The 54,829-nt window shown below is 50.3% G+C and overlaps 3 protein-coding genes across 6 annotated transcripts; all 3 read left to right on the forward strand.

Annotated features, from left to right (window-relative positions):
- Positions 1–5,746: 5,746 nt before the first annotated feature.
- Positions 5,747–15,164, forward strand: PTTG1IP (PTTG1 interacting protein). The gene is made up of 7 exons (XM_058812325.1): positions 5,747–5,825; positions 8,237–8,289; positions 9,570–9,678; positions 12,245–12,350; positions 12,456–12,521; positions 12,908–12,954; positions 14,412–15,164. The coding sequence occupies exons 1-7, from the start codon at positions 5,747–5,749 to the stop codon at positions 14,453–14,455; spliced, it is 504 nt and encodes a 167-aa protein (XP_058668308.1). The 3' UTR covers positions 14,456–15,164.
- A 7,999-nt stretch (positions 15,165–23,163) lies between these two features.
- Positions 23,164–25,351, forward strand: LOC131562612 (small ubiquitin-related modifier 3-like). 2 transcript variants are annotated; one of them, XM_058812435.1, is made up of 5 exons: positions 23,164–23,184; positions 23,503–23,641; positions 24,019–24,076; positions 24,862–24,985; positions 25,289–25,351. In XM_058812435.1, the coding sequence occupies exons 1-5, from the start codon at positions 23,164–23,166 to the stop codon at positions 25,349–25,351; spliced, it is 405 nt and encodes a 134-aa protein (XP_058668418.1). The 2 variants fall into 2 exon arrangements, with proteins under 2 accessions (XP_058668418.1, XP_058668419.1); XM_058812436.1 differs by lacking the exon at positions 24,019–24,076 and having other exon boundaries at positions 23,503–23,631; positions 24,914–24,985.
- Positions 25,352–26,889: 1,538 nt separating this feature from the next.
- On the forward strand, positions 26,890–45,214 carry UBE2G2 (ubiquitin conjugating enzyme E2 G2). 3 transcript variants are annotated; one of them, XM_058811916.1, is made up of 6 exons: positions 26,890–26,970; positions 32,463–32,498; positions 32,581–32,626; positions 37,887–38,005; positions 41,450–41,590; positions 43,305–45,214. In XM_058811916.1, the coding sequence occupies exons 1-6, from the start codon at positions 26,928–26,930 to the stop codon at positions 43,415–43,417; spliced, it is 498 nt and encodes a 165-aa protein (XP_058667899.1). In that variant the 5' UTR covers positions 26,890–26,927; the 3' UTR covers positions 43,418–45,214. The 3 variants fall into 3 exon arrangements, with proteins under 3 accessions (XP_058667899.1, XP_058667900.1, XP_058667901.1); XM_058811917.1 differs by lacking the exon at positions 26,890–26,970 and adding an exon at positions 30,440–30,526; XM_058811918.1 differs by lacking the exon at positions 26,890–26,970 and adding an exon at positions 31,631–31,789.
- Positions 45,215–54,829: the final 9,615 nt, after the last annotated feature.

Genomic DNA, 54,829 nt, shown 5'->3' on the forward strand with positions numbered 1-54,829 from the left:
TAACAAATACCATTAGAGTTATACCTTACATAGAGAAAACTGCACTGGAACTGGCTTTCCAAGAGCCCAGCAAAAAGCTTTTGTTTAATTTATGGGGCTCAGACTATTTTTAGCTGGCGGATCCTTGGGGTTTTATCTGGGATTGCTGCTCTGAGCCAGCAGCTGGAACATTTTAATTGTTTGCTCTGGATTTAGGGTGGGTTTGTTTTGGGGTTTTTTTTTGCTAAAGGGAGAAAGAGGAAAGCAGGTGCTGGGGTCTGACCTTGCTGGTCTCCAGAGTGGGGAGAGCAAGTGGGTCTTGGAGCAGCTCTGTGCCTCTTGGGAGACTTTTTGGGGTCGTGCTGGGGGGTGATCAGTTGAAACCCTAATTCTCCAGCCCAGCCATCACCCCACACCCATCCCCAGCCCCTGCCAAAGGCCAGCAGCCAGCAGGTGAGAGGGTGGCAGGGGGACACCGTGTCTCCCCATCCTCTGGTTGCTATGCAGTTCTAAAAATAGCCCGGGCAGCGCAGCAAGGAGGGAGCATCCCCTTCCTTCTTCCAGGAAAGCCAGGAGAGCTCCAGGGTTGCGTGCGGCGCTGCTTTGTTTGTCAGGAAAGCCCTTTGGTGTGAGAGGAGCCATCTGCTCGGGGACAGGAGGTGTTTACAGCAGCCGGGCACAGACGCCCTCTGCAGAGCCTGGCCCGGCTCGGAGCCCGGCCCCGCTGCTGAAGGCAGACGTCTCTGTTTATGAAAACAGCGGCTCCTCCACGCTGGGAGCTCCCGGGGCAGCTCAGAAATCCCTGCTGGCTGGTGCCTGCTCAGAGCTGGCACGGGGTGGGGGGGACAGAAAGAGCTGGGCTGGTGTCCATGCAGGGCACTGGGGATGCTGCTGGCAGCCTGTGCCCCAAGGCTGGGCACAGCCAGAGCTGGGCTGGTGTCCCTGCCATGCAGGGCACTGGGGATGCTGCTGGCAGCCCCTCCAGAGCTGTGCCCCAGGGCTGAGCATCCTGGTGAGCAGGGCTGGGGGGGATGCTGGGCTGCAGCCCTTGGAGGAACCACCGGCCCTTAGGGGACACCACAGCACCAGGAGCTGTTTTGGGGCTCCTGTCCCACTGCCTATGCTCAGAGTGCAGGCAGATGGGGGTCTTGGAGTATTTCACCCTCTCCTGGGAGCATATTCAAGGCTGAAGTGTTTTGCTTTGCTTTGCTTTGCTTTTAATTGCCTCCTTTCTGTCATATCAACTCCCCAACACCTTCACAGGATCACAGGGAGAGCTGTCTGCCTGCACCCTGATGTGACGGTGTTCACAGGGGCTTTTGGATGAGGGAAGAGACGAGGATCTGACTCCATGTTTCAGAAGGCTTGATTTATTATTTTATTATATATATTATATTAAAACTATACTAAAAGAATAGGGGAAAGGATTTCATCAGAAGGCTGGCTAAGAATAGAATAGCAAAGAATGATAACAAAGGCTCTGTCTTGGACTCTGTCTGAGCTAGCTGGGTTGTGATTGGCCATTAATTAGAAACATCTAACACGGGCTAATCAAAGATCTACTTGTTGCATTCCACAGCACCAGATAACCATTGTTTACATTTTGCTCCTGAGGCCTCTCAGCTTCTCAGGAGGAAAAATCCTGAAGAAAGGATTTTTCATAAAAGATGTCTGTGACACCCTGAGCACAGGCATTGGGACAGGAACCCCAAAACACCTCCTGGTGCTGTAGTGTCCCCGAAGGGGCAGTGGTTCTGCCAAGAGCTGCAGCCCAGCATCCCCCCAGCCCTGCCCAGCCAGGATGCTCATCCCTGGGGCACAGCTCTGGAGGGGCTGCCAGCAGCATCCCCAGTGCCCTGCATGGCAGGGACACCAGCCCAGCACGTGGCTGTCCCCACCATGCCAGCTCTGAGCAGCTACCAGCCAGCAGGGATTTCTGAGCTGCCCCGGGAGCTCCCAGGATGGAGGAGCCCGTGTTTTCATCCCCCTCTCTGACCCAAGAGGATGTGAGATTGGCATTAAAGGGAAAACTTTATGAAGTTTTTCTGAAGAACGGCAAAAAAAAGCACAAGTTTTCAACCTTATTTCCTCCCTGCCTTTCTTTTTCTCATTTTTGTCTCCCTACAGAGTAAATTTATATCATTTGGATCCCGCTGACACAAATAACCCCAGGTTTTGGGCTGAAACATCAGCAATCACCTCCTTCCATTGCTGGCCAGCATGGCAAGCTAATTTTAACCTCCCAAGCTCCCTCCCATCTCCTGGAGGTTGTCCTGTTGCAGCCAGGGAGTGCTAGAAAATAGTGCATCGCCCACTCATCCAGCCTCCTTGAAGGGAAATATTTATATGATGCCAAAGAGAGGGTTTCCATGGCAGTGATGACTCTAGCACCGTCGCCTTGGAAACCACTTGAGGCCATCTTGAAGGGTTTAAAAATCCCCTTCAGAGACAAATAAGGAGAGGGAGAGGAGAAGCCACTGGGATCAGAGCGGTGTTCTGGTCTCCCCTGACTTTCCTTGCCTGGGTCCCTGCCCGTGCCACTGGGATGATTTGTAGTCCAGGTGTCACCTCAGGGACAGACCCAGGACAAAGGAATTAAGTGCTGTGCAAACAGAAGTGGTTCGGTTGGTGCTTCCTCCCACTTCCCAAAGCATCTGGCAGTGACTCTGGTGTCGGGGCTTCAGGGAGACTCCCCTGTGTCACCAAACACCAGGGTGATTATCAGCGCCTGCCCAGCTTCAAGCACCTGCAGCAAACACACAGCTCCCATGTCTTTGACAGCCCAAGTGCCCATCACACGTGAAGAGCCCCGTGTTTCTCCTGAGGAGCTGCCAAGATGTGAGGCACAGGCACAGGCACAGGCGGCTGCTGGCAGCAGAGCGCTCGCCTGTGGCGGAGGGAGGAAGGAACGAGCGCACCTCTGTGTGTCACACACACATCCTGCTCAGCCCCCGCTGCAGATCCCGCAGCCCTGCTGCAGCCGGGTAGGAGCCAGGGGGTAGCACGGTGGGGATGGATGGAGAGCAGAGATCTCTGCAGCCAGGTCAGGAACTTGGGGTTCATTGCAAAGGGCCTGGGTGCAGGGGCCTTTTGGGATTTGGGGTTTATTGCAAAGGGCCTGGGTGCAGGGCCCTGCTGGGATTTGGGGTTTATTGCAAAGGGCCTGGGTGCAGGGCCCTGCTGGGATTTGGGGTTCATTGCCAAGGGCCTGGGTGCAGGGCCCTGCTGGGAGCTGCAGCCACAGCTCAGAGCAGTCCTGAGAGAAGAGAGGGATAGAGAGGATGAGAGGGTAAGAGAGCAAAAGCATAAGAGAGTAAAGGGATAAGAGAACAAGATTCCCATTACAATACAGTAAATCTTCTTCTGTGCTGAATATTCTGATTCTCACTAACCAATCTAGTACAATATACAAATCCTATGGCATTTACATACAGCCTATAGGAATCATTACATCACCATACTGTGTTACATTTTAAACCCTAAAAACTCCTCTTTGGACTCCTTCTGCTAAGCTGTAGGGTCTGCTCTGACCCTTGGACCAGCAAAGGGTCTTGTTCCATCAAAAGGGGATTACCTTCAGCTGGCCACACCATTGTTTTCCAGTTGTTCAGTAACTGAGGTATCTCAAAGCTTGCTTTCATTTCAATCTCATTTATAGTTTCCATATTCTCGAAATCTTTTGCCAGGCAATCATATTTACAAGGCTTTCCTGTTTCATCTTCCCCGACAATGCCGACCCTCAGCGCCTTTGGCCACTCATGCTCCCAGCCTGCAGGAGCTCTGTCACCAGCAGCCAGCCCATCTGGCTCTCAAGGACACCAAGAACACGGCAGGGAGGACAAAGCTTTCTGAGCAGATGGATGGTGAGCTCCACAATGCAGGGGTGGCCAGTGTCACTGTTTGTTCAAGATATGGGATTGCTTTCTTTGGGGTTTTGCTGAAAAATATTGGTTATCCTCTTCATTTTGTTTAGGGCAATCTAAAATATTCTCTTCTTGCTCCCTGAGCTGCCTCCATGGTGAAGTGTCAGTGACTCCAAGCCAGAGCTTTTTCCTGGCACCCACTGCAGAGCTGCCTCCCATCCTCACCTACAGGTACCTTCACAGCACCCCTCACTCCTCACCTGCCCTCCAAAACCCAGCCAGCTTTCCCAGAGAGAACATCCTGCAGTGCTCAGTCCCTCAGTCAAAACCCAAGGGAGGGTCTGGCCATAGAGCCAGTACCAGGGTAACTCACACCTCAGCATCCCACTGCCCGTGCCAGGCTGCCTGCTCCTGCCTGCACCTCGAGGGGGCATCTGGGGGTGCCAGGGCAGTGCCCAGCTCACTCTTGACCTACAGCATGTGAAAATCCTCATATTTATATTTTTGTTTATATTGATGCAGCTTTTCATGTCTTGAATGTTGGAGCACATGGGTGTGAGGCCAGGGCTTTGCCCAGGAGGGAGCTCCTAGCACGCTGTGTGTCACAAAACTCATGCCTGGCCAGTGCTGACCCAAGGTGCCAGGTTGGGATGCAAAGCTTAAAATTACAGAGCGTAAATATTTATTCATGGGTGTGAGATGTCCCAGCCAAATCAGGCACCCAGGTGGGTTTTTTTATGAGGTTCTTACATCCATCCCATGCTCAGGTACAGCACAAATTGACTGAGCACTGACACCCACACAACAGATCTCCAGTCACAGTAAAACTTGGCAAAGCTGCTGTTTCTGCTCGTCCATGGATCCAGGTGTCCTTGAGTCCCTCTGGCTGCAGTGACTGAGCTGTGACACCAGACCAGCCTGGGAGGGTCTCAGAGCCTGAGATGCTGTGGGACCTTGGTCATCCCCGGGATAAAGCTGTTCTTTATCCCTCAGAGACTGCTCTAAGCCTCCAACAGCAAAATCCTTCTCTGCAGGGCCAGGCTGTTTTACTTCACCACGAACAATCCCAAACTCTCCAATAAAACTCCACTACCCCATCACATCACAGTGTGTCACGAGAACTAACATTTATTTTACATTAACACCCTTCCGTGCTGTAACAATCGATGAACCGGTGCGGGAAGGGATGTGGGACCCTTTGGGGGTGGGTCTCCTGGGGAGATTAACCGGGGAGCTGGTGGAAAGGCCGGTTCTGTCCCGCTCCTCCTCCCGCGGGGGTCTGGCCCCCTCCTGCGGGCGGCCGCGGGACCGGCGGGTCCCGGTAAGGGCAAGGGCAAGAGCAAGGGCCGAGGGGTCCCGGTAAGGGCCGGCGAGGTCCCCGGTAAGGGCAAGGGCCGGCGGGTCCCCGGTAAGGGTCGCGGGTCCCGGTAAAGGCAAGGGCAGGCGGGAAGGGCAAGGGCCGTGGGGTCCCGATAAGGGCAAGGGCCCGGCGGGTCCCCGGTAAGGGCCGGCGGGGTCCCGGTAAGGGCAAGGGCCGGCGGGTCCCCGGTAAGGGTCGCGGGTCCCCAGTAAGGGTAAGGGCCGGCGGCTCCCGGTAAGGGCCAGTGGGATCCCGGTAAGGGCAAAGACAAGGGCTGAGGGGTCCCGGTAAGGGCCGGCGGGTTCCGGTAAGGGCAAGGGCCGGCGAGGTCTCGGTAACGGCCGGCGGGTCCCCGGTAAGGTCCGGCAAGGGTAAGGGCCAGCAAGGTCTCGGTGAATTCCGGCAGCCCCGAGGCTCTCTCTGCCCGTGACAGCTGCTCCGGCCGCCGCCCCCGGCCCTCGCCGCCCCGCGGGGCCGCCCCCGACCCGCCCCCGGCCGTCCCTACATAGCGGCGGGGCCGCCCCCAGTGCCGGCCCGCTCCGCCATGGCCCCAGCGCTGCCGCTCTGCGCGCTGGCCCTGGCCCTGCTGCCCGCCGCCGTGGCCGCGCAGGAGGCGGCCGGAGGTAAGCGGTGACCGCGGCCCCGCCGTACGGCTGGAGGGCTCTCCGCGCACAGCACCCCAAAATCGCGGCCGGGCAGCGGCTTTGGAGCCCGGCTCTGTGGGTGTCCGGGCGGGAAGCAGGCCGGCAGCAGCGGGCGGGTGGCCGCTGGTCAGGGGCTGTGGGCAGTGAGGGCAGGGAGGGATGGCCCTGTCCCTCGGGGACAGTTCCGCACGGAGGGATCCCGCCCAGCCCGGTGTGTCCCTTCGAGGTGGGGAAAGTTTGGTGGGTGCTGCAAGTGGAGCTTTGCTCGCCGCTTTTCCGGCTTCCACTGGAACTTCCATAGCCGGGGGAGCTGTGGCTGCCCCATCCCTGGAAGTGTCCGAGGCCAGGTTGGACGGGGCTGGGAGCAGCCTGGGATAGTGGAAGGGTCCCAGCCCCTGGTGGGCTTAAAACCCTTCCTATCCAAACCATTCCATGATTCAGTGATGATAACAGCTCAGGTGAGAGAGCTGCTTACCTGTCCTGACCACGGGACAGCCAGGCTCCTGCTGATGGCCCTGTGGAGGGTGTGGGACAGTGGCTGGGCAGCCTCAGACCAGGAAGAAGATGGGTGTTGTCGGACATGGATGGGTGTTGTTGGGTATGGGTGGGTGTCCAGCTGCTCCTCCTTAGTGGCTGGGGATGGAGCAGAGCTCCCAGAGGTGCTGCTCCAGGTGGAGAAGAAGCTGTAGCAGAGGGTGGGGATGACTGCCTTCAGAGTGTCCTAAGAAGTCTGCCCCCTCTTCCAAGCCAGGAGCTGTTCTCCATTCACTTCACTCCTCCTGTAGCCAGCTGTCAAAAGCATGACCCAGGTGGCTTTAGCACAGCAAGAGCTGCTGTGGTGTCTCTGTCCCTGAGCAGTGCAGTGCTTCCTGTGCCATGCCATGGGAGCTGTCTGCTCACCTGGAATGGGACATTGGGACAAACCAAATCCTGAAGGGCTGTGCTGTCCTCAAAGCAGCCCATTCCCCAACAGCTGTAATTCGCTGCCTTTGACTTAATGACTTGCAGGATGATGCCCCAAGCTAGAGAGAGGGGATATCCTGGGGGAAAGCAAAGCCTATTTAAAACCACAAGTTCTACTTTTGCCCACCACTGGCCTCCTGTGCTGTGGGAGGGTGTTCTGTGACTCCTGGTAGAGAACAGTCCTGGAGCAGCAGAGGCACTGCTGTGCTTCCCTATTTCTTCAACTGAGGCTGGAGAAGATGCAGCTTCAGAGTGTTTAAAACCTGCAATCTCAGCCTCTCTGGTGTGTAAACACCCTTATCTGAGCTATGTTAATCAATTGCCCAGTTGTTTGGAAGGCTATACAGAGCATGTGACTGCTGACAGTGGGTCATAGCTGAGGGTTCCTGCCAGCTGGAGGGAGAAAATCCAGCTTTGCTGATTGTGAGAGTGGAAAACAAGCACCTCTGGGATTGATTTTTTCCTGATTACGACACTGCAAAGCAATGATCCTTCAGCCAGCAGTGAGTGGTCAGGCAAATTGAGTTTTCCTTTTAAACCACTGTCAAACAGGCTGCTGCTTAGACTCTTGAGCAGGAATCAGTTTTAAACGGCTCATTCTTGAGGGCTTGGCAAAGCACCCTTCCTGCAGATCTGGGGAAGCACAGCAATGAATTGCAGGTGAATATCCTGTAGGAAGACATTTTCCAGGAGCACTGCTGGGAGCTGTAGCTAAGCTCAGAATGGGGCCAGCTTGTCCTGTGTTCAGACTTTATCCATTTCCCTGCCCAGCTGGATGCCTTCATCCATGGTGGCTCTGATCCTGAGAGCCACCTGTGTCTGTAGAACTGAGGTCTGGAAAGAGGTGGGGATGGAAACAGGTTCTGAACATGAGCACAGATTTTGGCTGCAGTGCTGCTCCCATTGCCTGGACTGTGTCCTGCTGAAGGAAGGTTTGGATGAACTGGCTGGGGTAGGGCACAGCCCTCATGTGCAGCAGCAGGCCTCCTGCAGGATCTGTAGCTCTGTGTGCTCCTCTCCTTCTCCTGGTAGCAACTTCTGTGTCTGGGCTTGTTTGCTTGAGCTGCTCCATCATCTGGTGCCACAGGACTGTATCACCCACCCACTGCTTGCCCTCATCCTCACAGGGTCCTTCCAGACAGACTCTAGCTGTGTCCCTCGGCTGCCCTACTGTCACAGCTGATGCTCAGGCTTTTGGGGAAATAAAACCCAAGAGAGGAACTCACAGTTTAGGGCTTTGTCAGCAGAGCAAGGCAGAACTTGCCTTGCATTTGGGCTTCCTACCATGACAGGGAGCACGTGCTGAAGCTGGTGGCTCTTGCAGCAGCTCCAGTGGTGGGCAGGAGCAGGTGTGGAGAACCCCAGAGTTTTAAAGCACTGAAGCTCTTCAAAGTCCTGAGGTGTCTTTCTTTTTTTCCTTCCTGCAGATTGTCGCCAGTATACGAACAGGAGCTGTGAAGAATGCCTGAAAAATGTCACTGTGAGTAGCAGCAGTGAGATTCCCAACCTCTCACCACCCTTGAAAAAGTTTCCTTCCTGGAAGCAGGGCTGGTCCCTTGTCCCAGACATGCTGCAAATTCCACCCACCTATGAGGGTGAGAGGGCAATCCCTCTCTGGTGCTCTGGAGAGAGGTTGCTAGAAACTGGGTGGGTTTTGTTGTGTGCTTTTAGATTAGAGTAATGGAATTGCTTCCTCATGAATGGGCTTGGAGAAAGGACTGAGTGGGCTGGGCTGGCTGGTCAAGTTCCCCTGCAGCAGCTGGGCTGTGGCACTGGGTGGGTGCAGGATGTGTACTGGTGTCCTGCCAGTCCCTGCTGCCTTATCACAGATATCAGCAAACTTGAACTTGAGTCAGATCTTGCAGCTGATGTGGCCAGAACCAGTTTGACCAAACCCTTCTGAATGCTGGGTTTGGGGTTGGTGCCACCAGGAGAGGAGCATGCAAAGCTCTGCAGATGGTCTGGTGGTGGCTGGGTGTGACTGTGTTCACAGGGGTCTGAGGATGAGGGAAGAAATGAGGATCTGACTCCATGTTTCAGAAGGCTTGATTTATTATTTTATGATATATATTACATTAAAACTATACTAAATAGAAGAAAGGATTTCATCAGAAGGCTAGCTAAGAATAGAAAAATAAAGAATGACAACAAAAGCTTGTGGCTCAGACTCTGTCTGAGCCAGCTGACTGTGATTGGCCATTAATTAGAAACAACCAACATGAGCCAATTAAAGATCTACCTGTTGCATTCCACAGCAGCAGATAATCATTGTTTACATTTTGTTCCTGAGGCCTCCCAGCTTCTCAGGAGGAAAAATCCTAAGGAAAAGATTTTTCATAGAAGATGTCTGTAACAGCTGGGCACATGCACACCTCTCCTGCTCATCAGCTTTGTGTGTGTGGAGTGCTTTATCTCAAAGATTTTCTTCTTATCCCAAAAATAAACATAAAGGATTTGTGTTATTAATGGTGGGATTCTTAAGGCTGTCCTGGGCAGGGCCAGTAGTTGGCTCAATGATCCTTATGAGTCCCTTCCAGCTCAGGATAGTCTACAATTCTAAGGCAGGAAAAGGAGTCTCAGCATCTTTACTCTGCACTCCCCTCTCCCAGTGTGATCTGTGCTGACACAGCTCTTACTCCTGAGCATCCTGTGTCTGCTGGGTGATACCTGGTGAGCCAGCCTGTGCTGTGGCTGCCAAGCAAAGTGTGGGTCACTGGCAGTGCAGGAGTAACTCTGTGCTGCCTGCTCCCTGTCTCCTAGTGCCTGTGGTGTGCCAGCAGCAGGAGGTGCATGGAGTACCCTGTCAGGAGGATCCTCCCCCCGGCTGACCTGTGTGAGCTGCGCTCGGCTCGCTGGGGAGTCTGCTGGGGTAAGTGCCAGCCTGGGCTGTGACTGTGGGAGTGCCTGCCTGCTGCTGTGGGAGGTTCCCCTGCCTCCCATCTCTGCCAGTGCAGCAGTGACAGGCTGAAGGCAGTCAAGGTTCTGCAAACTTGCTGGAGCGTGGGCGGGGAAGCAGAGTATGAGCAGTTCCTGCCTTCTGGCAAGTAGGACCCGTGAGGATTTAGCTGCTCCAAAATACATCTCTTCTGCTGTGGTGTGATGGAGGTTCCAGACATGGCTTGCACCTGGGAGCAGCAGTGGAAGGTTCTCTGTGGGCCTGTGCAGCCCTTGCTGGTGTCTGAATCCCAGAAGATCTCTCCCCTGCAGCTGCCATGTCACTCTGTGCACCGCTGCTGGCTCTTCATGTGGCTACTGTCCCACGTGGGCTCATGGAACCAGAGGTGTGGTGACTTCTCTGGGAACCTGTGTGTGCTTCTAGTGCTGAGTGTACCACAGTCCTGCTCAGCTCTTACCCACCTGAGAAAAAACCTCCTCTAAAACCACCCCTGCACATGCAGGTCTCCTCTGGGAGCTTTTTCTGGTGGACAGCTGCCTCTCCTCCCTCCTGCTCCGTTTTCTGAAGGATTTCTGGAGACTTTGGTGCCTTGTTTAGACCAAGCTTAGTGCATGTTCATGCTCAGACAGGAGCCAGCTTTTGGGGGCTGGTTGCTCTCACCCACCCCCTTGATGAGGAGCCTGGAGCTGAATTGCTGTTGCCTGTCATCTCTTGTGCTCGAGGCTGAGCTCTCCTGTCTGCCCACAAGAGTTCACACTGCTCTTCTGCTTGTGGAGGAAGAATCTCCTCTTTGTGAGCCCTGTGGTATGCTTTTCTGAAACTTCTGTAAGACTTTGAAATACTAGTTTTGATGTGAGTAGCTTCACAAAAGGTTTCATTATAGAAGATCACATTCCTTGGCTTGCAAAACTTGCTATGAGGAGATTAGTCCTGTGGGAGATTAGCTCTTGTGTGATTCTGCATTTTTGGTGTGTGTGACTTAGCCTTTGTCATCAGCTGGAGGAGTGCCTGGTGCTCTGTAGAGACCTCTCTGTGTGGGAAGGGGGGTGCTGAACCCAAGGCTCATCCTGAAACCCCAAAAGGGTTTCAGAAGCACTGAAACTGCTGCAGGCTTTGAAAACCACTTCAGTGGTGGAGTCAGCTCAGGCTGGAGTACCTAAAAGAGGATCTATTTAGAGCAGATAAAAGGAAGAAATCTCTTACAATGAGGGTAAGGCACTGGCACAGGCTGCTCAGAGAGATGGTAAATGCCCCATCCCTGGAAACATTCAAGGTCAGACTGTGAGCAGCCTGGTCTAGTGAAAGATGTCCCTGCCCATGGCAGAGAGTTGGACTGAATGACCTTCAAAAGTGCTCTGAGCAAGTTCAGGTGCACTGAGATTTCTGTAGCCTGGCTGTTGTGTACAAAGTGGCTCCTAAACAAATATTTCCACAGGCACAAGTCTCTGAACAGCCTGAACCATGCTTGGAATAAACTCCTCTTTGTTGTTGCCTGAAATCCTTGGCATCTAGAAGTAACATTTTTGGCTGGTGTCTCTGCTGCCATTGCTGCAGGAGCTGAAAAAGATGAGCAGGGACCAGGGCTTGTGACTGCTGCCTCACTGTGTTCCAGCAGGTTTTGTTGTGTGTGTGGGCAAGCAGAGCCCCCCAGCCCTGGGGAGACGTGGCAGTCAGTGCAGGAAGCAGGACTTGGCCCTCAGCTGCCTGAGCAGCACTGCTGCCCCCAAGCTGATAAATCTCAACAGATTTTATTTCAGTTTATCTCTTGCCCAAGGACTTCAGACTCCTCTAAGTGCTCATCTCATCAGAGATGACTTCTGAGGCTGTCTCCCATGGACAGCAATTCCACCCTGTCAGAGATCCTTCCTTAACCCTGAAGCCTTCAGTTGTTGGGTGTTTTCCCTTGATGGTTACTTTTTACCTGGTTTAGTGATTAAGATGGTTTTGCTCCTGTTTCTGCCAGAGGAGTTTGACCTGAGTGCATTTGTCCTTGCCTTTCTTCACAGCCAGTAACTGAGCACTCCTGTTAGCAGGGACATGTGCTCAGCTGGTGTTTATTTGTGGGTACCAACACTTGCTATATCTACATTGGTATATCTACATTGTTATCTACAGCTAACAATGTCCATTTGCTTTCCCAGGTGGTTGCACATCTACAGCCCAGTGACTGAAGCTGCTGGTGACAGTAGCTGTATGTTCAAGAGAAAATGGCTGTAGATAAGAGGAAATGGCCTCGAGTTGCACCAGGGGAGGTTTAGGTTGGATAGTAAGGAAAAGATTCTTTACTCAGAGGGTGGTCAGACAGTGGAACGGGCTGCCCAGGGCAGTGGTAGAGCCACCATCCCTGGAAGGATTCAAAAAACACAGAGCTGTTGCACTTGGGGACATGGTTTACTGGAAGACCTGGCAATGCTGGGGGAACAGTTGAACTTGATGATCTTTGAGTGCTTTCCCAACATTAATGATCCTGTGATCCTATATTGTCACCCCAGGCAGATGTGTCTGTGTGTGCTAAACATGTTTTTGTCAAATCCTTCAGTGAACTTTGAAGCCCTGATCATTGCCATGTCCGTGGTGGGAGGAACGCTTCTGATCATGTTGGGGGTCTGTTGCTGCTGCTGCTGTTGCAAGAAAAAGAGCAAAAAGCAAGTATTGGAGGGGGTCCTCTGACTGTGGGGCAGCTCAGATGCAGCCATGTGCTGCTGCAGAACTGAGTGCTGAGAGCACTAAAGGGCTTTTTTGTCTCCCAGGCCAGACAAGGATGACGAGAGAGCAGCCAGGGAGCGGGAGAAGCGGCGGGTGCGGCAGGAGGAGAGGTGAGTTTGTACCACAGGCCCTGAGGCTGCAGGATGATTTGGCTTCTGTCTGTGCCATCAAACATGATGCCAGGAGGCACATGGGGCTCAACACATGCAGTCAGTGGCTGCTTCAGCCCTAGCTCACACACAAGGAATGTCATGACATTAGGAATGTCATGCTGGGGTGACTCGTGGATGTAGCATCACAAGTATTGTGTATGCAGCTCCCAAAGGGCTGCTGACATGTGGGCTCTGGTGGTCCCTAGAGCCTCCCTGAGGTGGGAGGCTAAGCAAACCTGCCAGCCTGGAGCTCCCTTGCTTGGGAATAAGCAAGCTCTGGCTCTTTTTGTTCCCTTTTGTACCAGCAATTACTGACTCATGGCTTTTCTGTTTGCCTCTCGCAGGAGAGCAGAGATGAAATCACGGCATGATGAAATCCGAAGGAAATACGGTACAGTGCTGACATGAGTGATTCAAACTAAGCTTTAGATGAGGCAGCCTCTGTAACTGTGCTCCTTGCCATGGTCACAGCTGTAAATGAGACCTGGCCAGCAGGGAAAACATGGTCCCTGCTTCTCTTGGCTCAGAATAAGTGTAGAGATGCCGGGCTCATGGTGTGTGAGCCCACACAGGGCTAATTTCCCTGGGCAGGGAAGAGGAAATGTATAATGTTCCCCAGAATGTGTCCTTTGTGTGGGAGAAGCTGATGGAGCTTGACTGGAGGGGAGAAGCAGAAGCTGACAGACACAGCACCATCATGATGCTGTTACCCTTCAGGCACAGCCCTCCAGTAGCCCTGTGGTGAGCCAGCAGCCTGGGCTGTGGGGCCAGGTAGGAATCAGAATGCCCAGAGCTGCAGGAGCACAGAGCAGGCACCAATCCCACCCCAATCCCTCTGGTCCTCTGTGCCAGCAGTGGTGTCTCAGTCCCCTGGGGATGGGAGTGCACAGTCTCCCTCCTGGGGCTGACCTGTCCCTCAGGTGAGTCCCAAGGACCTGGGCCAGGGGAACATCAGCTTGGAAGGAAGCAGGGAACAGCCAGTTGCTCTGTGCATGGGACAGCCTGCCCACTGGGACTGCCAGGGGCTTTGCCAGTGTCTGCCTGTGGGGCAGTTGGGCTCATGCATGCTGCACTTGGTGGTCTCTGGCTTTGGGGAGGCTGTAGGGAAAACTAGAGATCTTTTCTCTGCCTGCAGCTGCTGCCTGCTGTAGGTCCAGGTTAGGCAGGAGATCCCAGGGACTCTGGATGGGCAGGCTCCTTTGGGGAAGAAAGAGCAGGCAAAGCTGTTCTTGAAGGAGCTCTTGGATGGGAAGCATCTTCCCATGGAAGAGCTGTGCTCTGGGCCTGTCTTGCCATGCCAAGGCTGTCTGGCTGCAGCCTGACCCCAGAGTTTGCAGTCTTGTCCTTTGTGACTGTTCTTCAGAAGTGTTGAGCTGGGAAAGCAGCAAACAGCATGGCATGTGGCTTGTTGCTAGCCCAAATTCCAGCCCCATACCCTGCCTTGCTGCTTCCCAGTCTCAATGCAGGAGCAGGGAAACAAGTCTAAGAACAGTTCTAATTTAATTTGGGAGTCTGCTTGTAAGTCCAGTCTGACAGAAGGGGTGTGCAGAGGGAGCACTCTGGAAGATCAGGCAGGCTGCTTTACCTGGACTGTACATGGACTGCCTGGGAGAGGAGCTTGCCATCAGGTCAATCTTCTCAATAGATGTCTCCTCTTGTAGAGAAAGAGAGAGTGAAACAGTGCTGACTGTGGGCACTGCTCAATTAAGAGCAGGTGTTTTGGGAGAACTGCAGCTGGGAGGCTTGAGGAGGCTTAAATGACAAAGAGTTGCTTCCCAGGACTGGTTTTCTTGCTGGCTGTGACCACTGTGGGAGCTGCTGTCTGAACAAATGTCTCCTCTCTTCTAGGCCTGTTCAAGGAAGAGAACCCTTATGCAAAATTTGAGAATTAGCATCTCCAGACACACCCACCCACCCTGGTGAACAGTGCCTTCTGCAGAGCCAAAAGTCTCCAGCTTCTCCCCACCGCCATGGTGCCACTTCAACTGCCACAGAAGATGACCCAAATCCTTGGTGACACCATTGTCCCCACTCCAGGTGCTTGGTCTGGCCAGGGCTTTGCTCTTACCCTGCTGGTGCAAGAAGCCATGGTGGCAATACTGGAGGATGGAGCATTTCTTCTCACTCACCCCAGGGTGGTTGTGGTGTCCAAAGCAATGCACAGAACAGTCCTTGTCCCAGCCAAGGGCAAAAGCAATGTCACACCTCCCTCACTCCTGCCTCACCAAGAACACTTCATGCACACAGAGCTAGGCTCTTCTGCTCTGCTCCCTTTTTTTTTCTTCTAGTATATGCAAAAGCCAGCAAGAGTTTCCTGACATAAGGGTCAGCAGGAGGCTTTGGCTGTCACTCCAGGTGCCTGCACTTATCCCAGCACATTAGCAGTCCTCTCAAAGAGCACAAGTTTCTGGTGATCTGGTGCTTCCAGGAGGAAGGGCCTATGTGCACCTTCTCACTTGCAACTAATCTGGGGAAATGCCCCACCTTTCCTACCTCTCTGTGCCTTTCTAGAAAGGTGGTCTTGGGCTCAATGGCCACATCTGTTAGCAATACTGTAAGTTTCAAGTGCATTTACAATTTGCTGACTGTATATTAAACTGATTCAATTACTGTTCTGGTCTGAAAGAGTTTAATTCTGCTTCCACAGCAGGCACAGGTTGGGAGTAGTGGCAGATGGAGTTGTCACTGTTATGTGGCTGTGACTCATTGGGGGTAGCTGGGGGAGGCAGAAGCAAGGCTGCCTCGGGCTCTTGCTGGGCTTGAAAGGAGGAATCAGTTCCCAGAGATGTTCAGGTGTTAGGAAGAGCTGGGGATGGAAGCAAGGCTGCTCTCTGAGGAAGGAGCTGGGTGTTCTGGCAAGAGTTTGGCCTTTTGTCCCTGGGATCTCTAGGAGAGAGCCCCTGCATACGTGGGGGGCCTGGGGGCTCAGCCTGCAGCCCCAGCAGTGCAAGGGAACTGGACTAGGGAGGAGGATGGAGCTGCCCAGGGCTGCCCATGCAGCACCCACAGCCCCGTGTGAGGCTGGGCAGGATGGGAGAGTCTGGGCTGGGGAAAGCTGCCCGTGGCCTCCTGCCTGGGGGGGACTGCCATGGGCTGGGGTAAAACTCTCCCTGTGCACGGCTGGGCTTGTGGAGCTCAGCAGAGCTGGGGAGCTGAAGGAGCCCTGGCTGGGGTAAAACTCTCCCTGTGCAGGGCTGGGCTTGTGGAGCTCAGCAGAGCTGGAGAGCTGAAGGAGCCCTGGCTGGGGTAAAACTCTCCCTCTGCAGGGCTGGGCTTGTGGAGATCAGCAGAGCTGGGGAGCTGAAGGAGCCCTGGCTGGGATCAAACTCTCCCTCTGCAGGGCTGGGCTTGTGGAGATCAGCAGAGCTGGGGAGCTGGAGGGCCTGGAGCCCTGGCTGGGATCCAAGTCTCCCTCTCCATGTTTGTGGAGCTCAGCAGAGCTGCTCCAGCTGAGCTGGGGAGCTGAAGGGCCGGGAGCCCTGGCTGCTGCCAGCACACCCCAAGGGCAGGACCTGCAGGTGACTTTTGATCCAGACTGTCCCTGGCTATGCCAGAAGAGGCTTGGGTGGGAGGAACAAAGGGACTGGCCCTGCCAGGCTCTCTGGTGGCTGCTCTGCTCTCCCACCCTGTGTCCGGGCAGGGGCTGCACTCGGTGCTGCCTGGCAGGAGCCAGGAGTGGGAGGTGATGATCCAGAGATCCCCGTTTGGCTGGAATCCCCCTGGGCTTGGAGGATGAACTGTGGAGCCCAGTAAAGAGAAGGGAAAGTGCTGACAGGGGTCCTGGTTGTCCTGGCCCAAAGGGCCCATGGTGTCTCTGCAAACCAAAGGTACAGGGAAAGCTGTGGGGGCTTTGTTTGAGAGGCACCAACACCCAGGGACAGCTGGTGCTAAAGCCTTTTGAGCTGCCTTTCCCCTGCACCAGGCTCCTGTCCCCCTCCTGCCCTGGGACTGGGACCAGTAAATTCATTTTGTGTTCCCTGAGGGCTCCCGCTGGCCCTGCTCCCAGCACTAAGGGGTGATGTGTCCAAACCTATCAGGGATAGGGGACCCGTGCAAGCAAGTTCCTCTTCCTGAAACCCCACTTGTGACTGGCTCTGTCCTCCTCTGCTGAGCCAGGGCAGCAGAGAGACCTGCTGGGAGCCAGGATGGATGGTGGATGGAATGTGGCTGTGCCCTGGGGACAAAACAGAGGCCATGCCATGCTGCCAGGGCAGCACCCAGTGTCCCTGGACAGAGGCATTTTGTCCTCTCTTCTCATCCTGGGCTCCAGCATCCTCCTTCCGGGGGCTGCCTCCCATAGCCTGGCATGGAGCTACTCCTGATGTTTCTAATTCCTCCTGTGGAAGGTTGATGTGGGCAGGGATCATGTGGCTGAGGCACTGAAAAGCTGGTGAACCCTTAGGCTTGGCTGGGCCATGGTGGGGAGGTGAAGCTGTGTCCTTGGGTGGCCAAGGTGCCACTCAGGTCTGGGAGTGTAACTGAGAGTGGAGCCTGGCAGCTAAAAGGATATTTCATGAGGATTAACTGGTCCTTTGCAAGGCTGCCATGATGGAAATCTGTCCTGAGTGGGATGGGGAAGCAGATGGTGATGGGGACACCACAGCTGAGGAGTGGGACAGTGCCCCACCATCTGCAGTGGGTACCAGGAGGATGCACAAGGGAACTTGGAAAGAAGGGGTTAATGACATCTAACAGGGAGCTTGGCTTTGAGCCCAAGGAGAGTTCTACAGCCCTGTACATAAAGCCACAAAAAGGTGGCACTAGGCCAATTCCAGCCATGTGATAGGAAAGGTGGGACAAACAGCCAACTCTCTGGGAGTGAAACCCCAGGGACAGACTGAGCTGTGAGCACAGGCTGCCCAGCTGCAGGTGGATAACTGTGCTGGGGTGGCCTGCTGTCATCACAGCCTCTTCCATTCCATCCACAGCAGGGCTATGGTGGCAGCAGACCACTCAGGTCAAATTCCTCTGGTAGAAACAGGGCCTGGAGGTGCCTGGTGCTGGAGAGCCTCTGCCAAACAACCCCAGTCTCTTTGCAAAGGGCACAAAATGATTCCAAGAGGTGGTGTCAGTGTGTAGTGCTACAATGGTATTTTCAGGAAAATACCAGGTATATTTCAGGAAAAGTGGTGGAAGAGGCAAAAGATTCAAGAGATCCTATGCTGTATTCCAGAGCTGCTGTATTTGAAGGGGAAAATGCTCACTGGGGCTGATAAATGATCAGCCAGATATTTCTCATGAGTTTGGAGAAAGCAGGAGGCTTGGCGGAGGCAGAACTTTGCAAATAAGTTCTGCCCTGTGAGGAAGTGATTTTAACTGCTGATACTCATTTTTATTTTGAGGGTGTTGATCAGCAGCATGAAGCTGAGATAGAGGCTGATCATCTTCATCAGTGTAGCCCAGGCATCAGTACTGGGACCGCTCCTCTTCCTTCTTGATAGTGGCCTGAATAACGGGGCCCAGGGCACCCTCAGCAACTTTGCTGGATTTCCTACAATGGAAGGAGCTGCTGAGATGCCAGTGGGTGACTTGTGCACCCACAAGGACCTCAACAGGTCTTGTGGTCCCACATTTCTCAACAGGCTGGAGAAATGGGCTGATGGAACCTCCTGAAGTTCAACCAAGGGCTGAGCAGAGTCCTCTCCCTGGGGAGGTGCAGCCCCAGACCCCAGCACATGGCATGGAAACCAGCAGGGACCACCTGGAAGGGATTTGGGCAAACACTGAGGTGTGCAGCCCACTGCCAGGTGGGCTTTGTGCCACAGGATCTGTCTCTGTGGATGGGGGAGCTCTTGGGTGTGTCCCTCAGTGCCCTGTGATGTCAGGCCATGTCACTCATGGTCATTGTGACACCACCTGCGTAACTATAACCACCAGCGTTGGGTAGTGCCAGCACACTCGGGCTGTGACCCAGTGCAGCTGAGGAGCTTCCAAGCGCTGCCAGCATCTGAGGAGCCTCTGTGCTACCAGCGTGTGGGCATCTTCTGTGTGCTGTCAGTGACCGAGCAACCTGAGTGCTGCCAGTGACTGAGGAGCCTCCAAGTCCTGCCAGTGAGTGAGGAACCTCCAAGTCTGCCCGTGACTGAGGAGGAACCTCCAAGTGCTGCCAGTGACCAAGGAGCCTCCAAGTTACTCCAGTGAGTGAGGAACCTCTGAGTTACTCCAGTGACCGAGGAACCTTCGAGTTACTCCAGTGACCGAGGAACCTCTGAGTTACTCCAGTGACCGAGGAACCTCTGAGTTACTCCAGTGACCGAGGAGCCTTTGAGTTACTCCAGTGACCGAGGAACCTCTGAGTTACTCCAGTGACCGAGGAGCCTTCAAGTTATTCCAGTGACTGAGGAGACTTCGAGTCCTGCCAGTGACCAAGGAACCTTCGAGTTACTCCAGTGACCGAGGAGCCTTTGAGTTACTCCAGTGACCGAGGAACCTCCAAGTTACTCCAGTGAGTGAGGAGCTTCTGAGTCCTTCCAGTGACCAAGGAACCTCCAAGTTATTCCAGTGACTGACGGGGCCTCTGAGTCCTGCCAGTGACTGAGGAACCTCTGAATTACTCCAGTGAGTGAAGACGACCATCTGAGTCCTGACAGTGAGTGAAGAGGAACCTCCAAGTCCTTCCAGTGACTGAGGAGCCTCTGAGTGCTGCCAGTGACCAAGGAACCTGAGTGCTGCCAGTGACTGAGGAGCCTACAAGTGCTGCCAGTAACTGAGGAGCCTCTGAGTCCCACGAGAGGTTGAGGAACCTCCGAGTGCCCCAAGTGGAAGCCAAGCCTTCGAGTCCTGCCAGCGGCCGAGAGCAATCGAGCCCGGGAGCAGCAATGGCAGAGGTCAGGGAGGAGCCCCCAGCGCCCCGGGCCGTGCGGGTGTGCCGCATCTGCGTGGATTTCCTGCAGAGCCCCGCTGCTGCCGTGGAGCCCTGCGGACACGTGTTCTGCCACGCCTGCATCCAGCCCCAGGCCGGGCCCGACGCCGCCGCCACCTGCCCGACCTGCCAAGGGCCCATCGGGGGCATCCGCGTGCTGCAGGGCCAGGAGAGCCGGGCCGGGCTGGCCCCGCGCCGGCCCCGCCGCCGCCTCCATCCCTTCGTGGTGCGCTGGCGCCAGCGGCAGCAGCAGGAGGCGCAGGAGGATGCGGCTCCCGGAGGCGGCCGGCGCCGCAGACTGGCCGATGGGGACAGGGCCCCGAGCCCTGTGCCCCGCCAGCGTCCCCGGAGAGAGCTGGATGACCTGCGAAGAAACGGGCTGGGACAGCGGCCACCGAGGGGAATTCAAGCTATGGCCGCAGGGGACAACCAGCACCGCAACCTCGCGTTCTGATTTGATGTGGATCCTCCATGGCCCGTCCGAGCTGCAAACCAGGATGATGAGAAGGGCCTCGTCTGATTTCTTCTGCCCATTGTTTGCACATTACTTCAAGACTAGGAGAGTGGGAGTTGTGGGAGGGAAAGCATATAGTTTTAGAAACTTAGGGATAGAGTAGGATATTGATATTAGGAGATTAGGAGATTAGGAGATTAGGAGATTAGGAGATTAGGATGTTTGTTAGGATGTTTGTTAGGATGTTCGGATGTTTGTTAGGATGTTCGCTCTGAAATAAACTTTTTTTTTATTCAATTTGAAGTGTTAGAAAGCAGCATTCTTTATCAGAACTGGACACACAGAAGTGTACCTCCTTTAATCTGATGTGTGTGGTGAAAGTTCACAACAGGGTATTTATTCCATCCTGATCATACATATTCATTACAATGTACCTCCCAGCTAATACGCAAACACCATTTCCCTAGAACTAATTTGCATGCATTCGCCTTTTACTGGAAGTCCTTTTTTGGTCCTGGAGGTCATCTAAAGGGGGGGTCTGGTGGTCATATTCACTGAATGCTTCAGTATTACTCAATATACCTTTTTTGAACTTTTTCTTTGGGCGTGCACTATTGTTTTTTGTTATGTAATTTGCAAAAAAAAAACTCCTCTGTAGTCCTCTATCTTTTTCTCCACTGGTTCCAGCTACATTTATCCTCCTTTATGCATACCTTTAATCCTTTTTGCTAGTTAGCCCTAAAGCTCTATTCAGTAACTTCAGAGGAACTGAAAATTTCTAGTCTCTGTGTTATTTATCAAGTACCCCCTTTTACTGAGACTGTCTCTTTTAGGCAAGTCCCAATACTTCATTTTCCAGCCCAAAGTGCTGCAACAACTATAACAGTTAATACAAGTACACACAATGATTAGGGTGACTGCCACGAATGCATAACAAATCCAAGAAACATTAATAAGGGAAACAAACAGCAATAACTACAGCAGCCCCAAACAGAAGCACAAACCCAGTGTCAGCCTCTCTCGGCCGCGGGCACTTTCCCCTGCGCTGCAGTTCCGGGCACGGCCGGCAGGGGCGCTGCTGGCTCCCGGCGGGCAGCACGGGGCGGGGGCGGTGATTGCCCCGCGCCTGCAGGGGGCGCTCCGGTGCCAGCTCGGCGACCACGCGGTAATTAATGGTGGCTCTACCGAGACGGGCAGGGATGGAAGGAAGGCTTGCTTTACAATCCATGGTGGTAAATGAGATTTATCAAACTCCACAGCTGTAGCGGGAACCACGGGGCGTCTCAGCAGGCAGGGGACGAAGAGCTATAGTGCAGGGAATGCTCGGAGCAGTGCTGAAGAAGCGGCGGGGACAGAGAAAGGCGGGCTCGGGAGCCTGGGGTTTTCCCCTGAGGCAGCCGAGCAGGTGGTGAAAAGCCCCTTCTTTAGTGAAGTGGGGTGTTAATAGGGTCCCAATGCAAGGAGCTTATGAGCAGAGCTCCACTCACAGTAGAAGAAAGGCAGCAGAAGGCAGAACCCCACAGTGGTGATGAATTCTCCCCACAGCGACCGCAGCCTCTCTCCCCTCCGAATATTGAGAGCACAAGACAGAGGCCAGTCCCAACACCGTTTTCCCAGTCCAAATCTCGAGGTATCTCTGCCCTCCACGGGAGACCTCAGGTACAGAGAACTTAGCCAGGTGCACCCTTCCCCTGAACTGACAACTTCTTTCGTCTCTCTTAAGTATCCAGTCATTACTGTATCCTGGCAACACATATTGGGGAAAATTCCTCAAGAGAAAAACAAAAAAATCCAGCTCCTAAGACCCCAACAGGGGCCATTCCTGCTTGATTCTGTGCCGCCTTTGCTCATCTCTGAGGGGGCACAGCCGGGAAAGGGAATGGAAAAGGGAAAATCCTTTAAGACTCTGAGCATATTCTGAAGGGACCACTATCTGCTTTCCTCACGGCCAGGGTGAGATGGAGGTTTGGGGCAGAACCTCTGCCTCTCTCCTGGCCCCACAACACTCCTAGGGCTGGAGGAGGCAGCCTTGGCCACCGGCTGAAGGGCACTGCCTGTGGGGGAAGTGGATTCAGCCAGGATAGATCTCATATTTAGGGGCTTTCCTCTGAAGAAACCCGGATCCATTTCTGCCCCTCCATGCAGGGGCAGCTCCCTCAGGACCAACCTCCTGCCCTGCTCTCACCCTGCCCTGTGTAGTGACCGAGTAAAAAGTAAGGAATGCTTTTCTTCATTGCCTCTTCGAATATTCAAGTTTGAAAATTACAGTTTTACTCTGCTTTTAGCAAAAAGTTTAGTTCCTGCTTTATTTTGGAAAATGAACCCTGTTTGAAGTCACAAAGAGAGCTTGTAGTTGATACATCAGGGTACCAAACAGCAAATCTTTGATATATGAGAAAATCAAGCAATAAATTTTTTTATACATCAGGCAAACTTCGGCTGGATTCCAACGACCAGCTTCAAGGGAGCAAACATGAATCTGCCCACGGGTGTGCTGTTGCTTTGAGGTGGACATGACATTGCCACTCTCAAAACCCTCTATAAGGAAGTGCCACAGAAGCTGCAGCTGCTAAATCTACAAAGTCTGGGAGTCTTTGCTGTCTGCTCGTGCCCTCCCACAGTGCTGGTCCATCTGCCTCCACTGGCAGCTGTCAGATGGAATTCAGAAGCTAAAGACCCATTGCACTCTGTGAGGCAGGGCTGGACCCATGGTGGTAACACCTTCCCTCTGCTTCACTTAATTATTCTTGGCTATCCCCACTTTTCTTTATGAAAAAAATAAAGGTTGAACTATCGCTTTGGATCCCAACATTTAACCTCGTTTGTGTTTTAATCTCGCTTTCGGGTATGTTTAGAATCTAATTCTTTCCTCAATTGTGGATCGAGGCAAACTTGCCTCTCCTCCCCTTAAAGGGGATCTGAACACGCCAGCACTGGTCTGGGCTAGACTGGAGACATTAGGTGCTTTGATGGAAGGCTTCTCGTCTCCTGTTTCCCCTCACGCAGGAGCTGCCGTGCGACCGAGAAAGTGCGGTCCCGGGGGTGTCCAGGGGCTGTTTTGGGGTGTCTAGGGGCTGTTTCGGGGTGTTTTGAGGGTGTCCCGGGGCTGTTTCGAGGTGTCCCGAGGATGTTTTGGGGCGTCCCGGGCGCTCCCCTCACGCCGCTCCCCGCTCCGGAGCACAGCGCCCTCTTGCGGCCCAGCGGGGACGCGCCTGCACGCGGTCCCGCCACGCCCCTTGGCCGTTGGCCACGCCCCCAGCGCAATCTCCCCGCTGCCCCCCGCCATGTCGGAGGAGAAGCCCCCGGTGAGGCGGGGAGAGCCGCGGGAGGAGCCGGCGGAACGGGAGCGGCTGGAAGGCGGGACGGGAGGAGCCGGCGGGAGGGGAGGAGCCGGCGGGAGGGGAGGAGCGGGCAGCAGGGAGGGAGCGAGGAGCGGCCGCCTCTCCTCGTCCCGGCGGGGCGGGACGGGACTGTGGTGCGGCTCCGCCTCGCCCGCGGCGCGAGGCCACCGAGGTGTCCCGGCCGGGGGCAGCAGGAGCGGCTGAGGTGCCGCGGGATGTGGCGGGGGCTGTCCGGCCCGAGCGGGGCTCTGAGCCCGCCGCATCCTGCAGTTTTCCGTCCAGGAAGGTGTGAAAACGGAGAACGAGCACATCGACCTGAGAGTTGCCGGGCAGGACGGCTCCGTGGTGCAGTTCAGAATCAAGCGGCACACTCCGCTGAGCAAGCTCATGCAGGCGTACTGCTGCCGACAGGTAGGCGAGGGCACGGCCCGGGGCTCCGTGGGGAGTCCCACGGACCCAAAGGGCTCTGACACCCCGGGGAAGCGTCCCCGTGTTGGTGGAACCCTCGCTGCTTCTCTGCCCGCTTCGTGGAACACGCTTGTGGGCAGGCTGAGGGTGTCCAGGTGTGTGGGAGAATGAGGAGCGGGGATGCTGAATGGAAGCTGCCTCTTCCTCTTCAGATGCTCCCTAATGTCCCGTGACACAGTTACAAAAATTCCTCCAGTTCTGATCCTGACTCAGAGACAATGCACTAACCCTCATCTCCAAAAACTTCATCAACTTTGAGTGCATTTTCTGTTTGGAAAACGGCACAAAACAAATTCTTCTATGCCACAGCTTCCTCATGCATTGTTTTCTTCGCCCCTCCTGTGTCTCCTGCTGCCTATTGCACAGTTGTGACCTGTGTCCCACAGGTGTCACAGGCTATTCCTTAGGGCCATCCTGAACTGAAGGATGAATCCCACAGCTCAGTTCCTGAGCCTGGAGCTCCCAATTTTACACAGAGCAAAGGGTGGGCATGTGAATGGCTTTGGAAACAGAGTCAGATTTTGTTTGTCCTTTGTTACTTGCAGGATCCTTTCTTTGCTTATTCAAACTTTACACTCTGCCCTGCTCTGTGCCTGCTGCACCCTGACACATCTGGGGTTTTGGAGAGGCACAGGAGTTTTAGCATTCCTGTGTGTGACACAAGTGTGAATCACATGGATTTTAGAGGGCAGAGCAAGGTCCTCAATCCCTGATGCAGGGAATAAAGACTTCCTCATGTGATTAAACACTATCAGAACATGATTTAGTAGTGTGGTAACTCAGGTTTTAAGGGCAATGTAAAGTTACCAGCATTTGACCTTCCTCAATGTAGACAGCAAGACAAATGTGCTCAGTGTCCTGGTGGTTAAATCTTAATCAGAGAATCACTGAATGGTTTGGGGTTAGGAGGGAACTTAAAGCCCATCCATGGGCAGGGACACCTTCCACTATCCCAGGTTGCTCCAAGCCCTGTCCAACCTGGCCTTGGATTCTTGCAGGGATCCAGGGGCAGCCACAGCTTCTCTGGGCAACCTGTGCCAGGACCTGCCCACCCTCACAGAGAAAGAATTTCTTCCCAATACCTAATCTAAATCTATCTCGTGTCATCCCCCTTGTCTTTTGGGTGTTAATTTTGTTACCATGTGTTCTGACAGTAAATCCATGAGCACTTAGTCTGCATTCAGAAATCAAGTGTGGTTTCTCATCTATAACTTTGAACTTGCAGGGCTTGTCAATGAGGTACATTATGTTCCTGTTTGATGGAAAGCCCATTAAAGAAGCAGACACACCTGCACAGGTATGAAAAGCACTCTTACTGCAAATTGCTACACAGATATTCGGGTGTCTGAGTGGTGATCAAAGGGGCTTGAAATCAAAATGATCCTGAAATAGTTGCTGTGAGTTTAGCATGTTCCAACAAATTTGTGCAGTGACTGATGGAAAGTGTTTCATGTCTTAGTTAATTAAAGTTATTCCTGAAATGCTGATTAGGAGCAGAGAGCCATGTGCTTTTGTCAGCATGTGTTTTTCAACTTTTCTGTACTACTTGTCATTTCTATGTTTTTAAGATGTTAAAATAATTCCTGTGTTACTCCCACAGCTGGAGATGGAACATGATGACACGATCGAAGTGTACCAGCAGCAGACAGGAGGAGGCTGCTAAGACACAGCATCTTTTGGAGAACAGTTTGAGGATCCTCATCACACCCCGCTCTCTCATCTCTCCTTGGATTTGCTGTTTTATTAGGAAACAGATGAACATGCCAATCACACAGGGTTCTTTGAAACTTCTCAGGATATTTACCAAAGTTGCTTGTTGTCTTTGACATTCTGTGTGCACAAGTCAAAATAGTATCTGCAGGGATTGAGCTATGTCTGAATTTCACCATTTAAAATTCAGATTAAGTAGTATGTGTTGTCTCTCTGTTGTTAGCCTTTTTAAAAAATACTGTTTGTATTATCTCTTTTTTTTCTTTATTTAAACTTGTGGCCTAAGCATTCATGCATGTGTTGGGACACTGAGTGTTTGTTCCCGTCTCTGGTTCGTCTTGTCCCTCTGTTTTAACTCAAAATATATAAATAGTTCAATGTATTTTCATGCCAAGTGTGAGTGTAAAAGTTTCCTTTTAAGATGTGCCCAAGAGAAGGAACACAGATACAGGTTTTAAGTTTTTAGCTCAGTGTTACAAATTCATTCAATCCCTTGGGCAGCATCCTGCCCTTGACTGGGGCTAGAACACAATACAGTGCTTAGGATAGGGTTTAAATACATCAGGTTTACATGTGGTTTTTCATATTATGATAAAGTAGGCCAAAATATACTTTTTTAATGCAAAAATGGTTTTTTTTTTGTCCTGCACTATTGCAGAGCTGGAGGTAGCTAGGCAGCTGGTCCAAAAACTTAATGCTTGTGATAGAGTAGGTGTGTTTTTTTGTTGTGCAAGGTGATAAAAACCCCACCACTGAAATTCCAGTGTTTGCTGAGGGCTGGGCAGCATCGGTCCCTTTGCCCTGCTCCCTTAACTTTGAGTCTTTCTCTGTGGGCACTGGAAGTCTGTGGCCTCAGATTTCTTTTTAATACCTCTTTTTGGTATATAAACTTGGTAAATGAGAGGGGGAAATGCCTTTTAATGTCACCAAACTGTGCAGAAGAGCTAGTCAGTGAGGAGAGACATTTAGGTGTCGTCAAATAAGCTGCTGTCCTGTCCCTCCAGCCTTGCTGAGGTTTAATTATTTGTGTGGTGTTTTGGGCTCCAGGAAGCCCGTTCCTGAGGAATTTTAATTCAGGCTGTCCTGTTGCTCCATAGAATCACCCCCAGCCTTTTCTCTTAACATTTATTCACGTTATCTATGCTTCTTCTTGCTGAAATCTGGCTGGAAAGGCAGATTTCAGCATATTCCCTTTTCCAGGGTGGCGGTAGCTGGGCTGGGATATCCCGCGGATCCCCTCAGGGACTCGGGCCGGGCTCTCCGCTCTCTGTGCAGGAAATGCCGTGTGGGCGCTGCTCCGGGCAATCCGCTCCGCATACCCCCGCTCCATGGGGCATTTTGCGGATTCTCCTGCATCCTCCCCGTCGTTTCCCACAGGGAATACAGAGGTTTTCCCGCTCCGCCTGCTACCGGCGGGAGGACCGGCCGCTACCATAGAGGCGAAGCGGGCGGATAGAGCGCCGCCCTCCGCCCCGCCCCGCCCGCGGCCGCTCCGGCCGCGCACCCGGAAGCGGCGGCGGGGCCGCGCCATGGCGGGGACGGCGCTGAAGCGGCTCATGGCCGAGTACAAACGTGAGTGGCGCTCCCCGGGGCCCTGGCGCTGTCCTCACAAAGGGGAGCGCTCCCAAAGCCCGGGAGGACCCGCGGGCCGGGCGGGGCCGTGACGGCCGCCGGGCAGGCCGGGCCGCGGGCCTCGCCGTGCCCCGGCTCCTCTGTGGCTCCGTGCAGAGCTCCCGGGCGGGCTGGGGGTCACGGACGGGCACGGGGCACTGCCCGCTCTGAGGGGGCTGTGGGAAGGGAGTCCTGCCCCCTGTCCCGCCGGGACACCGAGGGGACAGCTCGGTGTGCGGTGACACCTCTGGGATTCCGCTGTTCCAGGGGCAGGCTGGGAACCCTGGGCATGTGGCCAGTTATTTTGGTGTTTTTCCTTGTTAAATTTTCCAGATAGAACAGAATACAGCTATGGAAATCTCTGTTATTACAAGAGAGGTAATTCGAGGTGTTTGTCAGGGCAGATCCTTCTGCTTGTGGCTGCCCCTGGGTCCCTGGAAGTGTCCAGGGCCAGGTGGGACAGGGCTTGGGGCGAGCTGGGCTGGTGGGAGGTGTCCCTGCCCATGGCAGGGGTGAAATGAGATAAACTTTAATGTCCCTTCCAACCTGAATGATTCTGGAATTCTATGAAGTCCTTAATGGAAGCAGAATGGCTAGTAAAAGGATTTAAACTCGAATTTAGTAGTGAAAAAGTAGACTTGTTTGTTTAAAAACCACTGTGGGATGTGGCTGCAGTGATGCTCACCACAGGGACCAGAGACCAGACCTTTGGGAATCTCAGAGCTTCTGGGATGGCTCATCTGCTCCCTGATGGGTTTGAGACATGTCCAAAAGTGAGACATGTCCAAAAGTGCCTTTTGTTGGCAAGAAATACCTGTTTGTGTACCTAGGTGCTTTTGGGCTTTAATGCTCTGGGTTTTATTTACAGCAAGGAAGTAGAATGGAGAAGAGAAATGTTTGGTGGGAGCTGGGCTGTAAGAACAGGCTCTGCTCCAGGGAAGGTCACTTCCTGTGCTCTGTCCAGGCATGGGGACTTGTTTCTGTCATCATTCAGAGGAATACTCCAGCCTTTATGAAAGTATTTCTGACACACATTTTCTGCCAGCACTGTGCTGTTCTCAGGCTGCTCTGCAGCTCTCTGAGCTGAGCTGTCGCACAGGGTTTGGGCACCTAGGGCTCCCCATCCAGCTGGAGATTATGCTGACAATGTGTGCCCTAGAAATCTGCATTTTCCTGTTGTAATCCAGAGGCAGTGACCTGAAAAACAACCACAGAAAATCTTGGCACTGCTTCTGTCCTCTCATATCAATGCCCTAAGTCTCAAAGAAACATTTATGATCCTTTGTTGTTGAGGAGCACAGAGATCTTACTGGAGTGTCTTGTATGAACAAAGTATTTAGGAAAAATGATATTAAATTATCTCAGAAAGATTTTTACTTAATGCCACAGGCAGGCATGAAGTGAAGCTTCTCTGCCTAGTTTCCCAGGGTAACACTAGGCAGGAACAGAGATAAATGTTTTGTCTGTGATCTGCCTTTACAAGCACTTTCCCATGCCCAATAAAACACAGTATTGTAAAAAATGAATGTAACTGGCTGAGTGCACAGTGCTTTCTGGAAACCTGTGCTGCAGCAGTGCAGTAAAACAGACATTTTGGTGTCTGTGCATTGTTATTTTCCTTTAGCACAAACCCCAGAATCACTTAGGACTCACAACTTTTCCCTGTGTCTCTCTAAAGACTGGCAGTTAATTGTAGCTCTGCAGAATCTCTTAGCTCTGTAGAGATTTCCAGCTAAAGTTATCACGAAAAATAAAAATAGCTCCTGGCTGTAGGCAGTTCTGCTGCCTCTTTTTGCAGAGAAGGAGCAAGTCCTGCCTTGGGACAGGGCTGGAGCCTGAGGTTCAGCTCAGTGTGAAGTTTCTCCCTCCTAATGTGTGTTGCCCTGGGTGAATGTGGGCATGGGAGTGGTTTTCAGTGACCCTCTCCTGCCTGCTCACCCTGGGTGAAATCTTGTGTGTGCTATCTACAAAGTTGTGGACATTTCTTTTTTCTTTACTGTCTCTCTTCTCCTCTATCTCTTCCCTTTAGTTACTTCTAGTAGTAACAGTGGTGTTGGCACTCAGTGCCTTGCTGGTGGGTGTATTTTCCTTACCAGACTTCTGATTCTTTCCATTTTTTCAATTTTTTGTCTTTCATCTTTTTCTCTGTATGCCCACACTCTGTCTAAGTCTTAATTTAAAGATTTATCATTTCCTTCTGTGAAAAATTCTTGACATTGTGAGGAGTTTCTACCTGTTGGAGCCCAGATATATTACTGCATTTTGGGAGAGGCTGTGAAATTGCACTGGTTTTCTTTCCTTTTGAAGAAGGAAGGGAAGCTGTGGGCATCCAGATGACACAGATTTGGTTTCTTGTCCTCATTTAGATCTTTGTTTGATTTCTTTCTTTTTCAGATTTACTGTCTACTCTGCCAGAACTAGTTTGGATAAAGCTGAAAAAAAATCAGATATAAAGAGGGCATCATTTTTATTAGACACGTGCCTGTTGTTAATTCTAGATGTATAATAGTATTAAGGCCTGACCTAAGTCTCTCAGTAGCTTATATTTGTGAGAGCTAAAAGATGGAAACCTTATTTTTCTGTGTTTACTCTTTCTTGAAGTAAAGAAACAGTATCAGATCTTGAAGATGTCTTGTGCTGGCTGAAATTTCAAGTATAAAATGGAAGAATTAAATCTGGAAGAATTAAATCTCTAGAGACCTGAGAACTGCAGTGCCTGATTGGATGCACTGGATTTCCTTCCTGGCACAAACAGGCAGCAGGGCAGTGGATTGTAATGCCAACAGGTTTCTCTGGAAGTGCTGTCAGGCTGAAAATAAAAGATTTATGTTAATTGTGAGATTTGGGAAGTCACAGAAATGATAAACCTTCTGAACCTGGCAGGGCTTTAGGGGGTACCTCCCATCCTTAGTGCCTGGGGAGATTGTGTGGAATCAGAAGAAAACTGACTTTTTCTCAGTCCAGATGCTGTCAGATACTGCACTGAGCACATACCCATAATATTTCCTGAGTCCTGGGCTTTTAATCCCCTTGCAGGTTTGCTGCAGTTTTTAGGAATCACACTGCTGAACTTCTCTTTTAAGGATGATCTCAGTCTCTTCAGTTCTTTAACAAGATGTGTTTTCAGCTCTCCTGAGAACCATCTCCACGGTGGAATTGGCTGATAACGACTCCACAAAGAGCAGAGAAATTAAAAGGAAAGGGCTAATTGTGTGTGCAGCAAACCTGCCCTGGATTCCTGATAGAGGCATCACGTTTGTCTGGTGTCAGCTCCGTTTTAAGCTCACAAGATCTGGCTGTGCTCCCAGGGAACAAATAAAAAGTTGCACCTGGGGAGGTTTAGATTGGCTATTGTGGAAAATTTCTGCACTGAGTTTGGCCTAGCTGCTCTGTCAGAGTCACTCTGCATGTGATCAGAGCACTGATTTCAGCCTTTCACTGCTTTCTGCTGCTCACTCACAAATAACTGGGCACCTTCCTGGCATTCCATTGGAGTGACCCTGCTTTGGAGGCTCTGGTGAGTGATGCTGTGTCAGCTCCTGTGCTTCATGTTCAGCTGGGCTCTCAGTTTCCTTTTGAACAGCTCTGGGGAAAGTCACAGGGTAGGAGTCACCATTCCATGGAGATCTTTCTCAGTGATCACATGCAGCCACTCAAAATCAACGTTCCTGTGCCCCTGAGTGCCCAGATTCTGCTTTACCTGATCCTTGAGGATGGAAACCTTTCTCTTAGCGGGGAGCTGAGCAAAGAAATGGAGAATAGAACCTCTGTCCTCATGAAAACCCTCTCTGGGCTTTGGCTGTTCATTCCCATTGCCCCTGTTCTCCTAGGAGTGCTGTATAACACAATTCCATGTGTCTGGGTGGCTGCCCACCACAGGGACTGCTGCCAGCTTTTCCAGGGGAACAGCAGAGGGATTTTCTTCTTGGGGAGAACTACAAGATAGAAAATCAAAGCTCCGATGGAAAATCAAAGTTCCTGTGCCCCCGAGTTCCCAGATTCTGCTTTACCTGATCCTTGAGGATGGAAACCTTTCTCTGAGGGGGGAGCTGAGCAAGGAAGTGGAGAATTGTCCTCATGAAGATCCTTTGCTCTGTGGCCTTTGGCTGTTCATTCCCATTGCCCCTGTTCTCCTTGGAGTGCTGTATGACACAATTCCATGTGGCTGCCCACCAGCTTTTCCAGGGAAACATCAGAGGCATTTTCTTCCTAGAGAGAACCACAAGATGGAGCAAAATGATTCCAGGAGCTCCTGTGTTTGACATCTCCCTCTTTCTGTCTAAAAACATCAACAAGAAAAGCTACTGGAGACCCACTGTGAAGCTGGAAAAACCTGCCATGGAATGCCAGGACGTGTGGAAAACAGCAGGGCTGAGTTTCAGTCTGCTGCTGGGTTTGGAACTTCAGAGAGGGCTGTGCCAAGGTTAAGGGCACTCAGAGCAAACTGAAGATCTCTCCTGGCAATGCATCTCAGCATCTTTGAATGCTGCACTAAAGGAGCAGTTATAAGACAGAAATCTGTTCTTTCACCTACAGCCTGGACAGAAATTAGGTCAAGTGTCTCTGGCTGTGCTCTGTGTGTTACTGAGGTGCTCCAGAGGCCATTGATGAGGAAACACTGTGCTGGATAAGCAGCTGGGAGTGTCCCCTTCTGCCCCATGGCTCACTCAGAGCCCTGGTGTTGGTGCTGAGCCCCCAGGAATTGGTTGCCTGTTTGTGGCTGAGCTGTGCCTCAGCTGCTGCTGCCTCCCTGCAGAACATCAGAACCTAGAAACTGATGGTCAGTCCACTAGATAGAGAAAATGTGGTTGTTATTTTATCAGCATGTGCTGTACTGGCCTTCAACAGCTTGAGGTGCTGCTAAAGATTGTTTCATGAATTTTAAATTGTATCAGTTTCCTACAGAAAGTGAGGATTGATGGATCCAAACTTGCTGTGCAGCCATGGCTGTTTTATTGATGCTGCTTTTTTTTAACTCACATTTTCCAGGCCATGCAGGAGCTTGGATTGAATTCTCCTATGTCTGCTTCTCCTGGTTTTGTGTTGTTCTGGGTTTTGCACTGAGGTGCATCAAACCTGGAGAGGTTACAGGAATACAAACTTCAGGCTGTTATGGTTTGCAGCAGATACCACGGAGGTGCAAGAAAAAAGTGTTTCCCAGGCTTTGTGAAATGTTTTTGTCTTCCTTCTCAGGTTTAATTTATTGCCTCTGTGAAGACAGATGACTCAATGATCCCAGAGGTCTTTTCCAACCTAAACAATTCTGTGATTCCAAGGCTAGTTCTAGGAGCCTGGAAAACCCCAAAGTGCCAAATAATTTTGTCTAGAACACTGTGCTGCATTAAGCAATGGTGGTGGGGCCCCTGTGCTAAGCCATGGCCACTCAAACACACCCCCTGAAATGCTTGGGCTCACAAATCCCCTCAATCTTCCTTGTGTTTGTGTTTTTGCAGAGCTGACCCTGAACCCACCAGAAGGGATTGTGGCAGGTGAGGAGCTGAGCAGGGTTTGTGCCCTCTGGAGCTGTGACCTTGTGTTCAGGTAGCCCTGAGCATTGTTCTGTTTTCACAGGTCCCATGAATGAAGAGAACTTCTTTGAATGGGAGGCCCTGATCATGTGAGTTAAATTCTGTTTGGTGTCTGAAATCAGCTGTGATGAGCTTCTAGGAGAGCAGGAATTTTAAAAAGTACTGTCAGTTCTGTATGACATCAGCATTGGCCTGCCTTGGGGTGGAAACTCCTCTGATCCAAACAGGGACTTAATTTGGACTTTAAACAGTGACAGAGGCAACATTGGTGATGTGTACAACTTGTTATCATAACTTCTTGTACAGGTGTCATAATAACAAGCTCACAAATTTGTCAAGAATCCTCATTTGGGCTCCCTTGGATATTATTTACATTTACAAACACTGTAGGAAACAAACAGTTTCTTGTAGATCACACATACCTGTTGGAACCTATCTGCCTATTGCCTATCTGCAAGTGCAGGACAAGCTTTGAGTGGAGCAAAATACACAAATTATTAGTCACAGGAGAAAAAAATCAATGTCTAAAATTAGTTTATTTACTATTTATTTTTTCTTGGAATATTGAAATGTTCTGATCAGAAAAAGTATTGAAATTTAAGTAAAAATTCTTTTGAAGTTCTTTACAGTTCATGAATCAGTTGGTGTTGTCAGGGGTTGGATGCAGTGGTTTTGTGTAGAAAAAGATTCACTCTTCTGTTGTTGAATAGCTCTGATCCTGACCTGCTGTGTTTTGGGGCTGATGAAAACTCCTTTACAAAGCTGTGTTCTCTCTCTTCCACTCCCCAGCTGGTGGGTGTGGTTGTTGGTAGCAAAATTTGCCATGAAAAAGACAAAATCTTTTTGCCCAGCATCTTACAGGTTGTCTTCTCTCTTTCTTGTACTCCTACTCATGTTGTACCTTCTTTGGGAACTTTGAGTACATAGAAAAACTCGTGATTTTTACAAAATAAACTTCTAAAATGCTAGAGGAGAGGTAAAAAGATGTTTGTCACTCACATCTGACAGTTTATGCAAATACTGCACAATTAAAAGATGAAGAAGTTCCAGACCACTGAGTCCACCTTGAAGCTGGTGGTCTGTTGTTGGGGTGGATCCTGGCTCTGTATTTCAGGATTCCTTTGGTAAGAATTGGGGATTTCCTTTCCTTCTGCCAGGCCTGGGTTGTCCCAGAGGACTGGCAGTGGCTGTGACCCTGCTTTCTCTGTGCCTGTTCTGATCTGGGCAGGTTTTCCCTGCAACCACCAGTGCTGACTGGGGAGATTCTCAGCTGGTGTGGGTGGCAGAGTTTTCCTAGCTGGGTTTGCTTGGAATCTGTTATCTAGGGATGAAAACCATGATTTCTGTCTCTTGGGCTCAGGGGTGCAACCAATCCAAAAGCTGAGTTCCCTGTTCCACACAAAGTGGCTGTGTGGGTGATGCTGCTGCATGGCTCTGAGTTATTTTAGACCTTGCTGAGTGGAGGTTTGGATTACCACTGCTTGTTTTGCTCATTGATGGCAAGAGTTGGCAAATGCCTCTGCTTATGTGCAGTGATTTCTCCTGGGATAACAGGTTGTGCTTCCTGGTAGCTCCGTTCCCTGAAAAGAAACACTTGGCATGGAAATTGGTTGTTCTGTTGCCTGACATCAGAGATTTTTGGCTGCAGGGTCTTGGGCTTTCTGTGAGAGGCATAGTCAGCACATCTGCTTTGTAATGGGCCAGATTTCAGGTCAGGCAGCTGTGATTGCTGGCAGTGTGGAAATCCCAGAGGGTTTGATGCACTTCTTGGAACATGGAAGGAAATTCCTGCTTATTGGTGCTTCCTCCTAGCAAAGTGCTGTGCCTGGGTAGAGGTTTCCTGAGAGACTCTCAGAGGTACTTCTGAATTGCCTAGAAAACACCTTTTCTGATGTTTCCTGTCACATCCTTAAAGAGCAGAGGAGCTGCTCTGCAGACTTGAAAGCCCTTTAAAGTGCTGAGTGTTGAGCTTCAGGTCTTTGTCAGCGTAAAATGAGAGGCGGAGGCGCTTTAATTTTGGTTTCTGCATTGTGTGTGTGTCATAATAAAGTTATATTTTAAGATCTGCTCAGTTTTGAAGGTGTGATACAATAGAAACATGTTTACCCCAAACACATTGGGTTGCTTTCATCTCTTTACAAATCTTGTTAGTAGCAGTGTTTGCCATGCCTTTGGAAAGTAAGTTACATGACTTGTTTGTATTTGTCTGTGGTGGTCTCCTCCAGTGTTGTGTAATCTCAGATGTGCTGTGTGAGATTCAGGGAATGAGGTGTGCAGATGAGAAGTAAAGATGGGAGTAAAGCTGCCTGCAAATTTTTCCACAGATGAAGTGCAAATGGTAAGAAACATAATTGTGAAAAGAGCAGAATACTTTCTTTCCTTCACCAAATTTATATAAAGCTAGAGCTTTATATAATGGCACATAACTTTAAAAAAAGAGACCTAAGAAAAAAAAGACATCTCTCATTTGTCAATTCAAAGGTAGGCTGGGTAATGTTACATAGATTGATGTAAGAGCTTAACTTGGAGATAAAACAAAGCATTTTTAAATAATGGAAATAATAATTATTTGTATCTCCAGTGTTCTTGTCTGCAGCAGCAATGATGGAGGAATGTGAAATACATAAATGTTGAGACCATAATAAATAAAGGAGAGAGCAAATCTTACACTCCCAAAATGAGTGTGATGGGCACAGAACTGAAAATACCCATGTGAAAACCTTTCTGAAGACCAGAGGTGGGGAGCATTGTTGAAAGCCAGGTCTTTGCAACATCATTTCAGGAGAGTTTGCTTTGTGTTGCTCAATTCCCTGGCGCTGTGTGAGGTCCTCCAGGCTGTGTTGTGTTCATGGATTTAACATTTCAAGGCCAAGTTTTGCCCTCTCTGGTTGGCATGTACAAGTGTGTGTTGCTATTAAAGTTTATCCCCAAAAGACACAAAAGTATGCAATGGTTAAGAACTTTATTAGCCTAAAGATTGCTTGAAAACTAAACAGCGTAAATTGAAGTCAACTTATCACAAAGCTGTTTAGAAAGGTAATTAGATCTATAATTAGGCTTATGACTTTTGTTTCCATTCCCCTTTTGAGCATCTGATGATTGTGGGGTTTGGTGTTTTTCCAGCATCTTTTCACAAATAAGCTGTTTGCAAATGTATGTGAAGCTGTGATTATAGAATTAGAATCACAGAATTGTTAAGGCATCAAATCCAACCATTCCCCAAGCACTGACAAATCCACCACTAAACCATGTCCCCAAGTGCCACATTCACATGGTTTTTGATTGCTTTCAGGGATGGTGACTCCACCACTGCCCTGGGCAGCCTGAAAAACCCTTTCAGGGAGGAAATTTTTCCCAATATCAAAACTAAATCTCCACTGTTGCAACTTGAGGCTGTTTCGTCTTGATTTGTCTCTTGTTCTGGGACAGAGCCTGACCCCCACCTGGCTGCACCCTCCTGTCAGGGAGTTGTAGAAGGTCCCCCCTGAGGAGCCTTTTCTCCAAATTTCCATAAGCTGTTCTCCTCAAGGTACTTCTCTCTCCTATTTGGAAGATCCCCACCACTCTTCTCTGCCCCTTGCATGAGTTACAGCCAGCTCCTGGAGGGCAGAGCTTCTCATTTTCATGTTTTGTCTTCTTGTCAGCTTTGGAATCACTGCAGAGCAGGGGGTGATTGCAGCAGCTGCCATGCCCTTACCTCCCTGGCCCTGCCAATGTCCTTTGTGAGCTCAAAGTGATGCTGTCAAGTTCAAATGCTGAGTGTTTTGTAGCTGCAAATGCTGTCTTGGATTAACTTTAATAATTTCTTTGAAGTTGATCCTGGCAGCGCTGAGTGGCTGAAACAAAAGCATTTTGCTCACATAATACAGGGCCTAAAATGGAGTATGTTGGGTTGAGTGTATTTGACAGAAGAGCCCTTAAGGCTGTGGGTTTGCTCTCAAAACAGAACATAGACACCCACCAGCTTTTCAATGCCTGTATGTACATACTCTCAGAAGTTCAACAATAAGCCTTTAAAATGCAGCTGGAATTAAAATGGTCAGGAAAAAATGCATTCAGTTTACTCTCAGATGTGAATTGAATCCTGACTAAATTTAGGGAAAAGGCCAGAAAGGGAACAAAGTGGTTGAGACAGTTTAGCTTTCATTCTTGCAGAATGTTGGTGCATTTCTCTTACCTTTCCTGCCTGTGTCAATATTCATGTTTAAATCACATAGGTTTTGTGATTTAAGCCAAATTCTTGTGTTTATCTGCCAGCCAAGTCTTTTGAATCCCCAAGTTTGAGATGGTCTTCCAGTGCTTTAGGATTTGCTGCTCACCGACTTTAATGTTCTTTCTGGCATGGAGAATGTGGACTGGGAGGAGGAAGCATGAATATATTCCTAACCCTTATTTCCCAGACACTGGAACCTTTGTTTGAATGGCTTTTTACTAAATACATGAGGTTTCCTTGGCAACAATTTTTAGTGCTGAAGCTTTTTTCGTCATCTTTCCAATCAAGGGAAATCATGTTTGTGTTACAACTTCCAGATGGTTCATCAAGTTTGAATACATCATGGCTAATGATTTATTACTTGTTTTTTGCTCACAAACAGCTTGGTTTTTGCTCACTTTCCACAAGTGTTTTATGTAGGCAGGGTAAAATAGTTGTCTTTATGTTGTCAACTCGGCTGCACTTTGAACTAGATTCTGAACACAATAAGGAAATGTTCCTACAAGAGCCCTGATGAAGCCATTTGTTCTCCACCTGCACTGGAGGGAGGGCAAATTCAATAGCTGAAGTCTGCAAAGACACATTGTTGTCCTGCATGTCTTCTGACAATTATGGTCTCTGAGCTGTGTTTTTATTTTTCCCAACCTTTGCTGTGCTTTCTGCATCAGACAGTGATAAGTGTTTGTGTGGTTGTGCTAGATACTGGCAGTTGGGATCTCTGTGGCATTTATAAATTAATTTTGAGCTCCAGCATTTGACATCTCTGTCTTGCAGAGCATAACAGTATCTTCAAAGGCACAGGAGTCCCACACCTGCCTCTGCTTTCACTTGACGTGCAGACACTCAAATCCTGGAACATGCCTTGGAGCCAGATACTCCAATTATATCCAGACACACCCTGCTAATTAAACAGTGTTGTGACCTTCCTAGTAATTTAGCGTGCAAGCTTTGATTTCCCCCCTGCCTCCCAAGCCTCATATTTGGATTTAAGTTTATGAGGTGTGGGGTAAGAGCGCCTTAACTCTTTGTTTCCTGGAGAAGACGATGTAACCCATGCCTCAAACATCTCATTAGACAAGAATTTGGGTGAAAGAGCTGTTTAAAACTTTGGTGAATAACATTTTCTCTGTTTCCAGGGGTCCTGAAGACACCTGTTTTGAGTATGGGGTTTTCCCTGCTATCCTGAGCTTCCCACTGGATTACCCGCTGAGCCCTCCCAAGATGAGGTTCACCTGTGAGATGTTCCATCCCAACAGTGAGTCTCATGCAGCAGGATGCACAGCGGGGTTGGAGTTGCTTGTGCAGCTTAAAAAGAAACTTTTGCAGCAGCAGATCTGGCATTCTTCCCAAGGGTGGTTCTCTCCCTCCCCAACCTGGAGCAGGCAGCACGAGCATTCAGCTGCCCAACAGTTTTGCTCTGTCTTAAGGTCCTTTTATCTTTATCCCATTATTCCTCATAAAATTTTTGCTCATCCTAAAAAGATTCCAGCAAATTCCATACCTCTAAATCTTCTGTACAGGATGTGAGACTTAGTGAATTAATGCAGGCTCTTTCTAGACAAAGAATCATAGAATATCCTGAGGGACCCATCAAGATCGTGGTGTTCAACTCCTGACTGTATGCAGGACACCCCAAGAATGCTACCATGTGCCTGAAAGCATTGTCCCAACATACCATGAACTCAGTCTTGCTCTATGGCTTGTATTTAGGTACTTTTGTGTTATTTTAATGACTGAAAAGTTGTTCATGGGTGCAGCTTTATTAGGCAGCATGGCTTCTGCCCCATGAAATCACAGGTTAAACATTTTTGAGCGGATCTCTCTGAAATACAGTGCTCTGTCCAAGCAGACAACACATTTACAGGTGTTTAATATTAGAATTTGCTGGCCTTTGCTCTGTGATGCTGATTGAGTTAGAGACCTTTTCCAGCCTTAGTGAGTCTGTGATGGTGACAATATTATCTGAAGACTCTTCAGTGGGAGTAATTGCAGTGACAAGAAATATGGCTCACAAGTTTGAGCCCTGGACATGAAAAAACTTTTAAGTTTTTGTTAAAAACCCTTGAAGTTCCTTAAGGAAAAGGCAAATGCTGTGCTCCTGCCTAGTGCTGCCTCTTCAGCTGACATTCTTGCACTTGGAAAACACAGGTCACAATCTCAGCTGGGAATCAATTTCTTTCACCCTATATACAAGGAACTTTGCAATTTCTTGAAGTTTCTCTGTTATTCCTTCCTGGAAGCAACACCTGTGAAGGTTCTTGCCCATTTAATCCACATCTTTATTCTCCTGTAGAGGACACACCAGCATGTCCCAGCACAGAACTGTGTGGACATGCCCAAGGCATTGTGGCACCACATCTGGAGCACTTTGGCATTGGAAGCAGTGTGGCCATGTCAGCACCTTGCTCCAGCTGGACTAATTTGCCCAAACTTCTTGCCAGGACTGGTCTCCCTGAGCAAACCCTTGTCCCTGCAGCTCCAGCTGTGGCCTTGGCTTGAGATTCACTGCTTGCAGCTGTGTTGTGTGCAGCACTGCCAGGGGGAGTGGGGTGTGGAGAGGCACAAATTGCCTGACTCCTGTGTTAAAGAGTGGCTTTACACATGGGTGTTTCTTCCATGGGATAGTTGGAACACACTGGATGGTCAGCTCAGCTCTTTTAAGCCCTGTGTCTCTGAGTCTTCTCAGTCTGAGGCTGAGATCACCTGAAGTAGACACTTGAATGTTTCTTCTCACTGGGGTTGTGGTGGGCTGCTTCTACCCAGAAAGGGGTGGCTGGGCTGTGCTTTTTCTACTTTTTTCTCCCCCTGTGAGAAATCACAAGGAAAATGTTTTAAAATCTGCTGTGTCCCCTCATCTTTGCAATTTATCTTGTGTGAAGGGGGAGTTGGGATACCATGGAACTGTTTTCTGTTATATTAAAATGACCTTGGATACCCTGGCAAAAGTAACTAAAAAGTGATGAATGGTATTGCTTGCACTGGCACTGAGCATCAGTGTGGGGACATCACAGGTAATAGGTGCTTTGGGAAGGATTATTGGAAGGGAAATTAAAACCCATCCTGTTCTACCCCTTGCCATGGGCAGGGACACCTTCCACTGTCCCAGGCTGCTCCAAGCCCTGTCCAGCCTGGCCTTGGGCACTTCCAGAAATCCAGGAGCAGCCACAGCTGCTCTGGGCACCTGTGCCAGGGCTCACCACCCTCTCAAGGAACAATTCAACAATTCCTTCCCAATATGCCATCCATCCCTGCCCTCTGGCTGTGGGAAGCCATTCCCTGTGTCCTGTCATTCCATGTTTGGTCCCCAGTCCCTCTCCAGCTCTCCTGGAACCCCTTTATGCACTGGAAGGGGTTCTGAAGTCTCCTGGAGCTTTCTCTTTCCCAGGCTGAGCACTCCCAGCCTGTTTCAGGGGCATCTCTCTGTGGCCTCCTTTGGACTCATTCCAACAGCTCCACGTCCTCAGGTTGGGGCCCCACAGCTGGACAGGGGTGTGTCTCACCTGAGCAGAGCAGAGAGGATCCATACATCTTCCTGCAACCAGCCTTTGATGTCCTGCCTGTGCTGCTGTGCTCCAGCTGTTTTAAATGAGGCACTGCACAGGAACAGGAGTGAATCCCTTCTGCCAGTGGGTTCCTGGCTTGCAGGAAGTGCTGATTCAGCACTGATTTCACCTCTTCCAGCTATGGTTAGAGCAGCTCCAGTCCCCAGCCTGGGGCTGCAGGAAGGACTGGGAATAAAAGTGCTCCACAGTGTTTACGTGCTTGGGCATAGCTGGGTGAATGGAAGGAGCTGGAAATGAGCACAGCTGCTTCCAGCAGTCATTCCCACTTTTTGTTTTGTCTTGCTTTCCTGGCAATGGCACCAGCTTGGCCACCTGAGGAATAGAAGCCCTGAAATTATTGCATTAAAATTGTCATTCCTCAGGAGCCTGCCATGCAGGAGAATTAAGCCATGTTGGTAGAGCAGTTTTCTTTTGAGGTGCCTCTTCAACCTTTGTTTGGTTTCATTACCAAGTCAGTGGAGTCCAGTCTCTGTGAAGACAACTTTTACTGTTGCTTATGCTCAAGGTGGGAGGGGAAGCACCTGGATCCTTAATTCATAGGTTTCCTTCTTTCCAGGTGCTTTAATGCAGCTGGGCTTTAAGCAAAAAAAAAAAATAAAGTAGTGGGAATTCTTCTGAGTGCACCTCAGTAATATTCAAAAAAAGATCAGTCCTACTGTTCATAATATATTTAACATAACACTTTATTTTTTTCTCATGTTTATAATATATATAACACTTTTCCCTCCTTTGTGTAATGCTTTTCATGGTCACAGTCCAGTGGAGGACTCCAATGTGCATTCAGTGCATTCATTTCCATTTAAGTGGCACTGCTTACCTGCTTGGAGCTGTGTCTGTGCATAAATTCTTGCCTTATTCCACCAGGCTGCATCATTCATTTCTTCCATGGAGCCTTTCTGGTAATTAAATGACACAAGTGTTCCCAACAGGCACTTGGGGAAGGAGTTGCTTAAAGAAGATTTGTCCTGGGGTTTTGTTTTTCGTATTTTGTGTCCGCTTGCTTATAGAGGAAATTTAAACCTGGATTTAGTTTTAATCATAGAAGAGCTAAGTCTTAAGGCTGATCTATGCCCAAGAGATGGAGATGCTGATCATTTCCACTAAATAACAAGCAATCCTGTGTGCTTTTTGTGCAGTTTACCCAGATGGGAGGGTGTGCATCTCCATCCTCCACGCTCCTGGGGATGATCCCATGGGCTACGAGAGCAGCGCGGAGCGGTGGAGCCCCGTGCAGAGTGTGGAGAAGATCCTCCTGTCTGTTGTCAGCATGCTGGCAGGTGAGCACTGCTGTCCTGGCAGCCCTTCCTCAATGTAGCATCTTGCTTTTTGCTTTGTTCACTGAGCAAAGCATGTGGAAAGCTGCTGAGCAGCAGCCACAGTTCTTAAAGCTTTGGGATTTATTTATTTATTGGTGAACCAGTGTTCTGAGAAGGGTTGGAAAAAATGCAGCTGAATTAGTAATGGGGGTTACTGCAAGGCTTTCCTTCCAGGTTGGTAGCACCTGGGACAGTAGAGATGGATCAGGTGGTCCCAAAGGCTCAGCTGGACAAAGCCCTCTCTGTGTTTTCTGTGCTGTTCTTTATGTTTAAAGCTGTAGGTTACAGCCTGTGTTGGATTTGGCTTTGGCAGCTGAAGGGCTATCAGACCTAACCAGTACAGTAAACTGGAGCCCATGGCCTCTGGTTCAGAAGCCAGCACACTCTGTTTGTCTTTGTTGTTCCCCTCTCTGCCATCTCTGGTTCAGAGGAAGGCTTCTTGAGAAAAGACCTGGGGTGAAAACCTTTTTGTGGAGCCTTTCAGATGTTTTTTCCTAAATCTAACAAGGGCTGTGGATCAGCTGTGTCATGTACAGCTCTCTGGAAAATGGATCATTTTCCAGACAGTGGATAGAGCCACTGAACTGCCTGAAGAGGGCAGAGCCATGTCCCTTAGAACTGGTTGTGAAGGATAAATGGGTTTAGAAGCTGCAAAGTTGACCAAAGAGCAAGCAACAGATTCGTGCAAGGGGCTGTTTTAGCTTTGGAATAGTAACCTGCAGTCGGGAAGCTGAGCAGACAAACAGTACCCATGGGATTCCCATGGTTTGGTTTGTGGTGCAGCCTCACCTGGACTGGGAAGTGTGGGAGCCACCTGGTCTCCTCTGCCTCTGCATCCTGTTTTTCCCATGGCTTTTGGAGAAATTAGGCTAAAACACCAGTGGCCAGCTTCTTTCAGGGCACTGGAAACCTGTGAGCCCTGGCTGTGCAGGTGGTGTAAGCCCAGGTTCTCCAGGCTGGGGACCTGCTCACCTGCTGGCTTTTAAGGTGCACCATCAGGACCATGTGGAGAAGGATGGATCCCAGATACTGCCATGAACTGGGCTGGGGTGGGGGTTGGTGTGACTGGTGTGACAAGAGAGGTGAGCAGAGTGTGGTAGTGCCTTCTGGAACCCCAGGACAGTGTCCTGCTGCCCACAGACCTTGTAAGTCCTGGGTTTCACCTTACCCCCATAAAAAACAGGGAGCCCCTGGGACTTCAGCACTCATAAAGCATTCTGAAATCATCTGATGAAAGATGTTGCAGAAGTGAAAGCATATTCCATGGGTTTCCTCAGGTTATTTTGTTGTTTTTTAATAGAACAAACCATCCCAACAAGGGACAGCCTGTTTGGGTGGCCTGCTTGGAGAGGTTTTGTGTCTGGGAAGCTGGAGAACAAGAAAAAAAAACGTTGTGCAGGGAGAAACACGTGGTTTTAAAAGCCCTTGACTGTACTGGGGGTGCCACATCTTGTGCCACTTGTTTCTTGCCTAAACTCAAACTTGCTGTGATATCCTTTCTCTTGTGGTCAGTTAAATCAGAGCCTTCTGGGAATGCAGGAGCTGTCACTGGATTTGTTGCAGTGGTGTTTCTGCAGCCTCAAGGAGGAGAAGTGTTGGAAACCCTTGGGGAAGTGACATTCCTGAAGAAGCAAGAGGCTCCATTGCCCACCTGCCTTTGTCTTTCTTGTTTCAGAGCCAAATGATGAAAGTGGAGCCAACGTAGATGCCTCCAAGATGTGGCGGGAAGACAGAGAACAGTTTAACAAAATTGCCAAGCAGATTGTGCAGAAGTCACTTGGACTTTAAGCTCACAGAGAGACTGAAGTGTTTTGTATTTCTCTCCACCTGGAAATGAGCAGTGCTCAGTGCTGGTACCAAAAAGGAAAACTTTGTAAAACTATTGGCCTAGTTCTTATAATTCGTTATTTATTTACTATTTCTTTTCTTCCACTGCTCCAGAGAAGCCTCTAGTTCACTCACTAAATTGTGTGGAAAAGGGATTCAATGGTAGAGAAAAATACAGAGACAATGCTGTTTCAAAGGCTGCTTGTTGCTACCTTCCTTTGTGGTGTGGAAAGCCTGGAGATTTGGCAATCTGCAGCCCTCCCTCACCCATCTGCTGTTGGAGAACAGTTTGGATCATCTGCTGGCAGAATTAGTTGTGTTTTTGTAGGTAGCATTGCATCTCAGGAGCAGCAGTAGACAGGAATTACTCTATCCATTCTGTACTTGGTAGGTTAAGGGCAGCAGTTGCAGTCAGAGCTGATTTGAAGAGTGTAGTTAGCAGGAGAGGCTGTAAAGCAGAGCTGTAGTCAAGGTGTGTTAGCAAAGAAAGGAGCTTTAGGCAGTGAGCTGTGAGGGCTGGCTGGGGTCTGGAATGGCCTGGTGTTCCCATGTACCTCTATGAGCTTGTACTGAGCCTTTGAGTCACTGTTGGCTTGGCAGCAATCCCAAGAGCTGCTTTATTAATCCTTGAGGACACTCGGCTGTAAACTCCACACTCAGAGGCACAAGGTGTGAAGGCTGCATTGTGCAAGGTCACCTGGCTGAGGTGGGTCATTGGCAGCTGGAAAATCCAGTGAGGGTGTTTTTGTTCTGCTGGGCATGTTCAGAGCTCTGCAAGAATACCAGCTCACTCTGGTGACATGTGAGTGCTTAGAGGATTTGGCACTGCTCTGCCATCACACCTGTCACCCATTTTCAGGTGAATGAGCCAAGGTGAGCATGATGGAGTTACAAAAATCACTGAGTGCTCTGTGTGTTAAATAGGAGCCAGAGAGGATGGGCTGTTTGCTGGAGGATGGTACTAGGTGTGCTTTGGACATTGCAGTGTTGTAGCCAGTGTGCAGGAAATTCCAGCTGGTCAGTTCCTAAAACTGCTGAGGGGCCTCTGCTGACCTTTCTGCTTTGCAAACCAATCTCATGTGTAGGTCCAAATTTCTCCAATTTACTACAAGCAATAACATGCCCATTGATAGCACATGGAACCCAATTTTGTTGGCAGCTTTAAATGGGCTAAATTTGACAAGGGCTGGTTTTTTGTTTTATTTTTTAAATGTGAAAAAGTGTGATGTGGAAGGAGTCACACCATGAAGAAAGCTTTGCAGAGGTGATCGTGTGCATGTGTGTGGTACAACTGTTCAGCATTTTTGTCTTGCTGTCTGTGCTGCAGATCACACTTGGCCATTGTTGTGCACCTCTGGAGAGTTGTATTGCTACAACCTGCTGATTTTACCTCCTTGTAGAAATAATTGTGGCTTTGATGTCAGGGTGGAAGTGGGACTGGACATAGTTTGGGAGCAGAGATGATGAAATAGTGTTGTACCTAACTAGTATTTCAAGGCATACAGGAAAATGTAGCACTCTATGCAAACTGGGAGTGTTTTGTGTAGTAGAGGGAGGATTGTTCCTGGGAGTACTGCAGCCACCTTTGGGAACAATCCTGGAAAGCTGCAGGATCCACTGCAGAAACACAGACCTGGCAAAAGTGGGGTTTGCTTAAGTGCTGAGTGTTTTATTCATGTGTGCTTGCTCATTATCTTGATTTTATGGTGGGATTTAGTCTGTATACTGAAAATAAAGTGCTTCTATTTTCTCCTTTTATAGTTGTACACAAATGTATTGCAGTGGGTGTTGTATGTGAGTAACCACACAGCCAAGAGACCTGCTCCAAAGGGGTGGAAGGGTTCATTCTAACCCAGCTAAAACATGGCATACTTTAGGAGTGAAAGAGCTGACATGACAGCATGGGCTTTCCAGGCAAATGTATTGTCTCTAATGCTGGCAGTGGGTGATTCAAAGAAAACTATAAAAATCTGACAGTGGGCAGATGTGTAGTTTGTCATTATATCCATGTATCTGGCCTAGGAAGTTCTTGTGAACATGCAACAGGTGAATTCATTCAGAATGTGCTGGTATCAGCACTTGGATTTGAGGAGAACATGTAGATCATAGAATCACTGAATGGTTTGGATGGGAACAGACCCTAAAGACCATCTGGTTCCAACCCCCTGCCACAAACAGGAATAATTTCCACTCAAGCAGGTTTCTCAGATGCCCAGTTCCAACTCAGAGCTCCCATAGTCCTCAAATCTCTGTTCAAAAGTAAAAAAACCTTTCTTTTTAGGTGACTAACATGCAGTGGGCTTGCTGATGGGCATTTGAAGCCACCCAGTGACCATATCTACCTCTCAGTCTTAAAGGTGGCAGAATGTGGGCAGAAGTTCACCTCAGAGGACTGAAACTTGGTGTTGAGCTGACAACTGTCCTGCCTGGTGGCTGTTTACTCAGCTGAAGGCAGAGGGTGAGCATTTGTGTGCATTGAAATTCATTGTTCATTGTGATCTTTTAGGAAGGAATTTCTCACTGTGAGGGAGGTGAGGCCCTGGCACAGGCTGGAAATGTCCAAGGCCAGGGCTTGGAGCAACCTGGGGTAGTGGAAGGTGTCCCTGCCTATGGCAGAGAATGGAATGAGATGAGCTTTAAGGTCCCTTCCAACCCACACCATTCTGGAATTCTAGGGAAGGTTTAAAGGTTAGATTCCCTGCTTATATTTGCCAAAATACCCTAAAACTTCATTATTCTGCCACAAACAGAATCCTTGCATGAAGCAGGAGGGTTCAGCTCCTGCAGCTGGGGAACACCTGAAGGTAAAAGCTTGCAAAGCTGGTGTGTAGCTCCTGGGATAGACATCCCTGAAAGACTTAATTGTGTCCCTGAATGAGCACTCATGTTGGCAGGATGTGCAGTAGTGGTCAGTAGCAATGTTTTTCTGAGCAGTTGTCTTTTTTTCAGCCTGAAACACTTATTATAAAACATGTTCCTTGGGGAGTGTCAGAGCTCTACAGGTGTTATGCATGTAGGTAAAGTATTAAAGATTTTTTTTAAAAAATCCTTTTCTCTGCATTGTATTTGCTTTAGGCTTTTATATTAAAAAAAGAATCCCAACCAAACCCTCCAACAAAGCTGTAAAAATGCAAGCAACATCCTCTGTCAATCCTTTGTGTATACACACATCCACACACGCTCACTGTTGTTTTTCCTTGGCAGAGGGGCTGTGTCAGAACACACACAGTGGGCTGTGAGACATCCATTAAGTGGGTTGGTGTGCCTTTGAAAGTATGAGAGGCGTTGGAGCCACATGAAAGGGCTGCAGCTCGTGGGCAGAGCCAGCCCTGGGCTCCCTGCCAGCTTTTTTTTGCCTTTCTGGGGTGATATCCTGAATGGAAGGTGCTGTTGTGCACTGGGATGGATGCAGCAGGGAAGCTCTGTGCCAGGTGCCTTCCTGGTGAGGATGCTCCGTGTGTTTTACCCCTGTGAGGATGGAAAGGACAAGCAGCACAGATCTGAAATACCTGGGTATTTCAGATCTGCATTTTCCAATACCTGGCAGTCCCTCCAGCCAGGGACACCCAGCAATGGAGGGAGAGAATGATGCATCTGACTCCATGTTCTCAGAAGGCTAATTTATTACTTTATTATACTATATTATAGTAAAAAAGGCTAATTTATTATGTATAGTATAGTATAGTATATTATAGTATAATCTACTATACTAAAGAATACAGAAGGAAGAGAAGAAACTGTAGCTGAGAGAAGAAGCTGTGGCTGCCCATCCCTGCAAGTGTCCAAGGCCAGGTTGGTGGGGCTTGGAGCAGCCTGGGATAGTGTAAAGGTGTTCCTGCCCATGGCAGGGGGTGGGACTGGATGGGCTTTAAGGTATAATACACTATAGTAAAGAATACAGGAAGGATACTTACAGAAGGCTAAAAAGATAATAAAGAAAACTGCTGACTCTCTCCAGAGTCCTGACACAGCTTGGCCCCAATTGGCCAAAGAATCAAAACAACTCAGACCAGAATCCAATGAAACAATCACCTGTGGGAATCAATCCCCAAACACATTCCACATGAGCACAACACAGGAGAAGCAAATGAGATAAGAATTGTTTTCCTTTTCTCTGAGGCCTCTCTCTGCCTTTCAGCTTCCCAGGAGAAAAACCCTTTGGTTGAAGGACTTATTTCAGAGAATGTGAATGCCACAGCCAGGAAGGGCTGTCCTGGGCCAGAGCTCCCTGAGGTGGGAAGGCAAACACCCCTGCTGCAGCCAGGGTGGGTTCAAAGCAGAGAAATGCAGGATGCAACATGCAGGGGTTGGGGGGCACCCACACACTTGTGTGCAGGGCCCTGCATGGGGAGGCTCTCCACCCACAGCTGGGATGGAAGTTTGGGCCCCAAACAGTTCTCCCCATGCCAAAATAATTTGGCAGATTGAACCCAATTGGGCTGGCATGGGGATGTTGAATGAATCTGGGTTTCTTTGCTAAGTCTGCCTGGAATGGGCTCACACAGACTGCTCTCCTGGTGTGGTGCTCCACCAGGATCACTGTCTTGAGGGATCTTCATATTAGATCCCTGAGATCTGATCAGATTGGATCCCTCCAAGCTTGCTCAGCAGGTCAGGTGCTGGGGGATCTCCCTCTGTGAGACAGGTGTGTTAGAGGCATGCCCAGGTCCCCCAGCTGAAAATGAACAGCAGAGCTCATCCCCTTGCTTCCCCTTGCCATTCGTCCTTCTGGGAACTAGGAAATGGTGAAATATGGAGTGGGTTGAATCAGGTGAACTTGTTCTGAAGCAAAAACCTCTGGGGTTGGAGATGCTTCCTTGGTATCTGACAGGCTTGCTGTGAGGGTGGCTCCAGAGGGGCCTTGCTCACCCAGAGCTCGACTTTTCTCACCAGACCTGGCAATGGTGGAGGATGGCAGACAGGCAGGCTGGAGTCCAGGTGTTTTCAAGCTCAATTTGTCTGGAGAGGCAGTTAGAAGTTGAGCTTTGTCCTTGGCCAGATCCTGGTTTGATATGGGATCTTCTCCTTGGAACCATGGCCTTGGTGGGAGGCCTGGTGTTTGTGGGCTGTGGGAAGTTCCCAAGGCTCTGTATGAAGTGTGGCTTTACAAAAACATCAGTATTATTGGAGAAGCCACTTGTCCAATGTGTCCAGCCTCACTTAACATTTGAAACTTTCAGCATCTGTCCCTGGAACACCCAGTAAGTGACCAGGGGCATTTGCTTTATTTTATCCATCTGTCACCATCCTACAAGACTCATAGTTTGAATTCTCTCTTACACAGTAGATTCCTTCTTTGCTCAGAGAATAAGCTGTGGCTACCCAGTCCCTGAAAGTGTCCAAGGCTGGGTTGGATGGGGCTTGGAGCAACCTGGGACAGTGGATGAGCTTTAAGGTCCCTTCGTACCCAAGCCATTCTATGATTCTTCTGTAGATGCTTCTGTTCCCCCTTGGAGACCCAGAGAAATGATCAGGGTGATCTCCTTCACTTGGAGAAGTGATCAGAATGATTCTCCTTCACTTTGAGAAGTGATCAGGGTGGTCTCAATCCCTTTGAGTAGTGAGCAGGGTGATTCTCCTTCCCTTTGAGAAGTGATGAGGGTGATCTTCACTTGGAGAAGTGATCAGGGTGATGATCTCCTTCACTTTTAGCCCATGCTGAGCTCACCCCTTCCCCACCACAGGCTCTGTTCCTTGGCTGGTTACAGGAATCTGGGTGTCATCACAGAATCGTTCATTTGGACAAGACCTCTGAGATTACGGAGCCAAACCATCAACCCAGCACTGCCATATTCCCACGCCTGAGCACCTCAGGGATTCCCAGTGGGAATTTTCCCAGAAAATGCCTGGGTTTCCTTGCTGTGGCTCCTTGTGGAGTAGGAGAGGAGCCGTGGTGGGTGGGTAACCCTGCTGGCAGAGCTGTCTGTGTGCTGGTGGAGGGCTCGGAGGGTCGGTGGCAGGGGAACCCCATCCCCAGAGCGCAGCGGGCCGCGGTGCCTCAGCCGGAGAGCCTGGGCAGCAGCATCGCGCTGGAAGAGCCGCCCTGAAGAAAGTCATGGAAAACAATAGGAATTGTTCTCTGCCTTTGTTCGCTTTCCTTGCCGGATGTCGGAGGAGAGGGAGCCGGCGGGTGGGCACGGAGAGCCCGCCTGTCCCGCCGCCTGCCCCGCTCCTCCGAGCCGGGATCGCTGCTCCTGGGGGAATTAATGTGGAAAACACCAAGCGCTTGGTTTTAAAATTTTTAAAAGTTTAATAGTAATAAAATGGTTATAAAATAATAATAATATAATTAGAGTAATAATAATTTGGACAATTTGGATTAGGACAATATGAGACAATAGAAACAAACAGTTACAGACAGTGTACCTTTTTCTGGGCAGCGCAAGCCTGAAAAAGAACATACATTAACAGAGGATTAACCCTTAAAAACAATAGCCCGTTGAATATTCATACATGTCATACATGATGCATAAATTCCATTCAAACACAGGATTCTGTCTGGTCATCATCAACTTCTTCCTCTGAATCCTGACAGTGTCTTCACGCCTGAGCAAGGCAGGAAGAAGTTAGTTTCTTCTGATAATGGAGCAATAAATTCTCTTTCTCTGAAAGATTTAGGTGTCCTGTGGCTGCTATCTGGTTCAAGTACCTCATTCCTTTCTTAAAAAAATATATATATCCTACATCCATAGTTCCTATTTTAACTACAAAAGTTACCTTTTAACTACAAAACTAAATTTACCACACTATTAAAATGTTAATACAGCACTACTAATCAATACAATCAAATACATATAGTAAATATCTGCGTAGAGCCATATAATATGCACTTTTCACATTAAAGTTTGACATTGTCATGCCAGTGAGAGATAAAATTGGCCAGTGATTCTCTGTGTCTGGGGCAGGAGGTTTCTTATGGCTGTGGGTGCTGAAGCTGCTGTTTGCTGCAGGGACTCAGCCTGTGATCTCAGCCCAGATTTGCTGCCAGCACTGGGGATTGTGGTGCCCACGCTCTCCATGGGCAGGCGGTCTGAGGTGGATTTGTGGCACAGAAATTGCTGACTGGACCCTAGCCTGGCAGCCATGGGATCATTTCAGCACTGTGCTTCCCATTTTCTATCCCTGCCAGCCCTCAGTGGGCCCGAGCACGTGGGGAAAATCCCTGGGTTTCCTTGCTGTGGCTCCCTGTGCTGCTGACAGCCATCTGCCTGCTGAGAGCTGGTGCTGTGGTCACTGCCCAGATCAAAGGGCTGCAAGCAGAGGCGTGGGAGGGTTTCCCCCTGCCCTGCCAAGGGAGATTCCCCATGCCAGAGCCAGCCCTGGGGCTCAGGTGTAGCTCCAAGGCAGCCTACAGAGAGAGATCACAGCATCAGAATCCCTGAGTGGTTTGTGTTGGGAGAGATATTGAAGCTCATCTCACTCCAATCCACCTTCCACCAGCCCAGGTTCCTCCAATCCCCATCCAGCCTGGCCTTGGTCATTTTCAGGGATGGAGAGCCCACATCTCTAGGTCAGCACAGAGCATTGCCATGGGGTTTGCCTGGCTAAGCTGGCAGCTCCCCACTCAGAGCCCCTGGGTGTGCATGCTCAGCCTGCTGAGCTGCTGATCCTGATGCAGGGAGGAAATCTCAGGTATTTCCAAACCCCAGCTGCTCTGCACAACCCCAGGTGTTGGGACAAGAGCCGTTGCTGAAGGAGATTAAAGCACAGGCAGCGAGCATGGAACATGAGTGTTGCCTCCTTCCCCTTGGCCTCTGATCTCTGTTTATTCCCTTTGTGGACAGATCTCAGCTGAGCTCCAAGCCAAGCAGAATTTTCCCATTGCAGGTGGAGCAGGGGGCTCAGGCAGAGCTCCTGGATCCCCTGCACCACCACCCAGTGACCTGCAGGCCCCTGTCCTGCCCTTTTGCCTCTGAGATCTACAGAAAACACCCAGAGCACTGTTCCCACAGTCAGTGTGCTTGGGTTGGATGCTGTCCATCCAAAGTGGTGAGTCTGGGGATCCTGCAGCTGTGGGGAGGTGGCTCAGCCTCTTCAACAGGTTTGGGCACACTCGGGGAAGGTGACAAAAATTAAAACAACTACATCAACAAGGGACAGGCAATAGTGAAGAGCTGTTGGTCACATGCAGGGCAAAATGAGGGGAGACGCAGCTGTGGGGGCTGCACAGCCCCATGTGAAACAGCTCTGGGAAGTGTGGAAGTGTGGTCTCAAAGCATGGTCTCAAAGCATGGTCTCAAAGCCTGTCTTCCCTTGTACTGGTGAAAGTTAAGTGTCTGCTTTCTGGAGCCCTTTCAGAGCCTGCCAGCTCAGCTGCCATGTGTCCTCCAAATGCAGGGCAGGATGCTCAGCTTCCTCCTGGCTGCCTGGACGGGCACATGGGCTGCAAGCCATGGCCAAAACAGGCTGGGGGCTCCCAGCTCCTTCCTTGCCCGGGGCTGGAAGTGGGTGTGGGGCCAGGGAGGGCTCTGGGACACGATGCTGGTGGCTGGCAGGGATTGCTCCCAAAGGCAGCTCCATGCTGGGAAGCTGGCAGCAGGACTTGCTGCGTTGGGGCGGCTTTGTGCTTTTTTTTTTTTTTTTTGGTGGTTTTCCTAAAAACTGTGCCTTTTGCAATCCTCCCAGTCTTTCAAAAAGCTTTTTCTGGCAGAACCTCTCCAAAACTTCTGGGAATTCAGCTTTTGAAAGGCGTTGGGGTTAAAGACATTTGCGCTTCTGTACGACGCTGACAGGTTTCCTGGGGTGGGGATCTCTTGCCGGAACTGTTCTATGGTGCTGGGTTGGACTCAGGGAGCTCAGGTTGCTCCAGGGAAGATGTTCAGCCTGGGAGAAAGGACAGAGGTGACAAGGGAGGAGCCTTGGAGGTGGCTGAGCATGGAGAACTCATCCCACCATGCTGGGGAAGGTGGTCCAGTTGTTGAACCCAGTGTGGTTTGGGGAACTGCAATCTGGGATGTCACTCTGAGAACAATTCCACTCCATCCTCTCATAACTGATGCCAAAGGGCTGATGTCCATCTCATCCCACCACGCTGGGGAGGGTGTTCCAGTTGTTTACACCAGTGTGGTTTGGGGAACTGCGATCTGGGGATGTCACCCTGAGAACAATTCCCCCCATTCCCTTCACAACTGATGCCAAAGGGCTGATGTCCACCTCATCCCACCATGCTGGGGAAGGTGTTCCAGTTGTTGAACCCAAAGTGTGGTTTGGAGAACTGCGATCTAGGATGTAACTCTGAGAACAATTCCCCCCATGCCCTTCATAACTGATCCCAAAGGGCTGATGCCCACCCTGCTGCTCACACAGGTGAGACCAACTCCATGGACTCATCACTGACCTCCAGCTCTCTCCCCGTGGATGTGTGGCAGGCTCTGCTGGCCCTGCTGGTGCAGACAAAATTTGGGGATACCATGGGATGGGCATTTTTCCATCAGTCACTTATGGGGTCTCTCAAAGCTCTGCCCTTGCTGATGCATGCACTGCGTTTCAGAGGAAAAATACTTGACGGACTTAGAGGTCTTTTCCAACCTAAAGGATCCTCTGATTATATACAGATGTGAGGAATAAAGACTGAAATGAATAAGGCATGAAGCCCTGAAACACGGCTTTGTGTCTGCAAATAATAAGGAATGAGTTACAGCCTTGGAAGGGCAGGAACGTTCCGCCGTGCGCAGGGTCCAGCCGGGCCCTGGCGTCAGCGAGGTGCCCTCCTCACACTGTCCCCTGCAGGAAAGCTCTGCTCCCAATGGATTGCCTGCAGATGGCTTTCTCAACCTTTCCTAGCCCAGGGAGGGCCAAACCTTTCTGGTGAAAACCCAAGGATCATTTTGTTCTGTGGAGCCACCACATGGTTTTATTTACGCCCCATGTGAATTAGGCAAACGTCTCGCTGTTTGTCTCTTTTATTTCATCCCCTCGTGCTTGTTGCTGCACACAGGAATGTGTGCAGCCTGTGTGCTTAGGAGATATTTTGCAGACCACTTCCTACTGTCCTGGGGACACGGAGCAGGTCCTGGACCCAATGTGACAGCGGGGAGCGATGTGTCCCTGTCCTTACTTCACATCACAGCTTGGCTCACCAGGCAGGAGCAAAGCACCAGGCCTGGCCAAGCCACTCCACCATCTCCTGCCAGCATCCCAGCCCAGGGAGGAGCAAAACCCTTCAGGACCTTCAATGTCCCTGTCCTCACCTGGAGAATGTTCATTAACGTGGCTGAACAGCAGCCTGAGCCCACCACGTCCTCTGTGCTCATCACTGGGGGGCTTCAGTCCCTCCACCTCTGGCCTGGACGCCCACAGGTCTCCCTGTGTCTCACAGCGTGTCCTTGGCTCTGAGGATGTCCCCACTGACTGGTTTTTTTTGGCCAAGAAAGCACTGAAAGGTAGCTGCATCCCTTTTGGAAAACAAATGGACTCAGAATCTCCGCCAGGACTTTCCCTCCCTCCCTGGACCCTTGCAGAGCCTCAGCAGGAGCCTTCCCCAAATCCATCCCTTGCTCAGGGCAGCTCTGCCAGCTCCCAAAGCCACGCTTAACTTGACACATGTGTGCAGCCCTGGGAAATGTGGTGGCTCTGATTCTTGTTTGTGATGCCTTCCCCGGCTCCAACCTGACAGGAGCCTCCCCTCCAGTGCCCACCTCTCTGCCAGACATGCTTGGAACACCAAGAACACCAATTTCCATCCTGGAGATGGCTTGGGGTTCCAGTGGGGTGACTGCTCCAAGTCCCAGCCCTGGTGGGCGCCCTCAGGGCTGTGAGGAGTATCAGGAGGGACTGTGCCTGTCAGGGGAGATGGGATGGTTTGTCTTCCTGCATGCCTTGTGTTCACCTCCAGCAGCTGCCATTCAGGGCCCCCAGCTGCCATTTGGAATTCACAGGGGCCATTTGGAACTCCCAGGTGCCATTCAGGACCCCCAGGTTTGGTTATGGCTGTGCCACTGGACACATCCCTAGCATGAGGATGAGGATGAGGAGACAGCAGTGTTTCGTCTCTTGCAGAGAGGTCAAGCTCTGTTTAAGCACAATCCTGGTAGAACCCTAATTTTGGGGATGCCCAAGGGAGGCTGTTGGGATGGGGGGCTCCATGCAGCCCTGCTAGGGCTGTTGGACAGACACACAGCCATCTCCAGCTCTGAGACAGAGGCACCAAGGTTCTGCTGTCTTGCCCTTCGTGGGGCTCAGCACAGCTCCTGTTGGGCTGTGGGACCAAGGTGTGGGCATGGTGCTGCACTCCTTGGGCTGCACTCTCACTCCCAGCACTCTGGGGTGGGGACAGACTGACAGCAAACACGGCTGTGGGTCCAGCTCTGGCTCCTCCTCGCTGACAAAACCCCCAGTTTGTGACACAGTTTTTGGCGTTTGGTCCTCGCCAAA

This window comes from Ammospiza caudacuta, chromosome 11 (genome assembly GCF_027887145.1).
Source record: "Ammospiza caudacuta isolate bAmmCau1 chromosome 11, bAmmCau1.pri, whole genome shotgun sequence".
NCBI classification, from domain to species: domain Eukaryota; kingdom Metazoa; phylum Chordata; class Aves; order Passeriformes; family Passerellidae; genus Ammospiza; species Ammospiza caudacuta.

Coding starts and splice junctions, on each gene's coding strand:
- PTTG1IP (XM_058812325.1), top strand. CDS start 5,747: ATGGCCCCAGCGCTGCCGCTCTGCGCGCTGGCCCTGGCCCTGCTGCCC. Junction 9,679..12,244: donor TCGCTGGGGAGTCTGCTGGG/GTAAGTGCCAGC, acceptor CAAATCCTTCAG/TGAACTTTGAAGCCCTGATC. Junction 12,351..12,455: donor TGCAAGAAAAAGAGCAAAAA/GCAAGTATTGGA, acceptor TTTGTCTCCCAG/GCCAGACAAGGATGACGAGA.
- LOC131562612 (XM_058812435.1), top strand. CDS start 23,164: ATGTCGGAGGAGAAGCCCCCG. Junction 23,642..24,018: donor CTGCCGACAGGTAGGCGAGG/GCACGGCCCGGG, acceptor GCATTGTTTTCT/TCGCCCCTCCTGTGTCTCCT. Junction 24,077..24,861: donor GTGACCTGTGTCCCACAGGT/GTCACAGGCTAT, acceptor ATGAGCACTTAG/TCTGCATTCAGAAATCAAGT.
- UBE2G2 (XM_058811916.1), top strand. CDS start 26,928: ATGGCGGGGACGGCGCTGAAGCGGCTCATGGCCGAGTACAAAC. Junction 26,971..32,462: donor GCTCATGGCCGAGTACAAAC/GTGAGTGGCGCT, acceptor GTGTTTTTGCAG/AGCTGACCCTGAACCCACCA. Junction 38,006..41,449: donor TGAGATGTTCCATCCCAACA/GTGAGTCTCATG, acceptor CTTTTTGTGCAG/TTTACCCAGATGGGAGGGTG.